Genomic DNA, 72089 nt, shown 5'->3' on the forward strand with positions numbered 1-72089 from the left:
TGACATAAGGCATTACTCCACACATGGTAGTAAAGTAACGTAATGAAGTAACTTCCCCAATGCTGGTGACATACCACTTAAACCTAATTGTCCTACCAAGTGACAAAGTCATGTACATGAATAAATCATTAATTGTTTTTTCAATTCAACAGATCCAGTGTGATAAATGTGGCCGGTGGTTCCATAACCTTTGCTTGAACATAGACCAAAATAAGTTAAAGGAAGTCAAGAAAAGGCAATAGCTGTGTGTTTTAGGCCGATGACAAGGTTGAGGAAAATTGTGCCTCGTCCAAGCGCCAGGTTTTGTTTAGAAATGTGATTAAAAAAAACAAAAAAACTTAAAAGGTGTGTTTACATCAGAAAATGTAGAAAGCATGAATGGGGAGGGGAGACACACACACACACGCACACGCACACACACACACACATTTCCATTTCATCTATTCTCTCTGGTTACAGCCATATACACTTTCATATTGTATCCCTTCCACTTACTTTAACCCTAGGCTATACCGTAATGACTGAAGATCAATGCCTGATTACCAAAAGATTCTGTTGAGTGTATAAAACACACCAGCTGCGTTGATTGAGAATCGCTTTACACCTATACTGTGCATAGTCTCATTCATTGCCATGGATTGCAAGAAGGAAATACTACAGAAATGTCTGAAGCTAAAATATAATTTGCAAGTTCACGTAATGAAGTGGGAAAACAAATGAAGGTGTGTTTGATTAGTATATCATGAATGGAATTCTTAAAATATTTAAATAAAATAAAATATACATTTTTAGTGAGGTGTGTGTTGTTATTACCACATAGTAGGACAGGTCTACGTTGGTCTGGGGCCTCTGGGTCCCATAACTCGGAAGCTATTGAGCAAAAAGCCGTTTTCCATAGGAAATGAATGGGATTTAAAAATAATTCAAATAAAAATTGGAGGTGCAAAATATTAATTTTTAGTGAGGTGTGTGTTGTTATTACCATATAGTAGGACAGGTCCACATTGGTCTGGGTCCCATAACTCGGAAGCTATTGAGCAAAAAGCCGTTTTCCATAGGAAATGAATGGGATTTTTAAAAAATTCTAATATAATTGGAGTTGCAAAATATAAATTTTTAGTGAGGTGTGTGTTGTTAGTACCACATAGTCGGACAGGTGTACATTGGTCTGGGGCCTCTGGGTCCCATAACTCGGAAGCTATTGAGCAAAAAGCCGTTTTCCATAGGAAATTAATGGGATTTTTAAAAAATTCAAATAAAATTGGAGGTGCAAAATATTAATTTTTAGTGAGGTGTGTGTTGTTATTAATAATAATAATAATAATAATTCATTTTATTTGAGGGCGCCTTTCAAAGCACCCAAGGTCACCTTACAGGGCAGTTAAAAAACAGAAAACATAATCAACAATCATAAAAAACACAAGAACAAGATACATTGAACAATTTACATAAGTGGGGTGAGATGGGTTAGATGGAATTTGTCAGTTTAAAAAGATGTGTTTTGAGACGAGACTTAAAAGTGGAAAGAGTGTCGGAATTACGGATGTCAGGTGGGAGGGTGTTCCAGAGGTGCGGGGCAGATCTGCTGAAGGCTCTGGACCCCATGGTAACCAGGCGTGCGGGAGGCACAGTGAATTTAATGGAAGAGGAGGACCGGAGAGTGCGGGTGGGTGTGTTGGTGTGTAGGAGTTCACAGATGTATGGAGGGGCGAGGTTGTGGAGGGCCTTGAAGGTGAGGAGCAGAATCTTGAAGTGGATGCGGGTTTTGACCGGGCGCCAGTGAAGCTGCTGAAGGACAGGGGTGATGTGATTAATGGAGGGGGTTCTGGTGATGATGCGGGCAGCAGAGTTCTGGACCAGTTGGAGTTTGCGGATGGACTTGAGGGGGAGACCGAAGAGGAGGGAGTTACAATAATCGATGCGGGAAGTGACCAGGGTGTGAACAAGGATGGCTGTGCTATGGGGTATGAGGGATGGGCGGAGGCGGTTGATATTGCGTAGATGGTAGTAGGCAGACCTGGTGATGTTATTGATGTGTGCTTGAAATGATAGTGTGCTGTCGAGGATGACACCCAGACTCTTAACCTGAGGGGAGGGGGAGACTGAGGTGTTGTCGATAGTGATGTGAAAGCTGTCAGGTTTTGTGAGGGTTGATTTGGTGCCGATGAGGAGGACTTCTGTTTTATTGCTGTTGAGTTTGAGAAAGTTGCAGGTGAACCAGGATTTTATTTCTTGTAGGCAATCGGAGAGGGAGGTGGGAGGAAGGGTAGAAGTGGGCTTGGTGGATATGTAGAGCTGGGTGTCATCCGCATAGCAGTGAAAATGAATGTTAAATTTACGGAAAATATGGCCAAGTGGAAGTAGATAAATGATGAACAGGAGGGGGCCTAGAACAGAACCCTGGGGAACACCGGTAGTGACTGGAAGTGACTGGGATTTGAAAGTTTTGAGTTGGATGAACTGAGTACGGCCGGAAAGATATGATTTAAACCAGTGCAGGGGTGTGTCAGTGATACCAATGGAGGCCAGTCTGTCAAGGAGGATGTTGTATGAAATGGTGTCGAAGGCCGCACTCAGATCAAGGAGGATGAGAATAGTGAGGTGTCCGGAGTCTGCTGCCATGACAAGGTCATTGGTGATTTTAACCAGGGCTGACTCTGTGCTGTGGAGGGGGCGGAAACCAGATTGAAATTGTTCGTAAAGATTATTGAAGGATAAGTGAGCTTGAAACTGAGATGCTATTGTTTTTTCCAGAATTTTTGATATGAAAGGGAGATTTGAGATAGGACGGAAGTTGTTGAGGTTATTGGGGTCAGCACCAGGTGTCTTGAGTATGGGGGTTATTGCAGCTGTTTTGAAGGATGATGGGACGAGGCCGGAGCTGAGGGAGGAGTGTATGATGGACGTTATTAGGGGGGAAAGAGATGGTAGGCAGCCTTTAACTAAAACAGTAGGGATAGGGTCCAGCTGGCAGGTGGATGGTTTGGATTTCCGGATGAGGACAGAGATTTCCTCAGCAGAGGGAAGTGTGAAGCTTGAGAGTAGACAGGAGACAGGGGCGGAGAAAGTGGAAAAGACGGAATGTGGGTGATGTTAGGGGTCAGTTGCTGGTGAATCTTTTCTATTTTGGTGGTGAAGAATGACATTAAGGAGTTGCAATAATCAGTTGAGTATAGATGGGGAGCAATGGAGTCCGGTGGTCGTAAAAGTTTGTTGACAGTGGAGAACAGGGCCCGTGTATTTCCGTCACCTGAACTGTTCAAATTGGTGTAGTGGGTAGATTTGGCTGTAGAAAGAGTGTCCTTGTAGTGAAGAATGTGGTTGTGATATATTTCTTTATGTATAACAAGTCCAGTTTTCTTGCAGAGGCCTTCCAGTTGACGGCCTTTCGCCTTGAGTTTGCGTAGTTCAGTGGTATACCATGGGGCAGAGTGAGTGAAGGAAACAGAGCGGGATTTAAGGGGAGCCAGGGTGTTAAAAAGATCATGAAGACTGTTGTTGTAATGTGAAACCAGATCGTCGGTGGAGGACAGACTGTCAGTGCTGGGGAGGGAGTTGATACCAGTAGAGAGTGTATTTAAATTAATGTTCTTAATGTTGCAGTAAAAGTAAAAGATATAAACATGTGGTCGGAAATGGGGAGTTCAGCAGCAGAACAGGCAAGAGGAGTGACACCAGAACAACAGACCAAGTCCAGAACATGTCCTTTTGAATGAGTGGGGAAATGAATATGTTGCTTCAGTCCAAAACTATCCAGGCAGGATGTAAATTCACTTGTGAGGGGATTACTGATTTTGTCCATGTGTATGTTGAAGTCCCCTAGTAATATTATGTTGGGTGAGAGTGAGGAGAGATGGGTAGTAAAAGCAGCAAATTCATTTATAAAATCACTATTATGCTTTGGTGGGCGATAGACAGTGGCGACTATAGTAGGTGTAGGGCCATTCAGTTGAATGGTGATGGATTCAAATGAGGGATGAGCAGGTACAGAAACGGGCGAGACTTTACAATTCTCGCGATATATTATCTCGAGACTACCTCCTCGGCCAGAGGCACGGGGTTGACAGGAGTAAACAAACCCGGGAGGTGTGGATTCGTTCAGGTGTGAAAGGTCGCTAGGCTGTCGCCAAGTTTCAGTCGGAGCTCCTGGACGAGAGGACCCTTGCTCGTAAGAGAGCGGACGTTAAATAGGCCGAAGTTGACGTTGTTGTGTTGGTGTTTGGTGTTGTTGTTGTTAGCCGACCAGTGGGGGGTTCCACAAAGCCGGTTTTATCACATAACCGGGTAAGTTAACCCAGGGTTTGCTGTAACCCTAGGTTTTCCGTTCCAAAAGGATGACGGTATGTTAGTTGCTATAGCAACATATGCTCTGAATCAAACCTGATCGGACCAGGTTTTGCGCAGGTTAAGTTTGAAACATAACCCGGTTTTGGGTATTTCAACCGGCGTTCACCGCAGATTTCATGTGTTCACAATGGCATGCCCTTTTGATGAGAGAACTGCTGATATCAGAGCGCAAATTATACGTGCAATCCACCGGGAGCGATTGATAAGACCACGGCTCGACATCTTGGCATATTGGATGACTTTTTGCTGGAGTGGAGAGATATAGATTCTCGCGCAAATCTTTAATATATTTAAATAGCCTTACATAGCCAACACTACCAATCGAGGACCTGGCCTCAGTTCACTCCAGACTATTTGCGTAGCCCTCCGTTTTTTTCAAATGGTAGTTTTATCTAGGCTATAATGCTGGAGATGCTGAGCACATCACAGTCGTTTCAGATGACCCATCCAAGATTTGTATCGGCCTCCTATCATACAAATAGCAATATTGTCTGAGTACTATGCCGAGAGGCATTTACAACATAAAGTATAAAATAGTCCTAACGGACTTGCATCCACTGGAGAATGTTCGATCGTAGCCGGCGGCTTCATTACAAGCACTGATCCATCTTGATCTGTGAAGTTGATGAATTGTCACTTTTAGGTTTTCTACCCAGTTACCAAAAAAAGAAACATTTGGAATAGTATGCGCTGTGGCAAGCACACGGTTTGCATGTGTTACTTCGAAGGCAAAAAAAATGTAAGATACAAGAAAACACAAAAACCTACATTCAACCAGTGTGGGGTATGGCCCATGACTCTCTGAGGTGGTAGGTACCTCCAGGTACCCCCTCCATGTCAGGGCGCCCTGAATTTATGTTTATTAACAGCTCCTCCACCGGGGTCAAGACAATTTGAGGGCCAGATCCAGTCTGTCGACTGTCGGCCTTTTCACGATTGGCTTAAAAAAATGGCTTATTTAAATTTATACCAATACGATGGTGGGAAAAGCTTACCAGTTTGTATGTTTTTTATACTTCATTTTTATACTTGATCCTCTGACCGCTTGGAAGCAATCGGAGTACATATTGTTTTAGAAGAAAGGGGTTATGTGGTAGGATCTTTAAGAATGCTTAACTGGGATATTTATATATTCATGGCTCAAATATTAAGGATCATGCTTTTGACGTGTAACTAACGCATTTACGCGGTCAGCGATCCGCTGCCAGGCTTTGCTTCCCCGGGTTCCAGAGGTTTTAGCGTTCCCTTTTCTTGTGATAATGTCCTTCTCCTCGTCATAGCTCTCCAGGAGAACCTGGAGTTCCATTTCATTGAAATAAGCGGCCCGTTTCGCCATATCGATCAGGGTTTCAATGATCCATACATCACGTCTTTTTAAGTTTGGCGTGGACGCGCACAACCCTGTGTTAACCAACCCCGAGTTGATTGAACTAATGCATAACCGCTGCTGTGGAACCGAAAACTCTGGGTTGGTCGGCACAGGGTCAATCAACCTAGAGTTCAGCGTTAACTCAGTGTTTGTTAAACCTCCGTTCGTGGAACACCCCTCTGGCTAGGCTGGCTAACACACTGCGGTCAGCTTTACGTCCGGTGATTCCTGGGGGATGACGAGAAGAGGACCAGAAGGAATGGATCTGGTTGCTGTCGTCGATGTGGAAGCTCCGTCGGGATCCGCGTTGAACATATTTCCGACAGTAGGGCCGAGGGAATTCATTGCGGTGGAAAGCCGGTGGTGGATCTGGCAGGTGGAAACATAGCTGCAGGAACTCAGCGGCTGTGTATTGGAGTACTGCCGCTGACGAGAGATTGAATATGAAGGACAGGGAAGTCCAGCCGAGCACATACCACACAAAATACGTGTCGATCAACATTGTTGATAATCCACGGGAAGACTTCAGGCAGCGGAGGTGAGGGCAGCCCAACAGCCCGGTGCAACAGGTAAAGCTATTCCAGGCTAAGACACACGCTGGGTAACAGAATAAAATCTAGCAGGAGTATAGATGCAAAATATCACTTGCAGTAGCTGAGTCAGTGGGCATCGGTTAAAAAAAAAAAACACAATTAAAAAACAGTTAAAAACAGTCAAAGGAAGGAACGGGAGAGCAGCGGCTGCTAATCGCGCCAGCGTTCACTCAGCGGATTTATTACCACATAGTAGGACGGGTCCACATTGGTCTGGGGCCTCATGGTCCCATAACTCGGAAGCTATTGAGCAAAGAGACGTTTTCCATAGGAAATGAATGGGATTTTTAAAAAATTCAAATAAAATAGGTGGTGCAAAATATTAATTTTTAGTGAGGTGTGTGTTGTTATTACCACATAGTAGGACAGGTCTACATTGGTCTGGGGCCTCTGGGTCCCATAACTCGGAAGCTATTGAGCAAAAAGCCGTTTTCCATAGGAAATGAATGGGATTGAAAAAAATTCAAATAAAATAGGTGGTGCAAAATATTTATTGTTAGGGAGGTGTGTTTTGTTATTACCACATTGTTGGACAGGTCTACATTGGTCTGGGGCCTCTGGGTCCCATAACTCGGATGCTATTGAGCAAAAAGCAATTTCCCATAGGAAATGAATGGGATTCTTAAAATATTTAAATAAAATTGGAGGTGCAAAACATTAATTTTTAGTGAGGTGTGTATTGTTAGTACCACATATTCGGACAGGTCTAAATTGGTCTGGGGCCTCTTGGTCCCATAACTCTGAAGCTATTGAGCAAAAAGCCGTTTTCCATAGGAAATTAATGGGATTTTGAAAAAATTCAAATAAAATTGGAGGCGCAAAATATGAATTTTTAGTGAGGTGTGTGTTGTTAGTACCACATAGTAGACAGGTCTACATTGGTCTGGGGCCTCGGGGTCCCATAATTCGGAAGCTATTGAGCAAAAAGCCGTTTTCCATAGGAAATGAATGGGATTTTTAAAAAAATTCTAATAAAATTGGAGGTGCAAAATATAAATTTTTAGTGAGGTGTGTGTTGTTATTACCACATAGTAGGACAGGTCCACATTGGTCTGGGGCCTCATGGTCCCATAACTCGGAAGCTATTGAGCAAAAAGCCGTTTTCCATAGGAAATGAATGGGATTTTTTAAGAATTCAAATAAAATTGGAGGTGCAAAATATTAATTTTTAGTGAGGTGTTTGTTGTTAGTACCACATAGTCGGACAGGTCTACATTGGTCTGGGGCCTCTGGGTCCCATAACTCGGAAGCTATTGAGCAAAAAGCCGTTTTCCATAGGAAATGAATGGGATTTTTAAAAAATTCAAATAAAATTGGAGGTGCAAAATATTATTTTTTAGTGAGGTGTGTGTTGTTATTACCACATAGTAGGACAGGTCCACATTGGTCTGGGGTCTCATGGTCCCATAACTCGGAAGCTATTGAGCAAAAAGCCGTTTTCCATAGGAAATTAATGGGATTTTTAAAAAATTCAAATAAAATTGGAGGTGCAAAATATTATTTTTTAGTGAGGTGTGTGTTGTTATTACCACATAGTAGGACAGGTCCACATTGGTCTGGGGCCTCTGGGTCCCATAACTCGGAAGCTATTGAGCAAAAAGCCGTTTTTCATAGGAAATGAATGGGATTTTTTTAAAATTCAAATAAAATTGGAGGTGCAAAACATACATTTTTAGTGAGGTGTGTGTTGTTAGTACCACATAGTTGGACAGGTCTACATTGGTCTGGGGCCTCTGGGTCCCATAACTCGGAAGCTATTGAGCAAAAAGCCGTTTTCCATAGGAAATGAATGGGATTTTTTTAAAATTCAAATAAAATTGCAGGTGCAAAACATACATTTTTAGTGAGGTGTGTGTTGTTAGTACCGCATAGTTGGACAGGTCTACATTGGTCTGGGGCCTCTGGGTCCCATAACTCGGAAGCTATTGAGCAAAAAGCAATTTTCCATAGGAAATGAATAGCCGAATATCTGTTGAATATCTGTCGAATAACCAACATCAAACTAACTTCACCACGGTACATAACCACACAAACTAATCGACAAGGCTAGGGATAAATGACAAGGGATATATCTCTTATATAGGCCTAGCCTATCTCTTTTATCCCTCTATTCCTGCTATTCCCCACTATTCACGTCTTTACCAAACGACACAAATCGTCGGGAATTCATTTAGGTGATTCGGCTCACACAGGACAGTAGCTACAAGACCACACAGAACAAGGGAGACAAGTTTGACTGGACATAGGCCTACACAAAATACATCACATTAAAACTTGGCACACATTGATAGATAGATAGATATATCAGATAGCAAATCATTTTGGCTTTGTTTAGGCATACATTTGGCCTCTTTGGGCTTGTTTTGACACATGATAAGCTCCTCTAAGATGTTTGGGAGACCTGTGTCTTAATTATGATCTGCCATAATAAATAAAGGGCGCCATGTAATTCTGGCTGAGTTATGGCTTACGTCTGGTTAACCAGCCGACAAGGTGATTAGCGGGACTGCATCCTATGACTTCGGGGGCGCTTATGGCTTATGTCTGGTTAACCAGCCGACAAGGTGATGAGCGGGACTGCATTTCATGACTTACGGGTGCGCTTTGGCATCTATCCGGCTTGCCATAAGGCTGTGCCAAGACCGGGAATTTTAAAGATTCATGCCCAGAGAAGAGCCCTCCAATATCAGTTTGCCGGCGTGACAACTTAAGGTAAGTTGCATAGCCTACATTTATTCTCTTTCTGAAAAAAGGTATTGTTATAACTCACATCAAGTTACCCATAGTCGTTTTATCAGTTTGAAACGCCTTAGTTGTGCACTTCACAACTTTCAATTTAATAGCTTATGTAGCCTACGTTAAAGCGTCTGCTAAATTACTAAATGTAGACTATATGGTTGGATATAGAGCAGCCAAATGCAGCGAGCCGATCATTATTTCCTTTCTAGCTAGAATATATTCTAGCCTTCTTGTGGATAATACGCCTTGCATTTAACGTGCATAACGGTGTTTTAGATAAGGGTATGGTTGGCTATGGTAAATCCCGAGTCTATCCGCGCTACCTTCGAAACCCATGTCGATTAAAGTCGAGCAGGCTATAGGCTACGCGCTATACCGGTGGGGCCGTGGGAAATATGCAGAGACAGGGAAAATAAATATGTGTATCACAGATTACCCCCACTTTTAAAGTTGCAAATCCGTTGGCCCAACTTGCCAAAAAATGAAAAGGACCAATTGAGGTGTTTTGTGCGCACGCACGCACGCACGCACACACACACACACACACACAAAGGTTTAATATTCTTTTATTTGGATCTACAAGCAAAACAACGTTTTCTATGGCATTCAGGGATAGACAACACAACGTCTTTTCCAGATGTGGAGGCTGCCTATGGTCGCTGAGACTGAGCAGAATTGTAGAACTCTTATCGCATCAGCCTTTTGCAGTCCACCTATCTGCAAACCTCGGAGCACAAGTTTGTGTACATGCCCCAGACTTCCAACACAAGTATGATTAATTGGAAGTTATTTCCTAGAGCTGTGATACATTCTACCAATGGCTGGTATTTCATGAACTTGGATGTGAAGCAAGTGTCCATATACAGATCAAACGCACAGCCTATTTCAAAGATGGTAACTGATTTTCTGGCTTGGTTAATGAAAACAATGTCTGGGGTGTTTGGGATGTTACACAGTATGTTGTTATCAGTACAATTATGATCAAACCAGTTCAATTTCACAGTGCTGTGCTTATACATGTGTGTTGTTCTGTCCTGTACTTGTCTGAGTTCTTGTGAGACCAAGTCCACCAGACGGTCATGTCTGGCGATGTACAGTCCTTTGTAAAAGCTACAGCCGTTTAGGATATGAGCCATTGTCTCTTTATTGTCTGGGACGGGATGTAGGATGCATTGTGGGTTGTGTTGTGACGGATACCAGATTGCCAGGTTGTATTTTGTTGGCAATACCTGTAAGCGGGCCTTAATGCAAAAGATAAGGACGTCCTCTCCAATGGTCGTGTTTGAGAGGATAGAATGGGACACAGAGTGGTTTGCAAAGGGTAGCAGTGCCAGTTTGCCCTGCAGGCTTAAGCTAGTCCAATGCTGTGCACTCTCTTCTACTTTCATTCTTAGCATTGTGGCTCTCGCTGTTTTGATTGAAAGCTCGTGTTGCCCATCTTCCTGTTCAAAGGTCGCGCATACATTGATGAGCGGGTCCGTGACAACAGAGTTCAGTGCAACAGGTTTACCATCGGGCCCCGCCCACTTCAGATTTATTCCTGAGCGGTGGCACAGGTCTTTGAGATCCATCCAGTCTGACCGCACACCGAAGCCTGCAGTTCAGGGGCCGTATTCACAAAGGATCTTAGGGCTAAAAGTAGGTCCTAATTGGCGAATTTTGGAGTAACTCCTAAAAATAATGGGCGTTTCACTCTTAAATTTAGGACTCCTAACTTTTTTCATTAAGCAATTCACAAAGTATTTTAGGCCTAAAAGTAGCACCTAAGTCTAGGAGAGCTTAAAAGTCCTCAAGAGGACTCCTAACTCAGTAAGACCTATTCACAAAGAATCGTAAAATGCCTGCGAGACGAAATGTTAGGGTATTCAACTTGTTGTGGAGTTAATGCGCGATGCAATAACATCCCCGACTAACAGGAATAATCAGATTAGTCCCGAAATAAAATGTTTGGCCACACTACGTTATTTAGCAACAGGGGAAATGCAACTTTGCAATGCCGACGATTTAAAATTATCGCAACCATCAGTCAGCCGTGCCATAAACTTTCCTTTGGACATTCAACAATTACACAGGATCAAAGCCAACTTCATGGCAATTGCAGGTATGCCCGGTGTGGTCGGTGCTATTGACGGGACGCACATAAAAATAATTGCGCCATCAAAAGACGAGGACGTGTTCGTCAATAGGAAGAAAGTGCATTCCATCAACACGCAGGTTGTTTTTGATGCAAATTTTAACATAGCCTACTGGATGTTGTTGCAAAGTGGCCTGGATCTTCAGCTACCCATGATTTGCGCATTTTAATGGTGAGCTGTCTGAGGCAGCTTTTTGAGACTTACCAGTTGGGTGTCACTTGCTGGGTGACAGTGACTATCGATGCAAGACGTGGCTCTAGACACCCTACCTCAATCCACAACCGGGAGCACAGTTAAAGTATAACATGTGAGTGATTACGCAGATTACGCTTAGTCCTATGCGTAAAACACATCGTATTGGCTCTTTGACGCCTTTTATTTGTTGATCCATATTTATTATTTATTTTTTACTGATTTCTTCCATATATGCTAGAGCACACAAACATACACGAAATGTTGTGGAGAGAGGAATTGGGCAGATGAAACGTCGGTTTCATGTCCTCCATGGCGAAATACGCCTCACCCCAGAGAGGGCAAGCACAGTAATCACTGTATGTGCCAATCTACACAACCTCTGCAAGCTGAGGAACATTCCACAGCCAGACGATGATGATGATGATGATGATGATGATGATGATGATGATGCCGATCAACATGACAAGGAATTTGGCCGTGTGGAACCGAGTGGACAGGCATTTAGGGATCACTTTGAAAACACATTTTAGGTAAACACCTTGGCACAAATCAGTCAACAGTTGGGTAGTTCATAACATTTATTTTCTTTTAAATTGTATGTATTTTTAGTGTTTGCTTTCTCTATCTCTTGAACGTGCAGGCTACAACGTCATTATCGTGGTCTGCACAAAATTGTCATCATGTGTGTATTCTGCTAACTGCACTATAACTACTTAATAGGAATTCATTTCTAGCCTAGGCTATTTCCTTGTTTTTCGGTGATTCAGTGGGCTCGTCTGAACAACCAATCACCGAACTGACCGCTTCTAAACTCGTGCACGAGAATTTACGTAATCCATAGCAACGGCGCGTCACTCTTAGTTCACTCTTTGTGATTTATCCTTAGTAAGTTAGGAGCACTCGAGTTAGGAGCAGCGGTAAGATAAAATGCTTTGTGAATACGGCCCCTGATGTCCAGTTTTCCATTATCTTTTATTTTGAATCCGAGGAATTGCCGCTCATTCTCCTTCGCAGGTGGGATTTTGCGTCGCTGCATATGCAGGAGGAGTGATTCGCGGGCCATTTCCCGGACTGTCACGTCGTCGCAGTTGAACATCTTGAGGAGGTGGTTGGTTCTGGTGGCGGTGACACACTCAATGTTTGGGACTCCGATACCTCCATCTCCGCGGGCTTGGAAGATGATGTCACGGGTCGAGTGGGTGTTTAAGCCAAGCCATTTCATCACCAGGCTCACCGTCTTGTTTGTCATCTCTGTGAGGATGTTCTGAGGTATATGGATGTTTGCAAACAGGTGTTGGATTTTTGAAAGAGCGACTTCTCTGATTGCCTGGAGTTTCATTAGAATCGGGAGGGGGGATGAATCGATGAGGTCAAGTCTGACAGTGTAGTCATTAGTCAGCTCTTTGACCTGTTCTTCCCAGTCGCCAGCGACATTGAATTTATGGCCTAGATATGGGTATGTTTCATGCCTTGAGTAGACGCGGATTGGGTTCTGCATTATTGTGAAGGACGGGGGTCTGTCGGCTTTGGCTTAATACCACCGATTTCCACCGCTCCTCCTCTCATAGAACGCAGCACATTTGGTGTGTTTTACCTCCAATCTTGACCACTGTATGAATTCCTCAGTGAAGTGGAGCATTGAGTGGATTACGCTCTCGTCCCGTGATGAGATCTCTACATCATCAGCATATCCAAGGCCGCCTTAATGCACGGGCTTGCCTGGGCCTGGGCTGCAGTAAAAAAAAATATATTATACTGGCCCATGATAGGCCCCCCGATCGGCGAAGGCCCAAGACAATGTGATTTTTTGTTTGGAGCTTACAAAGATCAGAGGCCTATCATCAGCCAAGAAAAAAGAGGGCCAGTGGCCCCTTGACACCACAACCACAGCCGTCTCACCCCCCCTCCCCCCCGTCAGGATTTCTCATCCAACCCCCCCCCCCCCCCCCCCCCCCGTCAACAACGCCAAAATGTCTGAAAAAAGTTACACATCTTCATTGTAAGATCCCCTGGGGCCTCTCAGCCCCAGGGCCCAATGGCAGTTTAAGGCAGGCCTGGTGCATATCCCTGCACTGGATTTGGTGACCTGACTCCTTCAGGTGCGCACTGGCGCATCCACTTGATCCAGTGATTGATTGCTAGGATGAAATTCACCGCACTCCAGGGGCATCCTGTTTTAATACCAACATCCAGCTGAATGGGATCAGTTAGGGTGTCACCACAAATGACTTGGATGTAAGATCCTTCATAGACATCCCTCACGACATCAGACATATACACTTGTGGAATACACCTGTATTTCCCTAAGTGCATAAATCATGACACACACACACACACACACACACACATACACACACACACACACACACACACACACACACACACACACACATTTGCACACATGTTCAGTAATTTTGGAATTGTTCTTGTTGTTAAATCTTTGTAGGTTAGGCAGGCAAGGCAGTTAAACTGATTAACAGAGTTGGTTTTTTGTTCTCATGCAGAAGACCAGCTACTATGTATTCCGTTGTCTGCTTTGACAATTCCGAGGAGGTGGAGGTTGTGCCCACGCAATGGTACAAAAGTGGGGCATGCAGGTGCCCCCCCCCCCACAAGGTTGAGGGAGTCAATCGGGCCATAAGGCAGCTGGAAGAGCCCCAGGATACATGGCGTCTATTCAACAATGCCAGTTTTTTTTTTCTTCAGGTATGAATCCTTAAATAATTAACTGATCAGTCATGATATCAATAAATACAATCCTAAATTCGAGTTCTGTTCAACAATTCAATTCAACAGTTCTTAGATAACTATCTGGAATGTCGCCAGAAGCTGCCACTGGCTCAAAACCAGACTTATTTGGCATCAGAGGCCGAAGAACCAACAACAGACCGCAGACCCAAAAGAAAAATCAATTATGACTTTTATGCATCTCAAAGTGCCTTTTGTTCCAACATATTTTTGCAAAGCCAGTCTCTTTATGAACTCATATTTGTCTTTTGTTTTGTATGTCTCTAATAAAGGCCAAATAGACACGTCCGACTGGAATTGACCCCAGTCCTCCAAAGAAACAGGCCTTCCAAAATCACCTAAGGTCCCTGCGATCTCTGGACCGTCCAACATCAGGCGCTTCATAATAGCGCAGCCCACACAGAGTGGGTGTTATGAGGTCCCTGTGACCAATGAGGAGCCTCAGGATTTCAGGAGGTAGAATTGCAGAATTAATTTAAGTCTTTAGTTTTGAGTAAAATGTAATTTAAAAGTTGTTTTTCTAGTGGAGATGATAGATGATAAAATATGTAAATTGTTGTTCATTAATAAACTAGGCAATCATAATTGAAAATTAAGTTGAAAGTTGAAATAATAACAATTCATAGGTGTTTAAAATATATATATTTTCACGCCCACCTCCAGCACTTAACCCTGGGGTCAACTCTTCGCCAAGCAATTGGCACGAGTTATGGTGGAGGTGACATGGCAGAGTCAGGGTCAGAGGTGGAAATGGATAGGGACACCTTATCAGGGCCAGTCTGTCAGTCCAGGGACAGGGACTCAGCAGGGCCATCATGCTATCAGAGGCTGTGATCAAATGTGTGGAAGTAAGAATTAATGTGTTACACTCCTCCAGCCTTCACTTGATATATGAGTGATATACTCACTATGAGTATATATCCTTGGAATATAATAGATAAATAGATAGATGGATAGGTAGCAGGGCAAATTAATAGAAAACCAAATAAATACATTAAAAAAAAAAAGTAGGCTACATACAAAAATACAGGCGTTGAGGATTTAAAACGGCCTTTTTATAAGCCTACTAAATGTTGCTATTTTTTATTTTTCAGCTTTTCTGCGTGACCTGTTGGTTAACCAACAAATCCTGATGGACCAGCAAAAGACCATGATACGCATGATCCAAGACCTCCACAGATCCATCCAGGGAGGTCAGAGGATGTCCACCACCTCCAGGCATAATGCTGCCTATTCTCCGTTGGGGGATAAACTGGCTCTGGAGGAGGCCCTGGAGGGTGACCTGGCAAGCCAGCGGGACCTTCGTCATGAATTGGGGAGCTGCTTTTGATTTTCTTTGTTTACCATACATAGACGAATGTGTGGCGCAGCGCCACAGAATCAACACAGAGCGCCAAATTGATTCTGCTTCTTTTTTTCTTTTTTTTTGCGATTTTTAATTTTAATCATCGTTCCGTTCATTCATCTCCTCAGCACTCTTTCTCCCTGACATTCTCGTTCACACACGCATACGCACACGAACACGCACAGAGACAAGTGCGCATTCATGCCAGTGGTGCGCTGGTACACTAAACAGCAGATTCGCCCTTCCTCCTCTCAACGCGCCTATCAAAGGAAAACCCGAAGCAGCGGTATTTTTGGCACAGAGAAGACGTTTTACCAAAGTTTAGTAGCCTATGATATAGGCTACCATGCTAAAAAAGACCTGGCCATAATTATTGTTAATTCAAAATTATTCTTAACTAAAACGATGCGATTAATATGAAACACGGCCGTAATAATCTAATTGTATATTATCACTCTTGGATTGGCAGAGGGAGCTGATGCCTAAGACACAGTGTGGCGCATTCTCAAACAGGCCGTCAAAAATGACCTTGCAGAGAACATCTCATGGCGGGAGATGAATGGAAAGATTTCATTCGAAAAACTACATCTGAAGGCAGTAGTGATGGGTAAGCATTTTAACTGTTCATATCACAAGCATCCTGTTCTAGGCTCTGATAAATCTTCTCCCAAGAATCCTGCACCTGCGGATTCTATCAGGCTGAAACCATCAGTCTGAACTGAACTCAAAGCACTTTTGAAATGATTCTGGGAGACAACACACAGCCCACACAGCCACAGAGCATGCACCTATCTCCCACATGATGAGTTATATTGGCAATGCTTACAGTTGGGAATAAGATTGTAGCATGCATTACAGTATTGCTGTTTGAATCCAGTTATATCTGTTAAAATCACTGACACAAACTTTCTTTGTGCCTTCAATTTCAGATGCAGTGAGGCGCAATCCATCCTGCTCATCCGCAACGGATGTGCAGATTGCGGATGCCATTAAACAAAGGTTTTTTTTATTGGGCTGGGAAAAGGGAGGGAGGGAGGAATTAACGCCAGCCGGCTCCAAACCAGGAGCAAACTGATTAAATCTAATAAAAGATACTACTTTAAAATATTTTGTTTCATTATTTGTGCATTATACACATAGAACATAAATTAACAATGTAACTTATGAGGTTTGGGTCAGTTATGTGTGATCACTTTGGGTCATTTATGAGATCAATTTGGGTCAGTTATGGGATCACTTTGGGTCAGTTATGGGATCACTTTGGGTCAGTTATGGCTTCTTTTTGGCACGGTTCTGGGGGTTTTGGCCACTCTTTGGGATACTTCTGGCTACATCTTGGTATTCCAAAATTGGTTTTGGCTGGGTTTTGGCCTCCTTTTGTTTTTCTTTTGGCTAACCTAATTTGTTACATAGTTATGCTGCTCCTTTTTCATGGAACCAGCTGAAAAATGCGCTAAAACTTAAGGAGCTGGTTTCTATAAACAGGTTTAAATCCTTTCTTAATGATGTTGAAGCTGGCTCTTCTGTCTGTACATGCTTTGTTTGATGATGTTCTGACTGTGACTCTGTTCATATGTTCTCTGTTGTTTTCCAATAAAAAAAAAAGAAAAAAAAAAAGTAAAGAAACAACCGAGAAATTCCACAGCTTTGCCAAAATGGCATGCCAGTTTTGGGCCATACGATTTTTGCTATAGGCCTAGAGATAGATAGATAAATATGTTCCACAGCATTATATGCCTTGCGGAGCCAGCCAGTTGGTGCTCGAATGCAAATAAGCCATGTGCGGCAATGTCAATTTGTTTGAGTGATCGACGAATGAGTGCAGATCATAATTTGCAGATGCAGATCAGTGAAACATATTTTAACTAGCCTACTACAGCACGCAACGTTTTCTTGTTCTCGGTTGTAATTACATTTTAGGAGGTTTTTTTATATATATATATATATTTATATATATATATATATTTAAGCAATAGATCACGACCCCCTTCACAGTGGTATAATGAGCACATACCACTGACTGAAGTGATCTATTGCTTTTATACAACGGTTACTATTATTGCAAAACGAAAGTCATAGACACACTAAGCCTACATTTAAAAAGAAACCAAGAAAGTCAAAGTAGCCGTTTTATTAAAGAATACAAAAAAGTAGTCCCTCCTGGCTGCCTTCAAAATGCACGACGGTCGCTATGCAACACACGTTAGCGTCCCTCCGAGAGAAGGCTCGGCTAGAGCGGTTCGCCGGCAATTTATCCTAGCAGTTCACTCGCCGTGTGCCTAAGCTTCCGTTAGCCTCTCCATCGCCTTGCTCACTCCCGGAGTAACAAAATGTACACCCTCTCCATCATTCAACATATGTTTTACTTTGTAACTGTTTCTACTTCCAGGCGCGGAGTGATATGCAAACTTTCACAAAATGGTCGGGCGTCATAGCAGTTATGTATACGCTCATTATACAACAGTTAGGAACCAATCAGATTGCTGGATTTAGGCCCCCCGTTGTATAAATAAATATGTATATATATATTGGAGGGGAATGACTGTCGAAGCACTTTATCCAACAAGCAAAACCGTCTCTGCAATATGGCCAAAGTGTATGGGAGTTCACTCTTTGATATATCTGTCTGTACTAAAAGCATACGGCTACTTTAAATGCGTCTGCAAAATTGAATTGTACGTCATGAGCGACTTGAGCCTACGCATGGTCAGGGGCAGGTGTAGAGTTGAAATTCCAGGCTGTTTCTATAGTAATTACATCCAATCCAATGCAGCGCTACCACCATCCTTGCAACTGCTCATTGCGCTTCGCTTCTATGCAAGGGCGTCAGTTTGTTTTTCGAAGTGGTGGGGACAATAACCATAAGCTTGCTTGAGTGTGGTTTCAAAAGTGCTGGGTACCCTTATGTAAGCTATTCATCCATTCAACGCTGCATTACAATATGCTCTACAGTGTATTGTCAGTTGTTGAAAATCCTATTCAAACAATAAAAGTTTAAAACCACAGTTTGTGTTTTGGCTTGTTTTGCAAAACGGCGTTGGAAACACGGGTATTGGCTCGGGATATTTAATACTCATACACACAGGACAAAGAGCAGTGTTGGCAATTTAACACTTATCTTGACATCAACAAAGTTTACCGGACAAACAATGCCAGACTGTAAAGAGAGTACGAAATGAAACGAGGTTCTGAGCATCAGCCTTTTGAAGACGAGCAAGGGCTGCTGGTAGCATATGTTATGCTGCATTAAAAAAAGAAAAAAAAAAACAAGCGCCCAGAGGAGAATTGCATCTGCCAAATCCTGACCACCAGTAAACACTCGCGAAGGACCAATGTAGACTTCACTCGCTACAACATCATAAGCAAATTGCCCGCAAATAAAATCCCCTACAGTTTAGGATAATCACACAGGTTATGCGAGAACATATTTATGTCAGGATAGGCCTACCAGGCTCCAAGTCTAACGTCACATATCTCAATCAGACATGAATTATTAATTAATAATTAATTAATTATTAATAACTGTGCACGCAGCTATTACTATACGTTCACATCAGACTGATGTGAACGTATAGTAATAGCTGCGTGCACAGTAGGCCAGTAGGCCTAATAGCTGCGTGCACAGTTCTGCACAACATCTGCATCTCCAAGAGAATCCCTCTCCCCAGACACCATCAGCCACAGAGGAAGACGTCCTTCGAGCCAGAGCACGTCGTTTGAAAAATAAGCCTTGTGGCACATGGGGGTTATTATGTGTTATACAGATGGTTTGATATCTTGAGCTCAAAAGGTCAAGGAGCATAATGAGTTTATTTATTTATTTATTTTAATTGTGAAAAACTCCCGAAAATATGTATTTGAAAAATAAGCCTTTTGCCACATGGGGGTTATTATTATCTGTGTTATACACTTGGTTTGACATCTTGAGGTCAAAAAGTCAAGGACCTTTTTTTTATGTAAAAAATCGATGAAAATATATATTTGTAAAATAAGCCTTGTGGCACATGGGGGACGTTCATCTGTATGTTGCACAGTTGGTTTGACATATTTCACTCAAATGGTTGAAGTGCATAATAGTTTGTATTTTTAATGTTAAATGAATGTAGAATATTAAACTAACTTAATGCCGGTGTTGGACCGACCGGCCCCAGATTGCCTGCTAGTTTGTTAGCTCGACTTCACCATCTGTGAAGGTATCTCCGGGGGTAAATTGATTAAATTGCTACCTCTTTTGAATTGTCAACTCTCTAAATTATATAAGAGGGCCTTTTATTATGCATACTGATATCTATTTGTATGTGGACAGCGTAATTATATATATATTTTTTATCTTGGTAGACGACCGATTTTCAGTCATTGCCTGCTAGTTAGTCAGCTCGATTTCGCCAGCTGTGAAGGTATCACTGCACCAGAAGTTAAGTAGTGATCTCTGACAACTTTCATGTAGTTAGTTATTGATGTAGGATTACTAGGATCAATAAGGTTGATTAACGACGGGTTTAATCTGCTGAACCTGACGGTGTTAGCTACGGTGATGGAGTACTGTGTGTCTGATGCTATATCTAGTAGAAATAAGGTTGCTTTTGTTTAATAATACCCTTGAAAAGGCTGTTGGATTACATATATGAATAGAAATTATTCCACACAAAAAATATAAGCCATAATGACGAGCTTTCAAATGTTATTACACAGACAGTAGTGTCATTCTTTTTTTTCATAATGTAAGCTTCTGTCCACCCCTTCCCCAACTTGGCAGCAATTTGGCCATGTGTGGGGAAACTCATTGACCTACAGGCTATCAAGGTCTTGTCTGATTGTTTTCACTCTCCTGCAGGTGATGGCTGCTGGTGCTGGTGGTGGCGGCTGCTGATGATGTATGCGGCTGATGATGTATGCGGCTGATGGTGTATGTGGCTTATGGTGATTGCTGCTGATGGTGGATGCTGATGGCGGTGGCTGCTGCTGCTGGTGGCTTGAGCTGGCTGGTGCCGGCAAACACTGCTGCTGCAGGTCACTGCTGCTTGAGGCGATGGCTGCTTGAGCTGGCTGGTGGTGTCGACTTCTGCTGCTAGTGGTGGCGGTTTGGGCTGGCGATGGCTGTTGGTGGTGGCAACTGCTGGTGGCTGGTGGTGTCGGTGGCGACTGCTGCGATTGTTGCCCTTCCTTTCGACCTGATGAACTTCACTATCCTTAACCTCAGCCTGATGTATGTGGAGTATTCTCTTTGTTTATTAATAACTTATAATATTCCTACCTGTTCCTTCACTTTGTTCTTTTTTTTACAAGTTAGATATACACGCACACCTGTTTACACATTTGTTGTTCTTGTTCCACACATGACTAACATTATTTTATTTATTGATACGAAAAAGCTGAAATTATAACTACTTGAACAAACAAATGGAAATGCTGCTCTCTTACTTTCTATTGCTAATACTTTGCTGCACTTTTTTATGTTTCATGCCATTCAAATTGTTCAAGATACTGTTCTTGATTACTTTGCTGTTCTTGTTCACACTTACTGTATGTTTGCTTCGTTGTTCTTAGTCCTTGTTCCCACTTGATTTTTGGTTCCACAAACCTCAGCCTGATATACTATGTGGAGAGGATTTTTTTTCTAAACACTCAGCATCTCAAACACTGCGTCCAGCTTTACATGGTGCATCCTCCTTTGCAGCGTGCAGATGTTAGGCAGTGGAATCTGCATTTGCTGGAGGGTTTTATAACCAGTGGTCCATTTTACTTGTATTGCTTTTTTAATTGTCTCCTTTCCTCACCGTGTTCCTCTCTTGTTAACACTTATATAAACAATATTCATCCCTGTTCCTTCACTTCGTTCTTGTTTTTCAAGTTGGATACACACACACACACACACACACACACACACACACAGATTATTGTTGTCTCACCCATTGTTTAATAAAAAAAATACTATTTCATTCATCCAACATTCATTTGTTATTCTTTAATGCATGTGATACTTTTTGTATTGCTTAGTCTTAAAAGTATCATGGTTGTGTGGTCAGCTCCTGCCTCATCAGAAGAAGTTGCCTGGAAACTAAATGCTAAATGGAATGTTGCTACTCTGCTTTCTTAATCGCTCTCTGACCACGGGTAAATCAATCGGAATTACAAGCAAAATCAAGAAAAAAACGCAAAAATTAACACATTAAATCGTCTTTGATTTCAGAACAGATGTAGTAAGGTTAAGCATCTAAAGTCAGTAGCCTAGTGCTACCCATGCTAACACGAACGTAAAGCTTTCCCTCAAACTTAAAAACGTATCTAAGTAGCTTGCAGTTGTCACCATACTACTCCAAATGTAAAACTGACATTTACAAAAACGTATGCAACAATAGTCAGAAAAGTACTTGGGTATGTGTTTTTTAATTTATATTTACCATTCAATATTGCAATCGCTTCTGTCAGTCCCATTGAAGAACACGGCAGCGCGGCGTGTTTTGTGACTATACAGGCTCACATGAACCACGTAACCACCCTGCCGGCGAGATCAGAGAGTGTCGCAACTCTTCTCTCTCTATGGCTCTGGGAAACACATACCAGGTGGCTCCTCCCCCAACTGAAAAAAAGTTTAGCTTGTTTAAAATTACAACTGTGTCAATAAAGCGAATGCTTTACTGTATGCTCCTCGCTCTAACAGAGGACATGAATGTCGGGTCACCTATTTAATCCAGGAAGCAACCGCAAGCTCCATGTAGACTAGCTGTCACAAGCTCCATGTAGACCCGCCCTCCTCAGTGGACCCCACCCTCCTTGGTAGACCCCGCCCTCCTCCTTAGTCCCGCCCTCCTCAGTCCTGCCCTCCTCCTTAGTCCCGCCCTCCTCAGTGGACCCCGTCCTCCTCAGTCCCGCCCTCCTCAGTGGACCCCGCCCTCCTTAGTGGACCCCGCCCTCCTTAGTCCCACCCTCCTCAGTTGATCCCGCCCTCCTTAGTCCCGCCCTCCTCATTGGACCACGCCCTCCTTAGTGGACCCCGCCCTCCTTAGTCCCGTCCTCCTCAGTGGACCCCACCCTCCTTAGTGGACCCCGCACCCCTTAGTCCCGCCCTCCTCCGTGGATTCTAATGAGGTCTGGTCTCCTCCTCAGCTGAGGCTTCTTCCCTTCTGGCTTCCTTCCCTTCGACTGCATTTCAGCAAGCTAACATTTCTGTTTCTTCTCTTTTGACGATCACAGGTTTGCTGCTCATGTTTCAGCGATGACACTAAGCTTGTTATTGGTCAGACTCAAACAAGCGCCCCCGGGGTCATAATGAGGGTCCTCTACAGTAACACTAAACGCGGTCCACCTGCACATGAACCAACTGGTCTGTTACATTTATCCCAAAGCTGTTAAGAGGGGCCGGAATTCAATATTCAAATGAGCAGTGAACACCAATATTTAAAATATGATAAATTACAATACATCCCCATATATAAATAAAACATAAAACTGAACCTAAACTCAATGAGAGTGCATTGATTCCTTAAAAGACAGCCATAAAGCAATCGGTATGGTCAGTGGACCGGACCCTGGTCATCAGGGGCTGGTCGGGACTAACCAGCCCTGGCTCCATCAGAGCAAGAACTCAAAAGGAGGTATGAGGTTGTTTCTGAACCAGTGTCACCAGTCACACCACTACCCGGTGTGGCTGCTGCTGTGATATTATATTGCATGTGGTACTTTATCCCTGAAATAGACAAATTGCCAATACTATAAAAAAAAAATTATGTATAGATGTGTATGTATGGAAAATTACTATATTAATATTGTTCATTAAATAAAGTATTATTGCTGGTTATTTCGTTTTTTTGTGCAATCCATCATATACATTTCATTGTAATATTTTCCATTGATGTTTTTTTTAATTTGTGTTACCAAATAAACACACTGGGACTTTTTCCATGAGAATGCTCTTCTCTCAGTGATTTCAAGAGGACATGCAGCACTGCAAGATAGAGATCCTCATATGTTGCCGGGTTTGTTCAAAGTGCAGGTCTGTGTTATGATTGTGCTACTACTCTTCTTAGAACAGCCCTCCCCACTGAGTGGAGTTAAGGGCCTAGCCCTCCCCACTGAGGGGTTAGGGTTAGGGTTAAGGGCCAAACTTCCTCCTCACTGTGGTCCTTCCACAAGGTTGCCATGAAGGCCATGTTAGTCTCTCTGCCAGAAGAGAATAACATGTAGCTCCTCTGACGGCCTGAAGCTGGTTCAGAAAATGGTTCAGAAGCTGGTTCAGAAGAGACTAACATGTAAACGGCCTGTATCTGGTTCACAGTGGTTGAAGCAGAAAGTCTGTCACGATTCAAAGTCCACAGAATACTTTTTAATTTATTCTCACAATTCAAACAAGTAGGTTTACCTTCACTTCTTAGAATCTCAGTGGTTAGGGTAATATGGTTCAACTCCATATTATGGGATATCATTCGAGAGGTCCCATTTGACATTTATATTTGTATCAAAAGGTTCATAGTTGTTATAGGTAAATCCCCCAAACACTCTTGCAGTAACATTGGGCCACTTAACACCAACAATAGGATGTGAATAGAACGACAAACAAACCATATAAAAAGTACCTCATCGAATGAAAATATGGGAGATTTTTTGTACAGAATCTCACGGCAGTGCGATGTCTAGAAAAGGCAAAGCATTAGGTCTGGTCAGCAGGTGCAATTTCTGGCCTTGATTGCAAAGCAGTGTCTTTAGACACCAAGATATCAGATGTAATCGTCATCCACGGGCTCCCCGGGAGTGTCACAATGATGGAGGAAGAGCACCACCACCCTCTGGAACACCCCGCGCCTGCTCTGCCGCCGCTCAGAGATCTCCTCCCCGATCGTCTCCATGCAGATGTCCGCAGAGAGCTGGCCTTTGCGTCGTGGGGCGTATATGGTGGCTGGGAGGGAGGGAAAGAGAAATTAATGTGGTCACCTTGGTTACCATGGTCATGGGTCTCTTAAAACAACACAGTAATTAATAAAGGAATAACCTTGCTTATGTAACAATAATTACAAAATTATTAAAATGATTAATGATGAGCCATCATTTCTTAGTGAGACAATTGTCTATTTCGCAGTTATGTTGTAAATTCATTTCCATATGTCTAATTCATACTTATAAGTCATAATTTTATAATTGCTTTTACAATACATACAATTCAAGTTTTCTACTCTATTTAAAACCAACAATCCAAACAGGAAACTTCCGCCTTATTTATTGCCATGGTTTTACAAGGTAGTGCATTTCTCACAGATGTACTCACTGGTCTCATCCAATGGGAAGGCTTGAAGTACTCACTGCTCTCATCGTCCTCAAAGTCGTAGCGAGAGTATCCGTTTGAGTCGGCTGTCCTCAGGGTCCGCAGCCAGGGGAAGTCCGTCACCATACAGTATGGGGCGCCGTCCACCACACCTGGGAGAACAAGCACTCACAGCTTCACACTCCCATAGGAACCCCAACATTTGGAATTGAAAAGTGGCATTTCAGTCAGGGAAAAAGCATTTTCATATGCAGATTGAAAACAAGGGCACCCAGGATAAGAAAGAATTTGATTTAAATGTTAAATGTTAAAAAAGGGAGGTTTTGTATTAATATTATCTCAATTGTTTCCATCAATGTTCAAAACAAGAGAAAGCCGTAAAGTGACGGAGACGGTAACGCCAAGACATCCAGTAGAGACCTAATGAAAGTACCATATTTCAATATCGATCTAGATCGATCTACTATGAGGTTGTACTCTTAACAAGTGGCTCATGCCACCAAGCTATGCAGTGTTATTCACATATCCCATTTACTTGGGGGGACATTTTTTATTTGTATTTTTTTTTAGCCGTCAGAGGGAACGATCCTAAGCTATCGAGAGCATCCAGAACACAGACGTCAGTAAATACCCCCCCTTCTCACTGCACACACCCCTCCCGTACACATCAATTTGATCGGAATTATACAGTCTATGTGTGTCTATGTCAGTTCAACCTGTATTACGCTATCCAGACCCCGGCCTATATCCAAATTTTTCTGACAAATGACTGTTGTATCGGCCTACACACAAAGGTGTACGACCAAAATCGGTCTGAGACTATTTTGCTGCGCATTGATTTGGCTTCGCTGTCACTATGCGGTTTAGACATACCTTTCAAAACATTTGTGACACGATCAATGATAACCATTAATAATAACAGGCTGCAACTTGGGTAATATAGTCAAATTCCATATTTTTATTTATAAAAATGCATTTATTGGAATGCTCTTGAATAGCACTAGTACTGCGGTGCAATTTCATTCAAATTTAGTGTTAGCATCAGTAGAGCTGATGAATGAGGAGGTCAATAAAACCGTTCAAATTATCTTGCTTTGTTATAACACACAATACATTTGTTGATTCATTCAAGCCAAGCAAAATCCTCTTACTTTGATAGAAGCGCGACAAGCAAGCCAGCACACCTCAATGATCAACTACTGGGTGGTTTACCTTCCAGGGTGTAGATGTCACGACCCCAGGGGTACCTTGGATTCTTCTTAACGTCCTCCTCAGTCCTCGTAGCCTCCGGAAAAAACTCATACTTGATCAGCTCCCTGGAGGCAGGAAGGGGAGGAGAGAAACACATCAGCATTGTTCCTCTAACCAATGAGCTGCTCTTGTTTGGATGAATGCAGCCAACCCTAGAAAACATAAAGGCAGCTAGAAAATCCCTCTAAAAACCAGCTAATAAGATCCCAAATTTCCAACCACCTAAATATTATTATCATTAAAAATTATTGGAAAAAAAATAGAACAATTAAATGAATCACAAATGTATCAATCACAGCGTCATGATGTAACCTTTGGGGTGGCTTACCAACGTCTATCTAAAGGGTAGTATTAAAAATACCTACATGCCTTCAATCATCATTCAAATTTATAACTAGCATTTCAAATTAAGGAAGAAAATCGATTCTACATTATTTTCCATTCCATCATTATAAAAGACAATAATAATCATGACCATTGAATAAAAGAATGATCAGCACTGAAGGCTGATAAATATTATGTTTGCCATCCAGGATTAATATTTGAGAATACCATAACATAATTCCAGGGGACCATGTTGAGACTCACTGGCTGATGTTTGCTATGGTGTCCATCCAGCTTCGTATTCTGACCTTGTTGCGAATATTTGGAGGGTTGCTGAACTCATGGACTATAGCAATGTGGTAGGGGTAAGGACCCCGGAAAAGCAGACGCTCCAGGGCCAGAGAATCGATCTGAAACAAACCAAAAAGGTAAAAAAAAAGGTTCTGAAATAAGGCAGAATAACGAGGTGGAACAGAAAGGTCAAAACGATAAGAAAAGGGTTCTCAGAACATGATTAAAGTTTAAGTTAAGTTTAAGTTCAATGTGCTGGACAATACCCCTTCTGGGGGAGAAGAGCCACCGTTGGCGATGGGTGAGCCAACAGAGTCAGACCTCCGGTCCTCTTGGGCACGGGGATACACCGTAGACCCGGAGGCTACACTAACCTGCCTCACATCGAGAGCAACAGGAGTGTATAGAGAACGACGAGTCTCTGCTATAGATGGGTTTCATGTTTTGTCTGAAGTGAATTGTGCATACAGTAACGTAATGTACTGTACAAACAGCACCAACTGTCCTCCAAATCTTGTCTTTCTTTAAACCCCCCTTGTCCAAAGTATTACTGCAGTTGTACAGCTCACATATTTCTGTACCTCCACTAACATTCCTCGTCTATCATCTCAAACTGGAACTAACGAGAGGATGGAACGTAAACCAGAGGTGACCAGTCTGCGGAGGGACTCAGGCTGTGGTTATATGGGGGCCAGTAGAACTACAGTTATTTCATAGTATATGATATGGGGGCCTGTCGGACTACAGTTATTTCATTGTATATGATATGGGGGCCTGCCGGACTACAGTTATTTCATAGTATATGATATGGGGGCCTGTAGAACTACAGTTTTTTCAGAGTATATGTTATGAGGGTGATCATGATTCCTACAAGGGCTCAAGGCTAACATCTTCTACTGGGGGCACTAACCTTTCATTGGGCGCATCTCAACTCATTTTGTGGTGCCTCTTTACTATCCGTTATGTTGTATGTTGTAAGTCCTACCCTGAGTTTAGAGCCAAGAGCCCTTCTACGGTGGGGTCATGATTCCCAGAGCCCTCCTACGGGGGGGGGGGGGGGGGGGGGGGGGGGGGGGGGGGGGGGGGGGGGGGGGGGGGGGGGGGGGGGGGGGGGGGGGGGTCATGATACCCAGAGCCCTCCTACGGGGGGGGGGGGGGGGGTTCATTCATGTTACCTAGAGATCTCCTACCGGGGGGGGGGGGGGTCATGATACCCAGAGCCCTCCTACATTGGGGTCATGATACCCAGAGCCCTCCTACAGGGGGGTCATGATACCCAGAGCCCCAGAGCCCTCCTACGGGGGGTCATGATACACAGAGCCCTCCTACGGTGGGGTCATGATACCAAGAGCCCTCCTACGGTACAACAATGATAGAGGTCTGGTTCCTACCTGGTGCATGGGCCGCATGTAGATGATGCGGTTCCTCTCGGGGGGCATCCTCAGGATCTGGTCCAGGACCTGCTCCATGTCCAGCTTCTTGCACTGGGCGTAATCGAACCGGTTCACGATGGGAGCGCTCTCCACCCGCAGGTGTTTCAACACACGACACCGAGTCGCTGGGAGGAGCAGAGCCCCCCCACCACACACACTCAATAAGAAACCAGCATCACACTAATGGCATCATGTATGCTGTGCCTTTAAAAAATAGGTACAACGGGAAGCAGGCTTTGCATGGTCAGACCTGTGTAGGTAGGACCAGTCATAGTGTTTAAAACACACTCACCATGAATGAACATCATCTTGGGACAGTCCTTCAGCAGCAGGTCTGTGATGCCACAGTTGGTCAGCGTGAGGCCCACCAGGTTCTTGCCCTTGAGAGATAAGACCTGGGGGGGGGGGGGGGGGGACCGGAGTGAGCCCTCAAAAGCTCACCGGAGTGAGCCTTTGGGCTGCGTGTGTGTAGGGCCAAGGTTGTTGAGTTTGTTTCAAATTGTACAATGACATACATTTTTCAGCAGTTTATATAAACAATGTACTTTATAGCTTTATAAAGGCAAGTAGAGATTAGAAAAGTATAATATATCTATTAGTATTCTATATCCAGAGTTCACGAAGGGGTGTTATTAAGAGACCAATCAGAGTGGGAGTAAGAGCTGATAGACCAATCAGAGTGGGAGAAAGAACTAATAGACCAATCAGAGTGGGATAAAGAACTAATAGACCAATCAGAGTGGGAGAAAGAGCTGATAGACCAATCAGAGTAGGAGACAAGGCATTTTTACACTGCCCATGTTGATATCGCTGCGTTGTCTCCGTTGTAGAAACAACGCAGCAACACCTCTACCCAAGTCCCGCCCCTGGAACCGCAGAGCCATCTAATCGCATTTATATCAAAATGAAACCGCCAATGTGTGTAGAGTACGGGAGGGTAAATTGGGGTGCGAACTCAGGCCGGTATATTACCATCGGTCAGTGTAAACTCGCGGACCACACCGGGAAAAAGGCAGGCACAAGATGGGCATATGTGGCAGTTAAAAAACTTTTTTTTTTTTTTTAAACAATATTTTGATGATTTTTTCACAACAAAGGACAGACAGCACCAACATTGTCAAACTATAACACAAGAGTAAATAAATGACTTAACATACACGAGTTGCATTCATATACACACAAGTTGTCAAAAGAGAGAGTAAGTAAAAACATTTAATGAGCTGATCAGACCAATCAGAGCTGAGAAGAGTCAACATTCCTTGCGGTAGTAGAGCAACAAAGGCTTTAGGTGCAGTTGTTGGTTCTTTAAAAGGCGATGTACCATCTAGTTAATTAATTGCTGTTCTGCACATCAGTGGAGGCCATCTTGGTTGTTCCTCTGAACAGTTAGTGTAAACCTGCCCCATGTTAGAGAACTGGTTGTGGCTGGTCTGATCTGGGCCAGGTGGGCTAAACAGGTTGGCCTCAAGAAAATGCCAGAACTGAGCTTCCAGATTCCTCTGCTTCCTTGGATGATGGCAACGCAGCGAACAAAGGCAACATGGGAAAGAACCCCCGAGATTAACAATAACCCTGTCCAATCAGGAGGCTGGGTACTGGTTTAGAGGTGTGTGTGTGTGTGTACTGGTTTAGGAGGTGTGTGTGTGTGTGTACTGGTTCAGAGGTGTTTGTGTGTGTGTACTGGTTTAGAGGTGTGTGCGTGTGTACTGGTTTAGAGGTGTGTGTGTGTGTACTGGTTTAGAGGTGTGTGTGTGTGTGTGTACTGGTTTAGATGTGTGTGTGTACTGGTTTAGATGTGTGTGTGTACTGGTTTAGATGTGTGTGTGTACTGGTTTAAAGGTGTGTGTGTACTGGTTTAAAGGTGTGTGTGTACTGGTTTAGAGGTGTGTGTGTGTGTGTGTGTACTGGTTGAGACAGAGGTGTGTGTACTGGTTTAGAGTCGTGGGTACTGGTTTAAAGTCGTGTGTACTGGTTGAGAGGTGTGTGTACTGGTTGAGAGGTGCGTAAACTGGTTGAGAGGTGTGTAAACTGGTTGAGAGGTGTGTGTGTACTGGTCAGGGGCGGTGCAACCATTTAAAACCACGTACCTTATGCCATGCAATGAGTTAACGGGAATCAGTTAGAGTGGACACATTAAATACTTCCAAAAAGTGTACCTATCACAGGCGGAACAACTTTACGAAGAGCCCTGGGGCCCTGGGGCCCTGGGGCCCTGGGGCATGGCTCATCGGCCATATTATCAATTGAGGGTGAACGAGTCTGTTTGCTACGGTTGACGTCTGATGACAATCAAGGAGCAGATATGGTACCCATCATGCATTTGGGTACCATATCATGAATTTATTTGATTAAATACGAAAAGCAAGAACATAGATTAACAAAAAAAGTCACAATGTATTCCTTTACAAGATTATTTTTTTATAAACACGAGCATGTCGACCTCAACATAATCTTTAGAATTGGTAATACCTAGCAGTTCGACTTAACTGCTAGGCACGTAGACTAGCGTGTGCCAGGGCCGATGCCCGTTTGTTAGGAAGCCCTTGGGTTGATTGTGATTGTGCCAGCCTAATATCAATCGGGCCGTTGATAACTTGGTTTTATGGGCCTGTCAGACCAATATATATATATTATTTAAAAGTGTCATGTTAGCCCCGTAGGAGGGCTCTGCCCAAATAGCACGTCGGCTCACCGTGCAAAATGCCCGGTATGGCCGATGGCCAGCAAACCATGGTATTGGTTGAGAGGTGTGTTTACTGGTTTAGAGGTGCGTACTGGTTGAGAGGTGTTTGTACCTGTACATGGTCATCCTCTGTGACAGGGTCTGAGGTGCTGGTCGATTTGTCCGTCATTCGTTTCCTTCGTGTCGGGCGGGGTCGGGCTCTCGATAAGTCTGTAGGTGAAAAGCAATAAGCCTCAAACTTTAAGAATGTATACAGTAAAAAAGTGAAGAAAATGCCAGCCTACCATCAGCCCCTATACATTAAGCAATAGTCATTGCAAAACATTCATACATAATGAAATGTAAGAATAACAATACATTCAAATGTAATCAATGTCTAGGCATAGCTCTCTCAGATCGCCTCCTAACTGCAAACAACCCATTTCAGGTCTTGCTCAGAACCACTCAGTTGTATGATCAAATAAATGTGCAGTGTTTATGTTTGGCAAAAGGGAGATCCTTTACAAGGAAAATTGTGCACGTCAACAAAAATATTTGGGCAAAAAACACTCAATAAACTAGACTAGAAAAGCCCACAAACCTGCTTCAGCAACGAGCGGCACCAGGGACATGCGGCTGCGCGATCGTGTTAGCGGTCGTCTGGGGACAAACATGTCCTCCAACCTGTCCCCTGGTTGGTCAGATCCCCCTAGAGACTCAGAGTGGAGCGTCTGGCCCCCAGGTCTGTTGGTCGTTCCTCTTGATGCTCCGCCGGTAGGCTGAGCTCCAGGCCCCGCCCCTCCACTGCGCCCCGCCCCCTGCTCCGCCCCCGGGCCCCCTGCCCCCTCATGCTCCGGCCCGTTGGTCGTTCCTCTGCCAACGGCTCCGGCCTGAGCCCGGTTGGTCCGGTCAGCGTCCCTCCCCGTTTCCGGACCGCTCTCCCCCCCCCGGGGTCTGCCCCCTGCAGCCCCCGGCCTCGCTCCGCGTCCACCCGTCCCTCCGTGTCCCGTTCCGGGGTCAGCGGAAGGTCGGGGGGGCGTGCTACCGTCCCCGCCCCCCCCGGCCGCAGGGCCCTGCTTGGCGACGCCAGCGAGGCCGTGGTTACCGCTCTCGGTGGCCGCCTTCATGTCAGCCTTGATCTGCTCGCTGGTCACCTGGCAGCTCTTCTCACAACAGCCCTCACCGGGCAGGGGGGGGGACTTCACCGTGGGGGGGGGCTTCACCGTGGAGGGGGCCGCCGTGCTTCCCGCCCGCCGGAGGGGGGTCTTTCCTTTACCTGCAGACAACAAACCTAATTAGGACATTGAAGAGATTATCACCGTATGCTATAACCAGTGCTTAATTTGAGGGGGAGCAAGGGGGAGCGCGCTCCGGAAGCTCTGACGTGCGCTCCGGAAGCTCTGACGTGCGCTCCGCCAGCTCCGCCACGAGCAGTATAAAAAAAAAATGCGCTGCGTAGCGGTAATCAATGAAGTACGACATAACATTGCGTGGGGAATAGGCACTTTGGCGCCCCGTGTTGCAGGCGCACACCCGTGTATAGATGGAATGAAACCGTCACTGAAGTCCGTAGGTTGACGATACAAACACCCCCCCCCCCCCCCCCCCCCCCCCCCCGTCAAACAATCGCTACGGACCCCCCCCCCCCCCCCCGTCAACAATCGCCCCCCCCCCCGTCCTCAGCGCTCCGGGAGCTCCCACTGGACAAATTAAGCACTGGCTATAACCAAAACAACATGTCCATGGCAACACTGTTGAAACAGCATTTCAGGGTGCATTGTGATCGAGATGATAAATGATGGACAACAGTCATTAATCCGTTACATTAAAATTATTCTAAGGACACAATTATCCCAATTATGTCTCAATTCCCAAATTCTATGCACCAAATCCTTTATTGCACAATATTGATGAGAACTTTGGATCAGATATTAAAGACAATGAAGAAGCCAGATAAAATAAACATGCCCTTATTATTATTATTTTTTTAATTCATTCTCAATAATGAAAAATAAATTTTAAAAAATGCATTAGCTAATTAGCTCCATGTGATGACTGATTAGTCTTGAGCAATGAGACTCTGTATTGATTTTTATTTTTATTGAAGCATTAACACATTAGCCATGTCTTAAAATAGTTTGTTTTCATTCAAACTGTGCGAGGTCTCATGACACATCAGTGTTTTCACATTGTGCCTCCGTTGTCCCCAAACAGACCAGACTCACTGCTGGGAACGCTGCTGCAAGCAGGACCGACGGCTGGACAGGAGGCCGTCTGCTGGGGCCCGGGGCCAGCCGTCTGCCTCAAGGTCAGGCCTTCCTCCTCTTCACTGTCAGAGTCAGAGTTGGTGGGAGGCTTGCTGCCTGAGGTACATGTTGGCCTACTCTGCTGGACTAAACCACTCGGACCTGGGGATGGGAAGAAGATATGAAATACGTACAAAGTTAAGGTTGAACCAATTAGCAGTTGAGCAGAGTCACATATCTCTCTCTCTCACACACACACACACACACACACACACACACACACACACACACACACACACACACACACACACACACACACACACACACACACACACACACACACACACACACACACAGGAATAGGATAATCAGGTCAGTCCCATCCTATCCCTGAAACGTCCTTTCTTTCCAAATTCTGGTTTACGGGTTCTGGCGGGCCAGACTCAGAGAGGTTCTGTCAAAAATACCAATGTACTGTAATCCCTTGGACCCGAGGGATTGGTGGATAAATCTGGCATCTCTAGCAGTCTTCAAAGGTTTTTACCTCATGCATAAGAGTAGGGATAGAGCTACTAGGGTTAGAGCTACTAGGGTCAGCGCTACTAGGGTTAGAACTACTAGGGTGAGAGTTACTAGGGTTAGAGTTACTAGGGTTAGAGCTACTGGGGTTGGAGTTACTGGGGTTGGAGTTACTGGGGTTAGAGTTACTGGGGTTAGAGTTACTGGGGTTAGAGTTACTGGGGTTAGAGTTACTGGGGTTAGAGCTACTGGGGTTAGAGCTACTGGGGTTAGAGCTACTGGGGTTAGAGCTACTGGGGTTAGAGCTACTGGGGTAAGAGCTACTGGGGTTAGAGCTACTGGGGTTAGAGCTACTGGGGTTAGAGTTACTAGGCTCATAGCAGGGAGTAGTGTTAATGAACAGCGGCGGTTTCACCCCTGGCCTGTTCCATTTTGATCATGACCTTTTATTTTTATGAGCCAAGGTCTGAATCTCAGATATACGAGTTGGATCCGTGGGGTGCAGGCAGGTCTGTAGTGGGACTCAGGGTCATCCCTCGATGCTCATGATGCAGACTGGCTCGCCTAATGGGGGGGGGGGGGGGGGGGTTGCTTTACTATGTACCACTGAACAATAAAACCCTGCACGCCCACAGCCACGTCCTGCCTCCAAACCAACAAATGCAAACGGACACAACTGTAAAATCAACTACTTACCAATTCTAGTTTCTGAAAAAATAACTTAAAATCACAAGTGGACTCTGAGACCTACATGTTATAGCATATCTTTTCCTATATTTCTCCATATGTTGCAATTATAACATTTGTCCTATAATTCCCTGCAATATAAAAACTTGCTCCTAGAAACTGCTTCCTATCCTTTGTTGCACTCATAACATTGTGCAATGTGCACACCTCTCTGCCACCTCCTAGCCTGTCACATCAGCATCACTGTGCTGACTCAGTTCTGTGGCTACATACATGCTACCTCCATACAACATTTGGATAGGTAAGCTAGCAACTTTTCGCTACCAAGTTGCTTTGGATAAAACCGCCTGCTTAATGCCCTAAATGTAAATGTACCCCCATTTATTTGTTATAGCACGATGGCCAAGCTGGACAGCTAGTGATAAAATAAAAATTGGGAAAAGCTTTTATTTGAAATGTGACGTAATCATGAAGCCCTTTGGCCACTGATGCTCAACTCCTAGCTCCCTGCATTAACTCCTTTAACCTGCAGCGTCTTTACTCAAGGAATCCGAATATATCTGTTATTTTAGAGCTATTATTGTTATTGTTATTTCGCTGCATCCTCCTTCAGTGCTTTTTCCTTCTTAAATCTTGCCTTCTCGGCCCAACTTTTCTCCTTCTGCTGTCCTTCACTTCCAACACAATCTGTAAACCATTCCCAGGATACGGGTTAGTGCACCCTCTCTACCAGCCTGAACCAGAGTGGTCATCAGCTCCCCGATCCCACTCTGCCACTGGGAGAGATCCTCCTGCCTCCCCGATCCCACTCTGCCACTGGGGGAGCTCTGGGGAGATGAATCCTCCCGCCTCCCCGATACCACTCTGCCACTGGGGGGGCTAGGGGAGATGGAGCACTATCTAAGGTCAAGTCAAGTCAAGTCAAGTTTATTTATATAGCACATTTTAAAACAACAGTAGTTGACCAAAGTGCTGTACACAAATACAATATAAAAAACAAAACAAAGAACAAGAAGGCTTAATATTACATATTAGCAACAACAATGAATAAGATAAAATAGAATCTTAATCTGTATTAAAAGCCAATGTAAAAAAGTGAGTCTTTAGTTGCGTTTTGAACTGGTCTATAGACTGGGCAGATCTCAGACTCAGGGGGAGACTGTTCCAAAGATTAGGAGCGGCCACAGCGAAGGCTCTGTCGCCTTTTGTTTTTTGTCTGCACCTGGGTACATCCAGCAGCATCTGCTGAGCTGATCGAATTTCTCTAGATGGAGCACGGATGCAGACCAGAGCCCTGTTTCAGGTAGCTGGTTTTGAGGCAACCCCGAGTTTGTTCGCTCTGAGTTAGTGGAAACTCTGGGTTTTCCGTTTCAGGTAGCAGGTTCAGCGCAACCGAGAGTTAGTTGCTGCGGCAACATACGCCGTGGACCTAACCTGCTCGGGAGGTGGTTAGACCTACTCTGAGTTTGTTGTCTATAAGGCTGAAGGCAGCTCTCCGACAGAAGGAAGTGTTAGAAATGGCATGTCCTTTTTTTTTTTTACCTTTTCTACGAGAGCCTGTGGACGTAGAGGCTGCGATCCTCAGAAGGAATCTCCGTGAGGAACGATTATTAAGACCCCGGTTGGATATACTTTATTTTCCTGATAATTTTCTTCACGAGCGCTATCGTTCGGCGCAATCTATCATTTATTTAGACCACCTTCTCAGCCCCCATGTTAACTGTCAAACGCACCGGGGGCATGCTTTAAGTTTATTTTTTTATTTTTTAGCGCAATTAACGCATGTGCAGAATGATCCGCGCCGTGCATCCCAACCGCTCTGTACTACAGTCACTTCAACGTTGTGGCTTTCCCATGATCAGAGTAGCTGACTAACCACGGACCTATAACTGCTGCAAGTCAAGAAACTCATTTTAAGAATGCAAGGCAGAAAAGACCCTGGTGCTGCTTTTAACCAGATGCTGTTCTTCTCTACATGCACATGCTCAGCATAATCGTCTGCATTGTTCACTGAATTAAAACCCGTTGAGTAAACTGTTCAACAAAATAACTTGTCCCACCACGGCCCGTGTTCTAATAAAGACAATCTACTTATTATGAGGATTTTTTTATTTCCTGAAAGCACAAAAAAAAAAAGTCATTTATATTGGGTATGTTTTTAGAGCAGGGAACAGTATCCCCGTTTGCACCTCACCCACTAATAACTTATGTTCCAAAATTTGGATCTCCAAAGCATCCTTTTGCATCTTTTGAATTGTTACAATTGCATGGAGGTTGGTGAGGGCATCTGGTTCAAGTAGGGCGCTATCAGTAACTGGAAGAAGATGATTAGACAGTGCAATTATTGAGCCAGAATATTGCCCCATCTAATTTGCAACGCGCTGGGTTGCGTGTACATATTTAATTATTTTGAATAACCAACCCCTTATACTGTAAAGGCACTTCTATCCTGGGGGGTGGGGGGGATCAGAGGAGCTCCCCCCAGGGATGCCCTCAGCCACAGGACGCATACTCTGTTGGCTGAGGGCCATCTCCTCAGCCTCTGTGAGGGCTGCAGGTGGTGGACCCCCTCCAGTCTGCCGGGTCTCTGCATTTTTTCGATTTGCTAACATGGAGGAAAATGTTACCCTAATATTCAGTAAGCGCTATTTTGAAGACAGATATATATTTATAATGCATTTTGCCTAGGTGTAGCCTTCTAATATATCTAAATCCTATTAAATATTGGCAGTGTTGGGGTGGCTGGGTAATTGAACATAGCTGTTCAATTAGGTAGAGCAGGCAAAACAGCACAATTGATTTGATTTCAATTAAACATTAGTTTACCTGTTTAAACTATATTTTTGTACTTCATTTGCTGCCAAGTCCTCGTGGGGCAACTCGGGGTTGCGTAAGTTGACACACACACACACACACACACACACACACACACACACACACACACACACACACACACACACACACACACACACACACACACACACACACACACACACACACACAATTTACATATTGAATAAGTGGAAGATATTAAACTTTCCTCTTGTTTTATTTTATTTTACTAATTTATTTGACTCACGCATTGACTTGTTCAGCTATTTCCTGCCAAGCTCTCTCTCGCGCTCTCGCTGCCGCGGCGGTATTGCTTTTTTTTGTTAAAATGGGTAACTGCTCGGCATACACGTTCATTGGAATTTCCAATTCCGTGGGGGAAAAGTAAGTGGATCTACGCTTTTGGTCCATGTTTGATCATGTTATCAGAGATCCATTGATGATGGCTCTTCATAGTCAACAGGCACGCCCCCAACCCAGAGTGAACATACTCAGAGTTGATTAACCCAACGCTGATCACCTGTTCTGAAACCGAAAACCCAGAGTTGCTTTTCAACCCTGAACTCTGAGTCAACCAACTCAGAGCGCAGGATTAAACTCAGAGTATGTTAAACCAGCTACCTGAAACAGGCCTCAGCTCTGACATATATTTAGGTGCCAGCCCATGTAGAGATTTAAAAGTAAACAACAGAATTTTGAATTTAATTCTAAAAACCACAGGAAGCCAGTGGAGAGAGGCCAGGACAGGGGTAATGTGGTCATATCGCCTTTTTCCAGTGAGGAGACGTGCAGCAGCATTTTGGACCAGTTGCAGGCGACGGAGCCGACATTGGTCCACACCAAAGTACAGAGAATTACAGTAGTCTAGACGGGACATTATGAACAGGTGAATGACTCTTTCAAAGTCCTTTGGTGGGAGATACAGCTTTACTTTCGCTAGGAGTCGCAGCTGGAAGAAGCTCGTCTTCACGACTGAGCTTATTTGCTTGTTAAATTTAAAACCATTGTCGAAAATAACTCAGAGGTTTCTGACAGAAGGGCGGCTGTAGGAGGCAAGGGGACCAAGAACACTGTCGATGTCATCCAGCAGTTCGGATTTGCCAAAAACAATTATTTCGGTTTTATTATTGTTTAGTGATAGGAAGTTAAGTTCCAACCAGGTTTTCACATCTTTCAGACAGTTTGACAATGCATTTGTTGATTCTTTGTTTGATTTTAACGGCAGGTATATTTGTAGATCATCTGCGAAGCAGTGGAACAAATGTTGTATTTTTTAAAAATGGAACCTAGGGGCAGCAGATATAGCGCAAAAAGAATTGGAGATAAAATAGAGCCTTGGGGGACCCCACAGACTAGTGGGGCTGCAGCTGAGGAGTACTGACCTAGATGAACAGAGAAGGTTCTCTTTGACAGATATGACATTTTAGGACATTTCCAGTAATACCAACACAGAGTTCCAGGCGGGATAAAAGAATCTGGTGGTCGACTGAATCTGGTGGTCGCAGCAGAGCTCCCAGAGTCAACAGTTAAAAGAAGATCATTAAATATTTTTAAAAGTGCAGTTTCTGTGCTGTGGCGTGATTTAAAACCAGACTGAAACTTTTCTGTTATGTCATTAAGATCCAGGTGTACCTGCAGTTGTTCTAAAACCACTTTTTCTAACACTTTAGAGAGGAAGGGAAGCTTAGAGATAGGCCTAAAGCTGGAGAGAACAGAGGGGTCGAGGTTGTGTTTTTTTATAATTGGCTGGACTATAGCATGTTTAAAAACAGATGGAACACAGCCTGAGGAAAGGCAGGTATTTATTAACGTTAAAATGTATGGGCCAACAGTGTTAGACACGTCTTTCAGTAATCTGGCAGGAATACTAGCGGATATTGTGAAGGTCTCAATTTTGTAACCAACTGCGATAGCTCAGAGAGCGACAGTGGGTAGAACTGCTCGAAGACAGTAGGGCATACAGGAGATGCCGCTGGATCTACGGTGGACAGAGGAGGTGAAGATTTGATTGCAGAGATTTTATCGATAAAGAACGCAAGAAATTGTTCACATAAAGGGAGTGATGGCACAACAGCAGGAGAGTTGCAGGGATTAATGAGATTTTTTAGAGTGGCAAAAAGAACCTGGGGCCTATGGCTGTTTTTGGACACAAGGTTGGATATGAATTGGGTTTTCGCAGATTTAACGGCTTTCTGGTATTTTGCTAAACTTTCTCTTAAAATCCCAAGGGAGACATAGAGTTTGTCCCTCTTCCATTTTCTCTCGGCACGCCTACATGTGCGTCTGTGAGTACGAGTGTAGTCATTGAGCCACGGCTCAGTGACAGGTTTGGGGCGCAATCAAGTCCAGAATATTAGAGCAGGTAGAATTAAAAGAACTGAGTATCTCCTCCGCAGATATATTTTCTAAGTCACTTGTGGGAGGCATAGAGTCAATAAAAGCGACGGAAAACTGTGACACGGTCAACGGATTCAGCGCGCGCAGGCGGCGCGCCGGGGCGCGCGTTGAAGCCTGAGCACCAGGCAGAGTCAGAGTGAACATCACCGGTAAATGGTCTGAAATCGGCACATCACAAATTTCACCAATACACACATTTAAGCCGTGGGACAGAACATGGTCTAGTGTATGACCCTTTTCATGCGTCGGGGCAGTAACGGACTGTTTGAGGTTAAAAGAGTCAATGAGATTCAAGAAGTCTTTAACTAAGGGCCGGGAGTCGCAACACACATGGATATTAAAATCGCCTATGATTAATAAGCGATCTGTGTTCAAGACAATTCCCGCCACAAAGTCATAGAAATCCTGGATAAAATCCTTATTAAACTTCGGGGGACGGTAGATCACAGCACATAGAACAGGAGGTTGAACATGTATCTCGAAGAGTTGCAGTTCAAAGCTAGAGAAGCTGTTTGACGGAGTTTGGCGGCAGCGGAAGCTGGATTTAAAAACTGACGCCAAGGTCACTTCCTGTAAGGCTATAGCCCCCACATTGGTAGAGCTACAGGTCATTTAGGCCCTCTCTACATAGAGAGCCCAGGTCTCTAGCTGACTGCCCAGGGTCCTTGACCCCTAGATACATCCCTTCCTGTCGGATCACTTGTAGACCTTAATGGGCTGAAGCGCTCTGGGCGGTGGATCAACATGCACATGTTCCAGCAAATCCATGTTCCAAAGTCTTATTTTTTTTTCTTGAATTGTTACCCTTCATTATAGTGACATAGACAGGAAGGTGTGAGGGGTAGACGGCAGGACATGCAGCAAAGGACCATGGCAGGAATCAAACTTCCATCGCTGCGAACAGGACTGTGCCTTAATTGTACGTGCTCTTAAAAACAAAAAGGCTTCTTAATCCATTATTTTCAGGGGTGGGACGGACAAATGCAGACTGGATTTCATTTTTAAGAGACTTATTATTATTACCTACACCCATGCCAAGATCTATCTATGTAACCCATCATAATTCAATTGATGTATAGGTCAAGCAGTTGGTAAAGGCTCACTGGTGATGGATGGGTTCTGACGTCCACAGAGTCAGATCGTTTTGCTTCTACTGGCAAGTAGACGCAATCAAATACTACTAAATACTAACAAGTGAAGTTGCTTTACTTCTAGCCTACATGTGAATGACGCAACAAATTTAGGATCTATTCAAGCAGGCATTGTTGACTGATATATTTTTGTTTCATTTTATAGACTACTTATTGTTAGTCGCTTGCGACCAAAGGATCAACTTATTGCTAAAACATGAGTAAAATGCATTCATGTGCTACAATGACCACAACTGTCCAATACAAAAGTCCAATGAAAGACGGCCCCGTTTACACGAGGACACTTGCGGGTAAAAACGACAAAATATTTTATCGGAAGTGACAATCTGAAACCACCCTTCAGAGTGGAAAACTTGAATACGCTCCGCCGTAGCGTTTCCGTCTACACTGCCAAGACGCAAAACTCTGCTCAGATCTGCTCACTTCGCGTACACGTTTACGTCACAAACATGCCCCAGTACAGGGAAATAAACAAACGTGTTGGATTATTTCCATGCGTCGGACCGTCAAACTGCTCTGGCAGCTCTAATAAACTTACAGGAGTCTTTCCACGAAATGTACGGGATATGTACAGATAATATTATTGAACAGAGAAGGATCTGTAATTATGTTTTGGTTTTCACGGCGCAGATAAGAGAAGTAGGAAGATTCTACGCATTCGCTCAGACATGGCGTTGTTGTGTGAGTGTATCACAGCAGCACCTAGCCGCCTGACATGCATACCCAATCGAATTCCACACACTTTTGCGTCAACGTATGCACGCAGATTTCCTCCCGCCTTAATGCATAGAAAGCTCAAACTAAAATGTAGCCAAGCTCATGCATTGTACTCAATACTAAAAAACAAAGTTGAACTCAAAGTGTGTATTTTTTTTCTCTATTTGTCCAATGCCTGTCAGAAGCATGTTTAGTGCAAACTCTTGCAGCAGTGCAGTACGATGTAGCATCTACTGGCATCTTAGTGTCACTACAACATAAAAAAGTCAAAGAGTTTGGTTCCAACAAGTCCCATTTCAAGATCAGTCCGTTTCATCTTGCCTCCCAACAGTCTGTGGTTGCTGCATGAATGATACAACAATGAAAGCTTCAACTCTTCAATGCGTACCACATACGGCCCCCTCTGGTCACATGACAAACTCCTACTTTATGTACAGGGACAAGGTTGTCCATCACAGTCGTTTGTTAAAGACAAACGGTTTGCTTCTATCTGGATGATATCTAAGGTCTGGAGGATCAGGAAATCTCAGGTCTCATTATTGCCCGATGACCCCGGGCGCCATACCTGCTTGCTCCTCGTCAATAGGGCTAGCTGCTGCTGGTACTTCTGTGAGGTCACCTGCTTTGGTGTGTCCTGAAGAAATATTCAAGTCCTCCATTGGCACCTCCTCCTCCCCGCCCAGCTCCATGTGGGGCCCCACCTCCACACGCTCCTCCATCACCTCTCCTCCCTCCTCCGCCTCCACACGCTCCTCCATCACCTCTCCTCCCTCCTCCCCGTCCACCAAACCATTCACCTCCAGCCCCTCTGTGGACAAGACATCTTACACTTTAATTCATAGACGAAGAACCTTCAGACGGGCTCCTCTCGTCTGTTGCTTTAGGAGAACATTCCACCGTTCTACAATCTGACAATAGAAAGGCAGTGAACGTCTTTAGAGTCTATGGAGAGATGTTAAGCCAGGCCTGATAACGGCTGTGCAACAGTCGTGTAACGTATGTGTTACGGTCGTGTAATGGTCATGTAACGGTCGTGTCACGGTCATGTAACGGCTGTGTAACGGTTGTGTATCTGACGGGTCTTGAGTGTGCGCCTTGCCGTTGTGCTGGTGTGGGCGTGGCGCTCGTTGGTTGTAGATGTTGTTGTTGGCGGCAGGTGGAGGAGCAGGAGGAAGGTGGCCATCATTGTTGTCGTCGTTGTTGTTGTTGTGATGATTGTTGTTGTTGTCATTGTTGGAGTTCTGATTGCTGACGAGAGCTGAAGAAACACCAATACCAGTTCCTGCACTCAGGCCCACCCTGGCACAACCCTAACACACACACACACACACACACACACACACACACACACACACACACACACACACACACACACACACACACACACACACACACACACACAAAACATGAATTATCATCATATAACCAAACATGTGATAAGAAAAAAAGTAAATCATTGATGTCGACATATAACAATCCCCACTCGGGCTGTTATTGTTATCTGATCACAACCGTGTCTCCGCACAAAACGTGGGCTCATCTTTAAAGCAAAACAAATGTGCGGAGTCCAGGGCCCCGTTTCCCGATAGCGATGGATCCACGCTCATACGATCATTCTCACGATGGATCGCAAGATCCATCGTAAATTTCTTTGGAGCGTTTCCCGAAACTCCTCTTAAAGCTCCCATGACATGCTATTTTATGTATTCTTTAATATAGGTATTAGTGGGCAACTAACACAGTATTCAAAGACGTTCCCGAAATTCAGCCGTGGTGTAGAGTTACAGCCACTCCGAGCCAGTCGCACATTGAGCTTCCCCCAAATGCGCTGTTTCGGGGGGCGTGTCAAGGAGGAGGGTGGGGGTGTGGCCCTGAGCAGCTTACAGCCACAGTACCATGCGCTCTGTTTACAGTGGATGTATCGCAAGGGCGAGGCACACACAGCCTTTAGCCGTGTTCTGTAAATATTCTAGAACACACGGGAGTCCTGGAGCTCTATATCTAAATATTATCATATAGCCTACACAGATATCTATATCATATAATATATATTATCACGGCCAAAAGCTGTGTAAGCCGATATTATGAATCTCAAACGACCGCGTTGGGTTCTCCGACGTTCCTGGTTCTTCAACGTCCACATCAATGTGAATACACACACTGTAACGCAAGTGTTTCTTGTCGGTTCTTTGACGTGTCTTGTATTTCCACAATGAGACTGTCGTGGGGGTTATCTGAGCCATGGTTGAGAAGGAATTGGGGGAAAGGAACTTTGGTTTGACTCGCTGAAGTACATGAACTGCGACATGCCGCCAGTTGCCGCGAGGCACCATCGCCCGGCAGCGGGCAGCCGGCAGCAGGCAGTGCGCGGTTCAGTCGACTTCAGGTTGATGTGAAAGTGGAAGAACCAGAGACGTCGCAGAACCCGACAAAGTCGTTTGTGATTCATAATATCGTCTGGAGGCGCACACAATGTTATATGATATAGATATCTATGTATTATATGATATTATTTAGATATAGAGCTCCAGGACTGTAACGCAAGTGTTGTACACTTCCTTGTTATTTGGATAACCGTTCTGCTGTTGGTGTGATGGCGCATAACACGTCGGACTCTCGTCTCTGGTATTTCTACAACGAGACTCGTATTGGGGGTTATCTCAGCCAAGGTTGAGAATGAATAGGGGGGAAGGAACTTTGGCTTTGACTCCCTCAAGAACATGAACCACGACATGGAGGAGAAAGGGATTGTTGGCGGCGAATGTCTCCCGCTTGAGCCCCGCTGAGGGACCACCGCCGGAGGCGGAGGTGCATAAGCGCTGCCCGGCAAAGATCCCTTTCTCCTCCTTGTCGTGGTTCATGTTCTTGAGGGAGTCAAAGCCAAAGTTTCTTCCCCCCAATTCATTCTCAACCTTGGCTGAGATAACCCCCAATACGAGTCTCGTTGTAGAAATACCAGAGACGAGAGTCCGACGTGTTATGCGCCATCACACCAACAGCAGAACGGTTATCCAAATAACAAGGAAGTGTACAACACTTGCGTTACAGTCCTGGAGCTCTATATCTAAATAATATCATATAATACATAGATATCTATATCATACAACATATTGTGTGCGCCTCCAGACGATATTATGAATCACAAACGACTTTGTCGGGTTCTGCGACGTCTCTGGTTCTTCCACTTTCACATCAACCTGAAGTCGACTGAACCGCGCGCTGCCTGCTGCCGGCTGCCCGCTGCCTGCTGCCGGCTGCCCGCTGCCCGCTGCCGGGCGATGGTGCCTCGCGGCAACCGGCGGCATGTCGCAATTCATGTACTTCAGCAAGTCAAACCAAAGTTCCTTTCCCCCAATTCCTTCTCAACCATGGCTCAGATAACCCCCACGACAGTCTCGTTGTGGAAATACAAGACACGTCAAAGAACCGACAAGAAACACTTGCGTTACAGTATGTGTATTCACACACACACATGTGGCGCTCGCACGGTCGAGTCTCATTGGCGGGCCAACGTCTCTGGGCGGGCCAGGCAGAGTAAGGGGAGGAGCTGAGATTCCTGATGACGTCATGAATACAGACATTCCAAATCAGCGCGCTTGAGCCTCCGTTTTTTCAAAGGCGAGCAGAACAGCTAGTGCTAGTTTTACACCAAACGCAAGTTTTAGCCACTGGGGGACCATAGGCAGGCTAGGGGAACTCATATTTATGTTAGAAAACCTCACAAAGTGAGATTTTCATGTCATGGGACCTTTAACATGAACGCGCATTCACTGCACTCACGACGTTCGTAGGATTGTAACTGTCTACTGACACGGTGCTGAAATGGGTTCCGTAGGAGGGGGAGACGCAGAAATGTTGCAGGAAAATGGGGTAAAAAAGCGTTAAAATAACTCCCCATCAAGGCCAACAGCAGAGTAGCCTACAAAAAGAATAGACTGCAATAATATCAATGCTAAAGATATTAAAACACAATTGATTAGGCCTAGGCTGATATCAGTCCTAATCCTGAATGCCCTGTGCGTACATCTTTTTCACGGCATTTTCTCACCTGAAATAATTTCATAATACAAAAATCAAAAATAGCTTGTGTGACAACTACATTTATCTTAATGTGCCGATTTCTGAAACATGCTTTGCGCAGCAAAGAGAGCATATATGATTCCGGTTCCATTGATTGGCGTGCACTCTCTAGTCTAGAATATTTGTAGACATTAAAAATGCAACGTTCCATTCATTCATTATCATTCAAACGCAGAGGCTAGGCATTGACACACGGCTATTGCTGATCCGATTAGGAGAGGTTGGTCTAGATCCTGCCCATATTGTTGGGCAGGATGATGTAGGCTATAGCCTAGGTCTTTTTACACTGCCAAGCCAGTTCGGTTGCAGCTTGGCACGCCCGGCGATATCACCTTCTTATCTCAAGTTTCCAATGTAAAACCGAGGGGGTCAAATCCCCCGTTTGTCAAGGCGCAGGCTTTCTTGGTTCACTGGAAAAGGCGGGGCTGCACACGGAGTCTAGACCTTTTTAGAATAATTTGTATTATTGCAAACTCCTGAATGTTTTAATTTTTTTATGAATGAAGACACCCGCATGCAATTATGAGTTCACGTCTGAATGTAGACTACAAACGCGATTAACCATGGTCAGTAGGGCTGTAACGATACGCGTATCAAACCGAAAATCGCGATACTCAAAACCACGATCCTGTCTCGCGGTGTGAGAAGGCAGAAGCGCGATACGCCCTTTCTAACTCTGCTGTCAAATTGTCAGATTGAAATTTGCTAATAATTTGTCTAAATAATAGTCTGCTGACAGCGCCCCCTCCTATCGATGCCGTAAGTATGCGACTGCAATCCTCCGTGGCTACGGAGGATCGCATTTCTCCACAGCCGTCGAAGTGCTCATATGCGATATGAACGACATTTATCCAGAGGGGCCTGTGTGATCCTGTCTCTAGTGTTTTGTGTGATTTGACTGGCAGTTTGTCTGCTTATAGGTCGGAATGAAGCGGCCACCGATTATTGACAGGATGGGTACATTATTCTACCGGACTCGTTCGCTTCTTCACTAGACACACGCGCTACCGCTCGCTCTCCTCGCTCGTCCACTCACTCGCTGACGTCACTCACACACGCATACGCACATTGCCATTCTGGCGCACACATATGCTACTCGTAACGCCTCGTTATTGCGACGTTCATGACATTCAGGTTTTTCTCCATCTATTGAAAGTTAGGCTATTAAACATGTTGCATTCTATACGGCCTGATTATGTCATTATTTAAGCTACATAGCCTAATAAGAAGTGCTAATAAGGATATTTGACCAAACCAACCAAACAGTTGAAAAAAGCATCCTCCCACACGTTATTTCTTTATTCATTTAGCTATACTTTAATAGTATTCTTTCTGTTCAAATCTGTTCAGTGTTCCAAATTATTTGTTATTAAATGTTACATTAAGTTAATTGGTATATAAGTGTTTAAATAAAATGCTTTTTAAATTTCAAAAAATCGTGGGATGTATCGAACCGTGGGTCAAAAATCGTGATACAAACCGAATCGTGAGTTTGTGTATCATTACAGCCCTAATGGTCAGGGATGTTCGTTACTGTCTCCAATAAATAGTGAACTTCATCACAGCCTCACCGGAGCGCCTACAGTGCTTAATGCAAACAATCGCAACAAAAAACGCCTACAGAAATTGCTGCAATAAATTATGCTGTTCTACTTCTAACATGCCTCTATCTTTGCTGTTTAAATCTAACAGTAGTCTATGAGTAATATGTCGATAGTAACCACTGTTTTTGGTTTACGCCAGCTGGGCCTTCCGTGGTATTGGATGTGTTTTAATAAAACGCATCCAATACACGGAATGTCCGCTGGTGACGCCACTGAGGCTATAGTAGGCTAACGATGCTCTTAGCATCCTACGTGTACCCCTGGAGTCCTCGTCAGCTACGAGCATTTTCACCAACGATGCTTTCGGGAAACGGTGTGAAAACTGTACGATGCTCGCACGACGCACTTCGCGATCCACTTAGGCTAATGATGCTTTCGGGAAACGGGGCCCAGAACTCTGTCTGTCTGTGTGTCTGTGTGTCTGTGTGTCTGTGTGTCTGTCTGTGTGTCTGTGTGTCTGTGTGTCTGTCTGTCTGTCTGTGTGTCTGTGTGTCTGTACCTTGGGAGGTTCTCTGAACATCTGGTCAAGGCAGATGAACTCCAGACTTGGTAATAATTCTATAAACTGGGAGAAGGAATCCAACTTAATGGCGTGACAGCGAACCAGAGTCAGATCCACCAGCCGGCTCCACCTCGACTGGTCTGAGGTCAGATAAGAGAAACAACGTAGGGTGCATGAAACTAAGTATACTTGAAGAGAATGCATGATCAACAAACAGGGAGTGTATTGCGGTACATTTTAGTGCTTCCCTACCTGTGATCCAGTGGTGAGGGTTGTGCAGATGCGGGCAGTTGTAGATGAGCAGATACTTGATGTTGGTGAACACTTCATTGACCGCCTTCATGCCGATATCTGTGATGATGCCGGGGTTCTCGACAACATCAGCCAAACCATACTTCACAAGCTCAGAGTGGTTCATTTTACCTGAAAAAAAGTTCATCAAAAGTTCCATGGATGGTAAATCAGGGGTTAAACATATCAAATAATGAAAAGGTAAATAGGTGTTTAATTAGGGTTTCTGGTCAATTCAGTAATAATACATTTCTAAATGACTCACATTGCAGGAGGAACTCGTCCACGTATCCAAGGTGCAGTGTTTCAAACTGGGGGAACTCCAGTTCAGCCATCTTAAGAGCGGAGAACACTCCGTCTTTGGTGAGAGAAGGCTGAATGCGCACTTCATGAAGCCTAGCGGATGTTCAACAGTGGATCCAATATTACTAAACAGCTAATCTAAAACTCAGCATTTTGCAATGAAATGTAGCATTGGTGTTCTTACTACCTGCGAGCAGCAGTGATAATGAGGTAGCCAAGGTCTACTTCTAGCGCATTCTTACAAGCTCCAAAGACTATGGTGTGAAGATTTCTAAAGCCCCCTGAAAGTACAAAACAAACTATGTTGTTAACAGGGTACCCAAGCTACCACAGGAAACTACACAATAGCCTGAACAATAATTATAATAAGTTGTATACTCAATAGTAGGAATCACAGGGTCCCCCACCATACCCATAATATTGTGATACAGTGATAATCAATAAATTGTTAGGGTTAGCGATGAATACAAAATTACTGTATTTTGATCTTTATTCACGGCCCAAAGTGAGTTTTTCAGTGACTCGTCTTTGGTTCGTTAACTTTGGTTCCAGTCTCCCTAATTTGTGTGTTCAGCACCACCTGGAGGAGTAATGGAGAAGCGACGCTGGGAGCAGGGAAATCGGTTTGGAGGGCCTTTTTTTATTCATTAAACTTTAAAGTATCAGTAATTGGTTGAGTGGCGGGGGTTCGACCAGTAGAGCGCATTCCATTTAGGCCCAGTCCTCCCCGCAGCGACCCGGGTTTGATTCCTGCCCTGGGCCTTTGCTACCTCCATTTTTCTTTACATTCTTGCTTACTCAGGTTAAGAACAGTTCAAATGTCCTTTCAACTATTCTGGTCTGCAGACCGGCATGGTGCAGTGGCAACCTTACATCATACACAACTGCCACACAATGTTGCTCTTCAAAATCCACTTACATTGTGGATTACAACTTCTTTGCTGTTTCAGTCCGACAGTGATACTTTGGTATTCTGCCCCATGATCTCTGTTTGTATTGCACCCTCCACCCTACACACTCAAGGCCTAGGGTTAGTACCTATAGTAGTACTTAGGGTGTCCTGAATGTGGCCTCCGAAGCCCTTCGTGACTCTAAATGATTAAGGGTTATTCATTAAATAAATTCAGTGACCTGTGTTTGTTTACACAGTGATATTTTTAAGTGGGAAAATGCAAAAACAAACAACAAACTTAGCAAACTATGTTATAACGTCAGAAAAGTTGTGCTGTCCGGGAGTTCGTTCACCGTCAATATAGAAGAAAACTGGATGTCTTATTATGCATTACCGATTCTCTGTAATACATGACAATACATCAGTCAGAACTGTTGGTCCCATGCAGCCCAGTCCCATCGCTGCCATAACATACGTCAAAACAAACAAATTAGGAAGGAAAGCGCTCCGAAGGAACGCGGTGTGAAAGCCCCTAAGGGAATCTTAAATATTTAAGGTAAACAGGACAGACCGGCCCTACCTGATCTCCAGCTGTCCTCCACCACGTGCTGGATAAGCCCCCCCAGGAAGGGGACTCTGACCAGCTCCAGCTGCTCCAGGTTGCGGGCCGAGGCCAGGCCGGTCACCAGGGGGACATACTTCAGCGAGTTGGTCGGCCCCGCACAGTTACGCATCACAAATGTTCGAAGGCTAACACAGAGGAAGTCTTTAAATGGTTGCGGTTTGGTGAGACGCACCCATTTCAGGTAGAGGTGGCGCAACATCGACACACAGGGAATTTCTGGGACGTTTACACCTAGGAAAAAAATAGACAAATAAAATACAATAAAAGATGATCTGCTGCATTGCCAACTAAAGCTTTATCTGCTAAATAATCACTGACCACAAAGCATCAATTACATCTAGATGTAATTATTGAACATCCGATTGGATAAATGGTCTATATAATATATAATTATTACATGGCTCTTCTCAATGCCGTGGAACGCTCCGTTCACTTGCATTGGCCCTTCACAACTTCGGGCAGTGAATTATATTTTATAATTCACTGTTGCCAAGTATAATTGACCGCTGTCAATCACAAAGGATTTTTTGCCTCTAATGACGTCTATCGTATCACTCCGCAAGTAGTCCGCTAACTTGTCAACCCCAGCGTCTTCGGTTGCTAAGCGACGTCAACGTCTTTGCCAAACTATTACGCTACGAATGCTGGTTACAAATACATTTTTAAAAGACACACCATGAAGTTATTTTTTCGTTTAGGCAAGTAGCCGTGTAATAAGCGGGATAATGTATAGAACGTCGCCGGTCATTATCGCAAATAAGCCACTTCAGGGCGAGGCAAGACACCGACAAAGGACCGGCGTTCTCTACATTATCCCTTACTTATTGCATAAGCATCAGAATAGTTGTTATAAGAATAAGTGAATCCAAACTTGTGGACTGCATTCTACAACTCACCCACTAGGTGCAGTGTCTGGATCTTGGCAGTGATTGGGATGGCCAGTTTGTTCTCTGCAGGAATGGGGAATGCACCGTTTCTATTGCGAAATTTTCCCAGAATGTGGACCTGTGGCATGTAGTTCCATATGGCTTCCACCAGCTCCAGGTGGGACGTCTCTACACCCTATTACAAGACCAAATTTTAGAAATTCATCATTATATTTGCCTAAACAAAATCTGTATTTGACAGCAAGCGATTTAGATGCATAGGTAAGCATGTGAATAAAGTATGTTTATTAATATCACAGACTCTTTCAGATTCTTTAAGATTATTATATTTTCATCTACATTTTCCCCCTAATCTTGTAACACTTGAATATTGAAAATCAAGAAATTAAACTATTTTCTGCAAATCAGTATGCGAGTAATGCAATGGCCAATTGAGACAAATAATTAATTAATTATCAAGCCCCTCAAAATGGTGCAGTTGTATCATTGACAGAAAGCATTAGTTATATCACAACTATTTTATTCTAATTGCCTAGCAAAACCATACTTAACCATCATGTCATATATAATTGTATTGTATTTACCAGGAGGTTTGGGCAGGCTTGTAGGGCCTCCAACACCCCGGGGATACTAAAGGCCTCGTATCCTCTGACCCGCCTCCGCTCCAGGTAGCGCGGATGGAGACCGTAGAGCTGCTCCAAGTCGGGCATCTTCTTTAGCAAGAAGATGAAGCTGACGTCATTGAAACCTATAAGAGATAAAGATAACGATTGAATAGATGTCTGCAAATCATAAAACTGAACATTTCATTCTTAAATATTGACTGCTAGACATGAGAGTGTTCTAGAGTGTTCCGCAGGAAGTCCTTTCAGAGTATATCTTATTTTGATAATGTATAGACGGATATGGATTGTTTATTTTCCATTTTGTTGTCATCATCTGTAGCTTTAAAATTATGAATTATTCTGCAGAAAATCATTAAAAGTTTAGGTAGATCTGAGTGTGTGTGCTGTGTTTAGCATACCTATAATTGAGGCTATATATTTATTAATGCACAAAATAAATAAAAAGATTATATGCATATATATATATGCATATATATATGTTAAGTGGCATATGTACCTATATATATAAGCTTTTTGTATTTTACATAAAATGTTCATCAAGACAATTGTGGACCCGATACAGCCGTTATTTAGGACCATATAGGTACTTTAAAGGGAGTCACAGGCTGAATCTCTCTGGGTGAGAGTGAAATAGTCCAGTCAGTCGAGTAAAGATCAATTTCATAAGTTAACCCCTCCCTATCAACCTAACTCCATTTAATTTATGAAACAATTATTGTTAAAGCATTAATATAGTCTGGACAATCAGTGTTTGTCACTAGAATCATAAAAACACTACCATCGCACATGCAGAAGAGATGTCAGTACTGCTTGAAAATAGAAACCACAACTAAACATTTACTTTTGTGTCATGGTAGGATGAGTATTAGCCAATAATGGCTTTAGTAAGGTGTTAGCAGCACTTGCCTGAAGGCATGTACTCCCACCAGTGGCTGGCACAGAGGTCCATCACTTTGACCACACGGAGGTACAGAGTGACTGCCTCTCTGAGCTTTCTGGACAGACACTCCATGCACATTATGTCTTTCATGGGTAGGTACCTGCACACATAAGTAAAGCGATAGGGAGCAAAAATGAATGATACAAAGACGCTACAGGTAAACAAAAATAGAATAATTCAGAATATTATAGAAGGCCTATGATCAGATTCTGAAAATGTACCTAAAGACGTGACAGAGGACCTCATGCGACAGCTCGTTGATGTAGTCTTTAGGCTCATCTTGTCTGAGGAACAGCTCACGAGCATTGCTTGAGCCAACAGGCTGAGTCTTAGTCGACTTTCTCCGTGGACCCATCCCCTTTGGATAGAGGACGTAAATCACACTGTAAACATAAAACAAGTGGATTGAAGGTTAGACAGATATAAATGTGAATAGGGCCAATGTCTCTCAAAGTCTCATAATTTATATTCTTCATTATAATTTAAACATTGCCCCACATTTGTATTTACCTACAATTACAACATACTACTAAACATACTAAAAGTCTGCACTATGGCCGTCCTATCCCCAGGTTCCATTTGAGCCAAAGTAACTTAATGACTGCTCAAATCAAACCACAATGCGAGCAGCAGAGGAAGTAGAGTTGGCTTATAATTCAAAAGTAGTGGCAACTTGTGTATGTATGCATACATACATATGTATGCATACATTATGTATGCATACATACATACGTATGCATACATACATACATACATACATACATACGTATGTATACATACATACGTATGTATACATACATATGTATACATACATACATATGTATACATACATACATATGTATACATACATACATATGTATACGTACGTACATACATACATACATACATACATACATACATACATACATACATACATATGCATACATACGTACATACATATGTATACATACACATACATACCAAGAACACTTGGTTTTAAAAATATATACAAAATACAAATCTAGCCACCTATTATATAGTAAGGCTAGATGGGGATTGTCTCATGATGCCAAGCTAAATACAATAGTGGTCGATAACATTTAACATCGATTTACAGAAGGTAATGAGATATGAGATATAAAAAGGTAAAGGGAAGACATAAAAGCCTAGAGAGCCTTTCACGACACAAAGGCATTGAAGACAGTAGTCTTCCTCACTAGCTTACCCGCCGAGCTAAGAAGCTTGAGTCCAATACTCCATTGAATCAGAGACGAATATCATCCAAGTGGTTTAGAACCACATCATGTGTGACAGTGAACCGGTTTGATTGTTCCGGATCCAGAGATTTGTTCTCATCGCAGAACTGACGTTTCAATGCTAGCTCTACTCTGTTAGCGTAGCAGTGTTCACCAAACTACTAGTTAACTACATCAGTCAACTAGTTGAGGACTGGAACACAAGCATCTCCGGCCAAATGCTCAACCTGACACGTCCCCTCATACCTGATAAACGAGTTGGTCCAGCAGGGACACCTTAATGAGCCAACATTACGTTAGATAGCCTGTAAATAACCAGCAAAAGACCCAAGTTAAACCAGTCCCAAATCAAATCTGGCATTTTTTTAGAAGTGTGAATGTTTTTAGTATTACCTTTAATCCATGCTGCGTGTCCAGTCAAGGATTTAATGAGCGGTCATACTCCACAAACAAAGAATGCAACTCTGCACATAAAGTCGAAACCCTGCAAAGTGATCATCGGCTGTTTACTACAGCACTCCCTCTGGCGGGGATATAGCTCTACCTACCGGCCACACGCAGTAATACTGATAGAATACAGCTATCTGCAGCTTTGTACTTTAAATAATACACATTTAATATTGGAAAGATAACGATTGATAGTCCTAAAGTCAAAAAAGTTTTTTTATTCAATTAAACATTCAATAAGATATTGTGAGGTAAAATGTGCTCTAACGGTTGAGCAGGTGTGAGTACCAGATGTGTTCGGCTCATGGACTCACGCCTCGTTTCCACATACGTATGTTTTTCATATCCGTGCTTCCGTAAATTTACGGAAGGAGTCGCTAGTGTTTTAAGTACGGACATGAATTTATTTACGGACAAAAGATGGGGGAGCGTATGATAATGGCCGTTTTTAGAAGACCGGTACTTTGGAACATGAGGATCGACATATACAGAGATAAAAACAAAACCAACCAGGCTTGGAAAGAGATCGGCGAGGAGTTTGGCCTGCCAGGTACTTCCATGTTTTGTGAAAAACATAAAAACTTTTATAAGGTATCTCCGTAAAACGACGGTGAAAGTTAAATTTTTTGAACGTATATTACGGACATACCGGACAGAAATTTTATGGAAGAGAGGAGTCTCGGAGGAAAATCGGACATTACGGAGAATCACATTGGAATGAATGGACTTTCGGTCGGAGACGGTTGGATCGCATACGAGAATGTACGTATGTGGAAACGAGGCGTAAAGGTGCGGCCACACCAGACGCGTATCTCGCGTAATTTTTACGCGAGATACGTGCGTAAAATGTTGCTTGACCATTTTGTGTCAAAAATGGTCGCATACGCGCAATACGCGCCATACGCGCCTACGTCACTCGCCTAGATGAGTCCATGTCCATGCAAGTGAACGGAGCGTTCCCTCATAACTATCAAACCAAACATCCTTCACATTCACCGAGCGAACATTATGAAAGTAAAATGCACATTTCTCGCTAAAAATGTTTCCATAAAAGCATTTAATGGCGTAACTATTTCCACCCAGAATAAAGAAAGTTGTCGGCCCTGGCTGCGCTGGAGTCCGAGGTAGGAAACCCAAACGCCGCCGTGTTTGGGTGATAGAGTTTAGATCGGGTTAGATTAAATAATCTCGGATATAAATAACAATAATCGGGTTAAATAACTTCACAAGGTGTGTCTGGTGTGTTTCCAGCATTCGTAGTGTTGATCAGCAGATATATAGTCCGCCAAGACGTTGAGGTTGCTTAGTAACCAGAGACTGTCCATGCAAGTGAACGGAGCGTTCCCTCTTCGTCATAACTATCAAACCAAACATCCTTCACATTCACCGAGCGAACATTATGAAAGTAAAATGCACATTTCTCGCTAAAAATGTTTCCATAAAAGCATTTAATGGCTAACTATGTTACTATTTCCACCCAGAATAAAGAAAGTTGTCGGCCGTGGCTGCGCTGGAGTCCGAGGTAGGAAACCCAAACGCCGCCGTGTTTGGGTGATAGAGTTTAGATCGGGTTAGATTAAATAATCTCGGATATAAATAACAATAATCGGGTTAAATAACTTCACATGGTGTGTCTGGTGTGTTTCCAGCATTCGTAGTGTTGATCAGCAGATATATAGTCCGCCAAGACGTTGAGGTTGCTTAGTAACCAGAGACTCTGTCCATGCAAGAGAACGGAGCGTTCCCTCTTCGTCATAACTATCAAACCAAACATCCTTCACATTCACCGAGCGAACATTATGAAAGTAAAATGCACATTTCTCGCTAGAAATGTTTCCATAAAAGCATTTAATGGCGTAACTATGTTACTATTTCCACACAGAATAAAGAAAGATGTCGGCAAAGAAAAGATGTATGCTTCTGTCCAAGCTCACTACTCTCTGCCAGTGACGTCGGGTCAAGCTCAACGCTGATTGGGCAATGCGGCTAATCGTCATGCGTATGAGCGTAAAAAGTTCAATTTTTTGAACTCTTGAAATGTACGCGATATACGCGATATACGCGCGTATTGCGCGTAAATATACGCGCCACATACGCGCTATACGCGCGTAAAATGTTGCTTATACGCGTGAAACGCGTAATACGCGCGTAAACCAATGGTTCCCTATGGAAAAAATGGCGATTTTATGCGCGAAGTACGCGAGATACGCGTCTGGTGTGGCCGCACCTTAAAGGTTCGGCTGCCAGATCGGCTCGGGGGTCCTAGATGCGCAATAATGACGCACTTCCTGTAAATGATTTCATTAAATGCGCATGCGCGTCACTCAGTAGTAAGTAAGTAAGTTTTATTTATAGAGCACATTTACACACAGCATACACTGACCAAAGTGCTGTACAATAAGATAAAAAAAATAATAAAAATAATAATGATAATTAAAAATAACAATAATAATAATAATAATAAATAAAGATAAAAAGTGAATAAAATACAACAACACAACAATACATAGAGGTCATAATAATACAAAGGGGGAACATTCATTTCCAGGGCATGCCACACAGACATGAACAGGAGGTAGGCTAGAGGTGGGTTTTTAGCCTAGATTTGAAGGCAGAAATGGAGGGGGCGGATCTAATATCCAGGGGGAGCTGGTTCCACAGACGTGGAGCAGCAATGGCAAAGGCTCTATCACCTCTCTGCTTGAGCCGTGAGTGTGGCACATACAGAAGCCCTTTGTAAGAGCATCTGAGGGACCTTTGGGCAGAGTGGGGCTGAACAAGCTCAGTGATATAGGCCGGGGCCAGCCCATTGAGTGCCTTATAAACAAATAAAACAATTTTAAATTGGATCCTAAAAATAACTGGGAGCCAGTGCAAGGAGGCCAGAATGGGTGTGATGTGCTCGTGCCTCCTGGTGCCAGTTAAAAGACGCGCAGCTGCATTTTGGACCAGCTGCAGACGTCTGAGTGAGGATTGGGGTAGAGGGAATTGCAATAATCCAGCCGTGATATAATAAAGGCATGGATAACTATCTCGAGGTCGTTGTGGGATAGGAAGGATTTGAGGCGGGAGATCACTCCGAGCTGGTAAAAACTACTTTTGACTACAGTGCTGATCTGTTTGTCAAGACAGAGTTCAGAGTCGAGGATGACACCAAGGTTTCTGGCATGGGGTTTGACAAGAGGCATGAGGTGACCTAAGTTTGACAGTGCAGTGTGTCTTGCCTTGGAGGGACCAAAAATTATGACTTCAGTCTTGTCACCATTTAGCTGGAGGAAGTTGTTAGCCATCCAGTTTCTGATGTCTTCAAGACAGACCAGGAGAGATTGGATGGAGTCCCTAGATTTTAAGGGCAAGTACAGCTGCGAATCATCGGCATAGAGGTGAAAAGAGATCTTATGCTTTCTAATAATGTCACCCAGTGGGAGCATATACAGGCTGAAGAGCATGGGACCCAGAATGGACCCCTGGGGGACCCCATATGAGACAGGGGTGGATGATGACGAGAACTGACCAATAGAGACAGAGAAAGTCCTATGTTTGAGGTAAGAGCTGAACCAGAGTAGTGCAGTCTCCCTAATGCAGTAGCCGGTGTGTCAGCGATATGTAAATGTATTCATTGCTAAGAAGTAAGTAGTTATTTAGCTGTTGATAAACAGCTTTTTCAAAGATTTTGCTTAAAAATGGTAATTTAGATATGGGCCTATAATTGTTCATGAGTGATGTATCTATATTGTTCTTTTCTTAGAAGTGACTTGATGACTTTATGATTGGTGTTTTTAACAAGCATTGATTTCATGCATCTACAAGTCATTTAATTGCTATGCAAATGTATAGAATAAATCCAAGTCATACAAATGCTTAAAATAATACCTTAAATGGTATTGGTATTAAAATGTATTTAATAAGTCCTTCAAAAGTCTTAAAAATGCCAATTCATTGGGATTGGGATTTTGTCACATTTTTTTCTCATGTTATTTATAAATCCCCAAATAATTTAAGCAGAAGCATCTATCAGTCAAAAATGCATCTCACATTTACACCTTAGTCAGTAAGTTCAGTATGGCATTTAATGTGGTTTTAGAAATTCAAGTCTGAGTATGACTACACCAAGATTTCTGTCTTTGTGTGTGCTTTGGTGCCGACTTTAAATTGTTCATCCCTTGCACCAAAGACCATTACTTCAGTTTTTTCATTGTTCAACTGAATTTTGGCACATCCAGTGATTGAAGTAGTTATTTAGCTGTACATAAACAGCTTTTTCAATGATTTTGCTTAAAAATGGTAAGTTAGATATGGCTTGATGACTGTTGTTTTCAGAGCCTGTGGGAATACACCTGTGCGATATCGCCACTACAGGCCACATGAATAAAAAAATATATAATAATATACAAATATGTCAGTGTGTGCCCATGTGTGTATCCAAACACATACACTGCAATTCACATACACACATGCAGCTCAATGTAAATCCATGAAAACATCATGTTTTGATCCCACGGCCAATTGAGGATATATTCATGAATGTGGTAACACATATACATTCCTATAGGCCTACCTGTGAAATTTTTACTATTTTAAAGATGTTTGTTAAATTATAGAGCAAAGATACCCCTAGTGGAAACGAGGAAAATGTTACATTTTTTATTGTTATTAGTTGTATAGGCAAGGATACAATTCATTGAACATCTGGAAAATCATAAAAAAAAAAAAAATTCAAGGAATAGGATGAATATCTAATATGAACACATTCATGAATTCATCCTCAATTCACCATGGGATCTAAACATGCCGTTTTTTATGGATTTACATTTAGCTGTTCCTCAGTTGTATCAATGTATTGTCTTATTTATTCTGTTTTGTATGAGCAAATAAAATCTCATCAATCATATGACTGTCCAAGTTCTTCATTTTCAGTTAATAGAAACTATACTGTCTTAATATCTAACTTTAACAATGCCAATCCTTACTTTAACATATGTGAAAATAAAAATATGCATTTGTGGCGGAATGGAGAGAAGGGGGGGGAAGTTGCTCGACAACGCCACCTGGGGAATTGCACCCCAGGAAATACAACCTTGGCCCTGTACTTTGGCCAACCAGAGGTCACACAGATTCGTTGCACGTTTTGTATAAAGGGCGAGAGACGGACTTACAAAAGATATAATTTTATTTATTTACAGTAAGCAGAATTAAAAGAGCTCAGGGATCTCAACAACCACTGAAGTGTCAAGTCAAAACCCCAAAGTAGAAATAACTACAACAGGCACCGAGCTAGGCTGTAGCGAGGCGGTCAGACTAAATCAACTCAAAACCACAAAAGAACCACTACAAACCAAGCCTGCCGCCCGCTGCACCAGCTCCTGTCCTGGAAACACAAGAAAGAAACACAAAAATTACACTACTGTTGTGGCGAGACACTCAGGTTGTTACGACAATCATTTAAAACAGAGGACTATAATAAGACACACACATGCACACAGGGCCGTAGCACCAAATCCTGGACCCCTATACTATAGGTACTGATGGGCCCCCCTGCGCCAGGTTGTTGACGGGGGTCCGGAGCGATTGTTGACGGGGGGGGGAAGCGATTGTTATTGTTGACGGGGGGGGGGGGGGGGGGTCCGGAGTGATTGTTGACGGGGGGGGTGGGTAAAAAAAAAAGAAAGGTAAAATATTTATTTTTATTTATTTATTTTTTGGGTCATGGGCCCCCCCTCTGCCTTGGGCCCCCCCACAACTGTCCCCTTTGTCCCCGCAGTCCGACGGCCCTGCATGCACACACACACACACACAGCACTCACACCCACACACAGGAACAGAACTGACTCATAACCAAATATTTAAACCCAAATACAAATATACAGAAACCCAACTAATTCTTAAGACAAGTAATAAGGAAACAAACGAAATTTAACTGTGGGTGGGGGCCAGGCGTATTTAACACCCCAAACACAAACCCAACAGCTATGTTAAACTAAACAGAAAATAATCAGTTGAACCCCAAAGCAATAGATCAGAAATAATAAGAAAATATTGATATGCTTAACCCCAAATGGGTCAACAAAACGCAACACAAAAAAATATGTATGTATAGGATTTAACCCAAACAAATAAACTAAAGAACACAAACACAAAAACATGAAAGGAAAAGCAGACAATTAACCAAACCAATAAGAGTTGTGGTGGGACTGAAAACTTAGCGATGCGTGGGAATGCAACCGCCACATCGGACTGTGTGGAAAAAGGCAACGGTGCCGGAGCAGCCGAAGATGATGAAGACGACGGAGTGGATGGAGAAGACGGAGTGGCTGGCGAAGACAGAGCGGCCGCCCCAGAACCGGAGGCCGTGGATGGTTTACGTTTGGGATCGCCAGGTGTAGGCTACGTCACAGAGCCGTGCAGGGCAGCTTCACCAGAGCACAGGAGGAGGAAGAAAAGCAAAAGCACCGCTGCGGCTCCAACAGCTACAGCAGGACAGAGAGCAGACGGCTAAGCACAAAGCTAACACAACCAGCAGGTTAACAAAAGAGCACGCTTACCCGAACGAAGAGAGCTGCTTTACGCCCCCGAAACTGATCACCGGCTGCGGCAACAGTACAGAGCGGATGCCACACTCCCCTCACTCTTCACAATGCCGCCCCCGAACAACACGGCCAACAACGCTGGAAAGTTACAAAAACACTCGCGATCACTGGGCACCTGCTTGTCATCATAAAGTTGCACGAAAGTAGCGTCATGCCTACTCACCTTCAAGTGACTGAAGCACGCCACACCAACCGACAACAAACCAACAACTAACAGACGCCACACCGAGTCTTCGCCACGAGTGCCAGGCAGCAGTGTGCGCGCCAGAGAAGGCGCTTATACAGGTGAAACCAATCTGCAATCTGCCTACCAGAAATCACCTGAGTGGAGGAGGAGCAACACTCAACCTGCCACACATTCATCAGTGCTTCAAGACGTGTTATCAATGGCTTTGTGAGAGAACGCGCTCCGTTCAATGAAATCAAAACCAAAACTGATTGAGCACATGGACACATTATAAAATGGACAACGGATTCCAAAATGGCGCCTATTCATTCCTATGTAACCTGCTCAATGGCGCAGGGCAAGGAGAGATATGCTGCCGCATCATGGGTCCATAGCCACGCCCTACTTCATGACGTACCGGATGCAGAAATATTCTTGTTTTTTAGCATTGTAGCATCATAAGCGAGAGGTCTGAGCGATCGCAGTCGCATTGTTTACCGACCATGGGAGTACAGGTTACTAATCCCCCCAATGATTCTATATATGTTTAACAATTATTATTTTAGATTAGTTTGCCCCTTTTTGACTTTATAAGAAAAGCACCTTGTATATACCTTTTTTGAATGTTAAAACAGAAATAATAATTACCGCGAGGCCGCGGACAAACTGCCCTTTTCAGGGCCACCTGAGAGCGCTCCTGGAGCTAGGTCCTTTTCAGGACTCCTATGCGCCACCTGTCCCGCCTCCCTGGCACCGGGTGACGGGCACTTGGCGTGCTTTCGGTGCCTCGGCGCCGACCACGCCGCGGCTGCTATGGCGGCCCCCGTCTTCTGTGTCGCCTGCCGGGAGCTGCCTGAAGAGGGGATCCTCTCCAGGCATCTCTTCTTTTCCCCTGCGGTGGAACTGGCTGACGCCATCGACCTGTTCAGGGCCGGCCCTGACGTCGACGATGGCATCCTCGACGCCTCCCTGGACGACGTCTTCGGCGTCCGGTTTTTCCCGCTCTCGGGTTACAACCGCCACCGTCATACAAAACGAGGGTCCGCGCCGGATGACCGATCTCTTCCGGGAGATCATGGGTGAGGCGGCGGCCATCAAAGGGATTCCCATGCCGGCCCCGCCTCTCGCCCCCGTATCTGACGATATACAGGGCGAGTGCTTTCGCACCCCATATTTTTCCCGGCGGGTTACCCAGTGCCCCTTGTTCCCGCCTTTGCAGCACTTGTTTATTGCTGCAGGTGAGGACCCATCGACCCTGAAGGCTCCGGTAAGATCCTACACGGATTTCACCAACGTGGAGGGGTGGGCCGATACTCCCCTGGCAGCGCTTCTCTGTCCGGGCGCCGGATGGCTCCCTAATGAAAAGCCGCTGCCCCCTGTGATGGAAAATCTACATGTTGTATTGTTTTGGTCTATATGAATTTAAGTTTTGTTGCTATTCTGTGTCATTTTATATAGTGTCTGCCTTCTGCTCTCCTTTTGGGTCATTTAAAGTGTGAACGTTCGAGAGTCGTGTGATGCATTTTATTGCCTGCCTGTTCCTATCTTCTCGTGTGTCATCTCCCAAGCAATGCTTTGAAGTATGGGCCTGTTCCCCGACACTCTGGCTAGCGTAAACAAAGTCAGAGAGTTACATGGCACGGCCGCCGACCCCACCTTAGCCTCGGGGGGGGGGAGCTTCAACTGTAAAGATAACAATCTGGTGAACAAAGACTTTTAGTATTGGGGGACCACCCCCTTCAGGACCCAAACGAAGTGAATAAGAACTCATTGATTGGAAGACTCAGTGGACTTGTCTGAGCGTACCTTCAGAGAATGAAGTAACACGCAAGGAGGAGCTCCCATCTGAGGCCTCAGATTATTGTAATGTATGCCTGTTATGTTGTTTGTTGATGCATGTTGTGATGTATCTTTGTTCGTACTTTTATTACAAATATATATAACCACTAATTGTCAACAGTATTGTGTGCTTTTTGCATCTATATATCTCATCTGCTTAGACGCAATATCTGATACAGAAATTGCCACGACAAGTTGGGGGCTCGTCCGGGATACCTAACCTGAAGATTCTACGAAATATCGCTCCAAGACAGGTCTGAGGATTCGGTCTCAGTCCCAAAGCTCTACCTCGCCTCCAGGTGACTGTAACCAGACTAATGGGGTCGAGGAGGGGGTGCCTGTGGGGGATAAACTAGTGGTTCTTCAGTACGGTATCCAAAGGAAAAATAATTTGAGCAGGTGAGATCACAATACTGTTAAAGCTTCCAAATAAAATCTGTTACAGGAACGGTATATAAATGTTTCAGTAAACGTAAACTTATATCTGAACTTAGGCCTCGTTCAAAGAAACTCTGTTATAGGAACATGCGGTAGCTCCGCTTCGCTTCCGTCAATATATATATGGCTATATAGGTAACAGAAAGGGCAGCTAGAGTCTTGTCGGGGAACCGGGAAAAAGGGAAACCCGTTGAAGCGCGGTTGGTGTTATATATAAATATAAATAATAATAATAGGTATTCATTAATAAATATATGTATATGTGTGTAGTAACAAGGAGGTTTCGGCGATATTAGATATGTTGTTAAATAATAACTACTGCAAAAGGATCTAAAAATATGGGGAACAAATCTGAAAAAACGGAGATAACGGGACCTGCGAAGGTGATGTTGGAGAAGCATGGTGAAGCGGCTCTGGAGGCTTTAAAATATTGGTGCAAACTGGGCTTTCCTGAAATGGGGAGTTTTAGCTTAAAACGATTACAGGAGTTAGAGAAACGATTGTTGGAGTCAGAAATGAAAAAGAAAAGTTCAAGGTGTGCATTTTATTTGTGGGAAAGAGAGGGCCAGGATAGGAAAAAAAATCAGCCAGGGACAGAGAGCGTAGAGAGTGTAGGGATTTTTAATCTCAATGTCACCCGAGATATAGACCCGGACCTGGACTGCACCGGCGGACCGCGTGCGAGTCCCCCTTCACCTCCCCCGTATGACAACGCCCAGGAAACCGCCGAATCGGACAATCTCTACCCTGACCTCAAAGATGAGGAGAAAACACCCGTATGCAGCACGGCAGGAGATAGGCCTGCAACTCGTAGCCAGAGGAAAGCTCCACAATCATTCCAGCAGGCGACGGCCACACCGACCAAGCCGGAACCCGTCGCCAGCCGCTTGAGGAACCAGGGAATGGCGTTCTCCCCAACTACTCAACATGGGGACGTGATGGATGGAGAATTCCCCATGATCGAAGTACTGAACCCCCAGGATGGCAGTCCAGCATACGTTTTCCGTGCATGGAGACCCAGTGAAATTAAGGACATAGCGGAATGGCTCCCACACCCAGCTGCAGTGGGAGGGGCTGCCTTCGCCACAGCCCTTCAAGAGTTGGTCCAACAACACAAGGCCTCCATCAGCGAAGTTCGTCAAATCTGTACGTACAGACTGACCCTAAGGTGGGGTCGTATCCAAGGCGATATGCCCGGGAGGGACGAAGCTGATTTAATGTTTAATTGGGATCAAGGGTCCGTGTACCGCCAGCTGGTAGAGGGACTGTGTGAACGGGCCAGGGGGGCGTTCCCCATGGTTAGAGATTGGACCGCTATTCGAAAAATCAAACAAATAGAAGGCGAGACGGTGGCTGACTTGATGGACCGCGTTGAAAAGGTGTTCAAAATCCACGGGGGAGTGCCTGTACCAACCGACCGAGTGGTTCAAACTCCGTACGAAGAAAATCTCACCGCGGCCTTCCTGGATGCGTTGACCGACAAAATATCGGAATTCATAGAGACACACTGCATTGGGTGCCGCACCGCCAGACTTGATTTGATTATAAGTCACGCGACCCACGCAGAAAACCTCTTCATGAAAAAAGAAAAGTTTGGGAAGAATAGAAAAGAAGAGATAACCGAAAAGCTCCAGCTCGCCCAACTGGAGGCCCTGGAGAATCCTAAACCCACCCGTCGTGACAAAGACCAAAGAACCGACCGGCCAGAAGTTCGAAAGTCCCGTGGATTAATCAACCGGGACTGTTTGTATTGTGGCTCCAAGGATCATTGGTTAAAAGATTGTCCCATTAGAAATGAGGAAAACGATGAAGCGGACGACTGGGAAACCGCACCTTACCGTGAAGTGACTGTGAATCATCCAAGAGGCAGAGGTGATGGGGGGATTTCGCATTGACGGGACGCAGGAGCAGGACAGGTCCAAGGAGGAGGTATGAGCACCATAACACAAACACGACAAACACGCAAGCACCACATCCAAATGATTGTTGTATGGTTCTCACCAGCCTTACGCGACCTAATCAGTTAAATATTTATTATATATGGTTATTTTAAACAATGGGCTATTGTAGACAGTGGATACTCGATTATTACAATCTAACCCAACCATTTTAATGGTCAACCATATCACACAGCCATGACATGACCCCAACTGACCCAGACTAACCCCGACTGACCCCCGACTGACAACGTGACGGGGACAACAGAAGTGTGTTGCCTAATATTGAAAATGCAGATTTTTATATTATGATATTTTGTTAATGTTTTATGGCCAAAATGGCAACAAGGTGAATTGACGAACGTATGAGAGAGATTGGAAGAAGTATGTGTTATGGAAGGAGAAGAGATAGATGAGAACGGAAGGCAAGACAAGATAAGGAAAGGGGTGGGGAGAAAGATAACCCATCTGCATCGAGTTTTGTTCAAATAGATCCGGACCTGGACAACGCTCCTCCTTCTGCTGCTTTCAGCCCAACCAGTGGCCCAATACAGTGCAAATACCCCACGTCACGACTCCTCTTCATCAGACTTTATGAAGTTACAGACCATGGGAGGCCCACCTGAAGAGCTACGGAACGGTCTGCTGGACGACACAAGGAGACAGTCCAGCAGGACCAACAGCACCAGAGTGGTGGCCTCCATGGTGCCTGTGTAGCCACATTGAAGTGGCCTGAACAAAGAGACAAAGGAGGGTCTCAGAGACGGGAGAGACGTGGGGACAGGCACTTCAAAGGACAGCCCGTAATGCGGATGAGAGGCAGGAAGCAGAGAGAGAGGTGGAGGCGTGTCCAGGCGGAGGGAGAGAAGAGCAGTGTACGGAAAGTATCGCACTAGACACAGCATTCACGTATATTACAAGAGACGAGATCTAATGTGTAACTAGGACTGTCTATATGAGTGTGTGATAGTTTCTAAGAAGTATATCTGAAAGGTTTGAAAGTTATTAGGAAAAGTAGTTTGAAGGATCAAAGACAAGTAGAAAAGTTGAAGGTTAAAGATTATTATTTATTTTTTTTTTAGAATGAAAGTAGAAGGTTTTTGGTGCGCTCGCAACAGAAAGCCATGCTTACAGGCCTGGGCTTTCCCTTATTATGGTAAATTGACGCATGGGAAAGTCCATGCGTCAAGAGGGGGGATGGGGAGCCCACAACAACAACCTTGGGTATACCAAAGCAAACCAAATAATTACTCAAGGAAAAAAAAAAATTAAACAAACCCCAGGTAGGTCCCTCAGAGACATCATGAAGGACAATGGGAAAGAGAAGAAGAATAACGTTTAAATTTTGGGTTATACTGTGTGTTATTAATACTGACTGGATTGACAATCAATGTTTAGAGTAGTAGACATTAAGTGCTTGCCAACTACTCATGTGTTTGTATCACGGAAGCAGCATTAAGGACAAATCAAATAAGAATATTTTTTGTTTAGAAATATTTTTAAAAGGTAGCCTTATTTCTTTGTTTTAGTTTTTATTTTTTTATAACTTTTGAATATATGGAAACAGATGACTTGATTGTGATGTTCATGTGGATAATTATCAAAAGGGGGGATTCCCAAAGAAATTATCCAGTGACAATGGTTCACATTTGGTGAACCAAGTCATCCAACAGAATTGATCCACGCAACCATTGTGCGTACCACCCTCGGAGTGGTGGGACAGTAGAGAGGGAGAGTGGTCCCGTAGAGAACAACGTCTATTGGACAACAAGCCAAGGCAACTGCAGATACAACCCAAGGAAGGGCAACTCAACGATACATGGATTACTATCGAAGACGTGCCTGGAATTCACCAAGGTGGTTGGAATCATTCTAAGTCCTGTGGATCACAGCAAGGTAGCTAAGAGTGCTACCCAGACCCACGCCAGCCACTGCAAGCGGGCACCATCACCAACAACAAAGGTCACTTCCGACCCAACCCCCCTGGCCGTCACCCCACACTGAAACCAGGGTGAGGTGCAAGTAACTCACCCTTACACACACAATCACGTCAGAACCAGGCCCAAATGACTGTCTCTGGCCTGGGGAGAGATGAGGCCAGAATCGACATCATTCAGAATGGATGCCAGCCCTGGACCACTATCTGATGGGATTGATAGTGTGATGGAAGTTTAATTGTATTTTTCCAGGTGATGTTAGGTGATTTTATGCTACCTTCTGTAAAAGCGAACGGTGGTATAAATATCTGTACTTGGAGGCCATGGTTGGACATAGTAGATTATGAACATATGCATGTTGTGATTAAGTGATCATTTTAATCCTAAAGGTTGCATCATTTTGTGATTATAAATAATCAAAGGGGGGATTGTGATGGAAAATCTACATGTTGTATTGTTTTGGTCTATATGAATTTATGTTTTGTTGCTATTCTGTGTAATTTTATATAGTGTCTGCCTTCTGCTCTCCTTTTGGGTCATTTAAAGTGTGAACGTTCGAGAGTCGTGTGATGCATTTTATTGCCTGCCTGTTCCTATCTTCTCGTGTGTCATCTCCCAAGCAATGCTTTGAAGTATGGGCCTGTTCCCCGACACCCTGGCTAGCGTAAACAAAGTCAGAGAGTTACATGGGACGGCCGCCGACCCCACCTTAGCCTCGGGGGGGGGGGAGCTTCAACTCTAAAGATAACAATCTGGTGAACAAAGACTTTTAGTATTCGGGGACCACCCCCTTCAGGACCCAAACGAAGTGAATAAGAACTCATTGATTGGAAGACTCAGTGGACTTGTCTGAGCGTACCTTCAGAGAATGAAGTAACACGCAAGGAGGAGCTCCCATCTGAGGCCTCAGATTATTGTAATGTATGCCTCTTATGTTGTTTGTTGATGCATGTTGTGATGTATCTTTGTTCGTACTTTTATTACAAATATATATAACCACTAATTGTCAACAGTATTGTGTGCTTTTTGCATCTAAATATCTCATCTGCTTAGACGCAATATCTGATACAGAAATTGCCACGACACCCCCGACCGCCTCCAGAAGCAGATTGTCGGCCTAACGGACAGGGTGTTCGTTTGTGCCTCTCAATCCGCGGCGGCGGTCAACAACATCGCCCTGCTCTCCTCTGCCATGGTCTCCTTGTCGGCTGACAGGGAGGCCTACGGCCCGGAGGAAGCCGCGAGATGGCTGGCGGTTTCCCGCTTTTCCAGCGTCATCCTCCAGCTATGCCAGCCGATAGCCGTTTCGGCCGGCCGGCATATGGCGTGGGCTACCATGATTCAAAGGGTCATATGGCTCTCCCACACTGCGGTGCCGGAACGAGAGCGGGCCAGCCTCGTCCAGGGTCCACTAGCGCCGGATGGCCTATTTGGTCCCAGGTTCTCCGAGGTGCTCGCGCACCAGCAGTCAGTCCGTGAGAATCGTTCCCGGTTCGGGGCGATTCTCACGGGCTCCTCCCGCCAGCAGGCTGGGAGGAAGCGGGGTCTAGGCCGGTCCCAGCGTTCCAGGGGGCCCCCTCCGACTCCAGCCCCTTTGCAGCAGCAGCCGCAGCCGCCGCGCACGGGGAGAGCAGCAGCGCCACGGAGGCACGGACCGAGAAGTTCCGGACGCTTGCTCCTACTTTTTCTTTCCCTATTAAAGAAAAAAGTAAAGACCGTTCGGCCGAACGGCAGTACATGGTACCTAAAGAGCAATATTCCTCAGGCCACCTGCGTCCTACGCTTGTGGTGCGCTCCTCTATGTTGCCTCTTTCCCCCTCTCAGCCCGGTGGCTGTAGGGTGGCGGTCGGACAGCGTTTTCACATGGCCTCTGGTTCACCTGCTTCTAAGAAGCGGCGTCCCTTAGAGCCTCGTGGACGGATCAGAGACTCGTTGCACGAGCCCGTGGATACGGCCGCTTGTACCGGTATCCTGGTTCCCAACATTATAGGTGAGGAGACGGGTCCGCACGCTGTGGCTACAGCCTGCGGACAGCGCATGCGCACAGGTGCAAAGTCAAAGTCAAAGTGTGTTTATTGTTGCATGTACGAAATTGCTTCAGCACAGCAAAATTCTTACGACTTGGCAAGCATCATTCATCTACGCAGTAGACGTCATACATATAACAAAAATAACATAAAACTCTAAAACAATATGACAATAAAATGTAACATTAACATACAACAATTTAAAAAACAACATATATCTCTGTAGCAGAGTACAGTAGAAGGGCTAGCAGCAGTTTAAGTGTGAATAGAGAATAAGTTAAAAAGAAATGCTAAGCATAAGTCAAAAGTTTTTAAAATTGTGCAAATATATCTATGAAGTGAATTGTATGAGTGGGGGAGCAGGGAGTAGATGGAGGTGGCAACTGTTCAGAGGTTCAGTGTTTCTGATTCAGAAGCCTTACAGCCAGGGGGAAAAAGCTATTTGTGAGTCTGGTAGTCCGTGTTCGGATGCTCCGGTAGCGTCTACCAGACGGCAGCAATGAGAACAGTCCATAGCCTGGGTGGCTGTTGTCCTTTAGAATCTTTTTTGCACGGAGGGGAGATGGCTGCCGGTGATACGCTCCGCTGTCTTCACCACCCTCTGCAGGGCCTTGCGGTCGGCAGCGGAGCAGCTACCATACCAGGCAGTGATGCAGCCTGAGAGGATGCTCTCAATGGTGCATCTGTAATAGTTTGTTAAAGTTTTTGAAGACATGCCAAACTTCTTGAGTCTCCTCAAGAAGTATAGCCGCTTCTGTGCAGTTTTGACTGCTGAGCCTGCCTGCATGGACCAGGTTAGGTCATCCTTGATGTACACACCGAGGAATTTGAAGTTGGAGACTCTCTCCACTTCAGCTCCCTCGATGTGTATGGGGTCCTGACCCCCCCTCTGCAGCTTCCTGAAATCCACGATCATTTCCTTGGTTTTGCAGACGTTGAGAGACAGGTTGTTGTCTTGGCACCATTCTGCCAAGACCCTTACCTCATCTCTATAGGCGGTCTCATCGTTGTTAGAGATGAGACCCAGGATGGTAGTGTCGTCTGCAAACTTCAGGATGATGTTGGAACTGTGTGTTGCCACACAGTCATGCGTGTACAGGGAGTACAGGAGGGGACTGAGTACGCAGCCCTGGGGGGCACCGGTACTCAGGGTCAGTGAGGAGGAGGTGTGGTTGCCCATTCTCACCACCTGGGGTCTGCTCGTCAGGAAGTCCAGGATCCAGTTGCACAGGGGTGTTTTAAGACCCAGGCCCATGAGCTTCGGGACGAGCTTGGCAGGCACAATAGTGTTGAATGCTGAGCTGTAGTCCACAAACAGCATCCTCACATATGTGTTGCTCTGCGGCCGGACGGCTCGCTCCCTGTTCAGCGGGCACGAGCGCAACGTCTAGACAGCTCGTTGTTTTTACAGAGGCTAGTTCTGGTACGTCTCCTACGCTCGCTGAGCCTCCTCCCTTTCATGGGAAGCCCCCCTTGGTTCACACGCAGTGTGAAGGCGGTAGGGGCAGAGGAATACGGGTTATTCCTGGACGGTCTTCCTCAGCTGTCGGCTCGCCCTCTCTCCGACCGCTATGCGTGTTGGCAAGAGCGGTGCGTTCTGCCATCGTGGTTGGACACCACGTTGAGATGGGGCCATCCCATACAGTTCAAGCGTCGTCCCCCACCCTTTATGGGGTTGGTGGAGACCACGCTACGGGACCCGGCTGCGAGCACGGCTCTAGCAGCAGAGGTGGCACGTCTCTTGGTAAAGGGGGCCATCACTGTCGTTCCCCCCTACGAGTCTCACCTAGGGTTTTAGTCCCGCTACTTCCTGGTTTCCAAGAAGTCAGGGGAAAAGACGGCGTTGGAACCGCTCAGGCGTCAGGGAAAGAGGATTCTCTTCTACCTAGACGATCTGCTTATTCTGAGCAACTCAGAAGAGACCGCGAGAAGGGACACCATGTTGGTGATAAACCATCTCTCCTTCCTGGGTTTTGCCATCAACTGGGAGAAGAGCTCCCCGCTCCCCAGCCGGCAGACAGTCTACTTGGGGCTTTGCCTAGACTCAGCCACCATGACTGCGATGCTTTCGCCTCCTCGGCGAGACGCCATCCTGTTGGCGCTCCCCCGTTTTCACGTTCACAGAAACGTGACCGCACTGTCCACCATGCGCCTGTTAGGGCTGATGGCAGCTGCCCACCGCGTGGTCCCCCTGGGTCTGCTTTTTATGCGCAGACTCCAGCGGTGGTTTGCTCGCCAACGGTTGGACCCCAGGCGACACAAGCTCAGGGTGCTCCTCGTTCCCCGTTCGGTGTCGCCAGACATGGAATATTGGAAAGGACCCTCCGCCCTTCTCAGGGGTGTTCCCCTGGGCAGGATGGCGTCGTACGTAGTGGTCTTCACGGACGCCTCGTTGACGGGTTGGGGAGGAACGTGCCTCTCTCACTCGGTCGGAGACGAGTGGCGCACGCCCCCTACAGCACACATAAATGTGTTGGAGCTCGACGCTGTGAGGGAAGTGCTGTTGCATTTCTTTCACCTGGTGCGCGGCCGCCACGTTCTGATCAGGACAGACAGCGTGTCGGCGGCGGCGTACATCAACAGACAGGGGGGAGTCCGCTGCCCTGCTCTCCACCGAAAGGCGGTCGAGAGCAGGGCTCATCAGTATCTCCTCAGTCTGAGAGCCCTGCATATCGCGGGCGCCCAGAACTTTGGGGCGGACCTCATGTCTCGAGGCGGTCCCCGCCGAGACGAGTGGCGGTTACATCCCGACATTGTCAGACTGATCTGTCAGAGGTTCGGGACAGCGCAGGTGGACCTCTTCGCATCCAGGGAGAACACGCACTGCAGGTGGTGGTTCTCCCTCAGCCCTCGGGATCTTCCCCCGTTGGGGGTAGATGCGTTGGCACACACACCTTGGCCGCGGGCTCTCTTGTATGCGTTTCCCCCGCTCCAGCTGATCCTTCCTCTTCTGGAACGGGTCAGACAGGAGAGACTGTCCCTGATATTAGTGGCCCCGGAGAACCGTTCAGCTCTGTGGTTTCCAGAGCTGGCCGCGCTCTCGCGGTCGGCGTCTTGGACAGTACCGTTCAGGCCGGATGCGCTTTCACAGGCCCACGGGACGGTGCACCACCCGCCCGATGTCTCGGGACGGCTGTTGGTTTGGCTCCTGAGAGGTTGATCCTGCAGGGCAAAGGTTTGCCTGAGACGGTTATCAACACTATTCAGAGTGCTCGTGCGCCTTCTACTTCTTCCCTCTATGCGGCGAAGTGGTGCGCCTTCTCTAATTGGTGTGAGACGAACCACGCTGTCCCATCTCAATGCGAGGTGGGAAGCGTGCTTTCGTTTCTGCAAAACTTATTGGAAAAAGGTTTGGCCTTCTCCACTATCAAGGTCTATGCGGCAGCCGTTTCCGCTGGCCATGCAGGCTGTGATGGTGGACCGATCTTCAGCCATCCACTGGTCAAAAGACTCTTGCGTGGGGCTAGACGGGTTAGGCCTGTTTCACGC

The 72089-nt window shown here is 44.8% G+C and overlaps 1 protein-coding gene across 6 annotated transcripts; it reads right to left on the minus strand.

The window, feature by feature from the left end:
- Positions 1 to 23772: 23772 nt before the first annotated feature.
- fbxo38 (F-box protein 38) lies at positions 23773 to 53753 on the minus strand. 6 transcript variants are annotated; one of them, XM_030368528.1, is made up of 22 exons: positions 53616 to 53753; positions 53469 to 53527; positions 52209 to 52345; positions 51954 to 52087; positions 51006 to 51169; positions 50431 to 50596; positions 49490 to 49765; positions 48205 to 48298; positions 47980 to 48110; positions 47676 to 47846; positions 47421 to 47563; positions 42337 to 42547; positions 41803 to 42045; positions 32914 to 33096; positions 31290 to 31964; positions 30822 to 30919; positions 28319 to 28421; positions 27985 to 28151; positions 26567 to 26712; positions 25940 to 26043; positions 24766 to 24879; positions 23773 to 24364 (listed from the first exon to the last, which is right to left on the minus strand). In XM_030368528.1, exons 3-22 carry the CDS (start codon positions 52340 to 52342, stop codon positions 24186 to 24188), a joined length of 3636 nt encoding a protein of 1211 aa, XP_030224388.1. In that variant the 5' UTR covers positions 52343 to 52345; positions 53469 to 53527; positions 53616 to 53753; the 3' UTR covers positions 23773 to 24185. The 6 variants fall into 6 exon arrangements, with proteins under 6 accessions (XP_030224388.1, XP_030224392.1, XP_030224386.1 ...); XM_030368532.1 differs by having other exon boundaries at positions 41857 to 42045; positions 52209 to 52370; XM_030368526.1 differs by having other exon boundaries at positions 52209 to 52370.
- Positions 53754 to 72089: the final 18336 nt, after the last annotated feature.

Source organism: Gadus morhua, chromosome 10 (assembly GCF_902167405.1).
Source record: "Gadus morhua chromosome 10, gadMor3.0, whole genome shotgun sequence".
NCBI classification, from domain to species: Eukaryota; Metazoa; Chordata; class Actinopteri; order Gadiformes; family Gadidae; genus Gadus; species Gadus morhua.

Excerpts from the sequence above, each read along its gene's own strand:
- fbxo38 (XM_030368528.1), bottom strand. The coding sequence starts at position 52,342 with ATGGGTCCACGGAGAAAGTCGACTAAGACTCAGCCTGTTGGCTCAAGC. Across the intron at positions 31,965-32,913 it reads TTGCAGCAGCGTTCCCAGCA|GTAAAGGAAAGACCCCCCTC; the intron begins GTGAGTCTGGTC and ends TGTTGTCTGCAG. Across the intron at positions 26,044-26,566 it reads ACCATAGCAAACATCAGCCA|GGAGCTGATCAAGTATGAGT; the intron begins GTGAGTCTCAAC and ends TCCTGCCTCCAG.